The sequence below is a fragment of the Macaca thibetana genome, chromosome 11 (assembly GCF_024542745.1).
Source record: "Macaca thibetana thibetana isolate TM-01 chromosome 11, ASM2454274v1, whole genome shotgun sequence".
Classification (NCBI taxonomy): Eukaryota; Metazoa; Chordata; class Mammalia; order Primates; family Cercopithecidae; genus Macaca; species Macaca thibetana.
Window position 1 is genome coordinate 67,929,920 of NC_065588.1, and position 71,668 is coordinate 68,001,587.

Genomic DNA, 71,668 nt, shown 5'->3' on the forward strand with positions numbered 1-71,668 from the left:
TCTCAATGGAAATTAAATTATATAAAATATATTAAATATATTAAATTATATATTTACTAATAAATACTATGTCAATAAATATATATTAATAAATGTTATATCAATAAATATCTATTAATAAATATTATAGCAATAAATGCATCTATTAATAAATATATCAATATATCTATTAAACATATCAATATATCTATTAATAAATATATTTATTAACAAACATATTAATGTCTTTAAAATATTGAATTATCTATTATTGATATATAAATAATATTTATATTTATATATAATTTAATGTATGTATTTATATATTAAATTACATATATTTTGTCACCCAGGCTGGAGTACAGTGGCACACTCTCAGCTCACTGCAACCTGTTTCCTGGGTTCAAGCAATTCTCCTGCCTTAGCCTCCCGAGGATCTGGGACTACAGGCCTGTGCCACTATGCCTGGCTAATTTTTGTATTTTTAGTAGAGACGGGGTTTGACCATGTTGGCTAGGCTGGTCTTGAACTCCCGAACTCAGGTGATCTGCCCACCTCGGCCTCCCAAAGTGCTGGGATTACAGGCATGAGCCACCACACCTGGCTAAATTTATATATTTTTAACTGAATGAAAATGAAAATATGCCATGTTGAAATTTATGGATGCACCCAAAACAGTGCTTAGAAATATATAGCATTAAGTACTTATAATAGGAAAGAATAAAGATCTCAAGTCAGTCATCTAATTTTCCACGTTAAGAAACCGCAGGAAGAAGAGCGAATTAAACCCAAAGCAAGCAGGAAGCAGGAACTAATAAACAGCAGAAATCCATGAAATTGAGAATTGAAAAATAGTGGAGAAAATCAATGAAACCAAAGTGGACTCTTATAAAAATAATTAAAATTGATAAATCTCTAACTTGACTGACCAAGAAACTAAGACTACTCAGTAACCAATATCGAGAATAAAAGAGGGAAGATCTCTACAGACCTACAGATACTAAAGGATAATAAGGGTGTGCTACAAACAACTCTAATTAGGACCACAAGTAGACTGAAGAAAGTTTGTAATAGTGGTAAAGGAGAATAAGAGAGGAAACTGAAGCCAGACAAATACAGGGACTGATAGCCCTGAGAATGAAGTTAGTAACTGTGAATTTGTATTGATGCGCAAAATTCAGGTAGCTTAGAAAACTGTTCCAGAAGTTCACATTAAAGTTGGTGTTTTGTGATGATGCAGTGGAAATATAAGAATACATGAAAATCAAATGTGCTGACAAGAGTTTAGATACTCAGTGCAGAGTCTGAACCTGGTTGTGAGGAGCGTGGGAATATGAGGCAGCTGGAAGTCAGGAAGATAGAGACAGACCAAGAGAGGACTGGTGGATGGACTAGGGAGGGAGGCTGCACTTGGAAGTTCATTTATTTTGCACCTACTATGTTTCAGTCATTATTCTATACATGGGATATAATGGTAAGCAAAACAGGCAGAACTTGACTAGTTCAGGACTGACAGCTTTAGTACTGATAAATAAGTCATTATAATACTCAACAATACATGCTAGGAAGTACTTAGAAGGGGGTATAGAAGAATGGTAAGATTTTGTTTTGTTTTAGAGACAAGGTCTTGCTGTCACCCAGGCTGGAGTGCAATGGCATGATCATTGCTCACTGTGGCCTCAAACTGCTAAGCTCAAGTGATCCCTTCCACCTAAGCCTTGCAGGTAGTTGGGACTATAGATGCACACCACCATGCCTAGCTGATTTTATTTTTTAAAAAGTTTTTGGTAGAGATGGGGGTGGCCTCACTATGTTGCCCAGGCTGGTCTTAAACTCCTGGCCTCAAGTGATCCTCTTGCCTTGGCCTCCGAAAGTGCTGGGATTATAGTGCAAGCTACTGCACCTGGCCTAACAACAGCTGAATTTTAATTAAAACCTTTGCCAAGTAGGAATGAGTAACCAATAGGAGAAAACACTCAAATCAGTGGTACTGAATGCTATAATTCTCAGAATATGCTAGCATTAATACTTACAAACTTCCCATCTGACTATAGCTGTTCCAAAGCTCTCCAATCTCAACATCACAAATCTGTGAGAATCCTCAGCCAAATTATTTCACCAGGGCAAAGCAATTTCTTTACTAAAGAGGCTATTAAAATTCTCTACAGTGATTGATTTCTCAAGGAGATGGGAAAGTATAGTCATTCAGGCCCATCTTAAATAGACAAATATCTCTAGAATTTCCAGTTTCATATGACTACTGGCATCTAGTTTTTAAAAATCGACATACTGCAGACTGACTCATTGAGACTGTTACCATTCTGAACAGAAAGTTTTTAGTAATTAAAAAATTGCTGTTCACTTTGGGAGGCCGAGGTGGGTGGATCACCCGAGGTTAGGAGTTCGAGACCAGCCTGACCAACATGAAGAAACCCCGTCTCTACTGAAAATACAAAGTTAGCCGGGCTTGGTGGTACATGCCTATAATCCCAGCTACTTGGGAGGCTGAGGCAGGAGAATCGCTTGAACCTGGGAGGCAGAGGTTGCGGTGAGCTGAGATTGCGCCATTGCACTCCAGCCCAGGCAACAAAAGCAAAAATCCATCTCAAAAAAAAAGTTGCTGTTATACGTACTGTTACCAATCATCTCAAACATACACTTCCATTTGATATAATTAGGTAAGCTTCATGCCATGGTTATTTCAAAATACAATTTCTAAAGGCAAAATAAAATACAATTGACCCACCATTTGTGGGTTCTGCCCCTGTGGATTCAACCAACTGAGGATAGAAAATATTCAAGAAAGAAAATGTCTGCACTCCACACGTACAGACTTTTTTCCTTGTCGTTATTCCCTAAACAATGTAGTATAACAACTATTTACATAGCATTTACAATGTACGAGGCATTATAAGTAATCTACAGATGATTTAAAGTATACACGAGATTGGGAGGCCTAGGTGGGTGGATCACCTGAAGTCAGGAGTTTGAGACCAGCCTGGCCAACGTGGTGAAACCTCGTCTCTACTAAAAATACAAAAATTAGCCAGGCATGGTGGTGGGCGCCTGTAATCCCAGCTACTCGGGAGGCTGAGGCAGGAGAATGGCTCAAACCCGGGAGGCAGAGGTTGCAGTGAGGTGAGATTGTAACCTTGCACTCCAGCCTGGGCAACAAGAGTGAAACTCGGATGTGCATAGGTTATATGCAAATACTACACTATTTTATATGACAGACTTGAGCATTCATGGATTTTGGTATCCACGAGGAACCCTGGAACAAATCCCCCATGAATACGGAGGAACAACTTTATATATTTACGACTAAACAACATTTTTGGTTTCTTTACTTGCCCTCCCTTTTTAACTCTTGAGATTATATAATTGTATATTTTTACTAGAAAATGGTGGAAAGATCTGAGAATCTGAACATTGGACTTAAATTCCTTCTTTGACAAGCATATGTAAAGGTTCTTGGGACACTTTTAGTTAACAACTTAGGGAAAAATGGCTTGTGAACTGTACCTTCTCCCCTCTTCCACCCAAGAGTCATAGGGTTTTGGAATATTCTTGTTTTCTACAACTCAGAAGAAAATCTCCCCATAGTTTCCTTCTTTTAAATGTTGAAAAGGACACCTAAATTTTGAAGTACATTGGCAGTTTTAAATGTATGCTGGCCAACCTGGTAAATTTTATTGAGCGGCTAGTGCCTCTCTGTGGCCAGTGACTACAATTACAACTCAGTTTATTGCCAGTGAGAAGCATTTGAAAGGTTGCTTAAGGTGTAGAAATAGTGGCTTTGGAAGCTGCAGAGGCCAGGCATGGTGGCATTCGCCTGTAATCCCAGCTACTCACGAGGCTGAGGCAGGAGGATCACTTGAGCCCAGGAGTTCTAGACCAGCCTGGACAACATAGTGAGACCTCCATCTCTGTTAAGAAGAAAAAAAAAAAAGCTGCTGCGAAGAACCTAGGGGAATGAGATTAGAACTGACCCAAAGCTGTGGGGACCTGGGCTACACCGGGGAGGGTAGATACCTAAGCAGGGACTGGATTCGGATTGAAAGGAGAAAGCGGTGTGCCTGCTGGGCAGATATCAAACATGATCACTGCACATAGTGTTGCGTATTCTTTCCGTGTTGCCTCCCACACTACAACATGATCACTATACATATTGTTGTGTATTGTTTCCGTGTTGCCTTCCACACTAGAACATGATGACTACACACATTGTAATTGTGTCTGTGTTGCCTCCCACACTAGAATATGACCTCCCTGATGGCAGAGACATCTTGCCAGGCACTCAACAACAAAGGTTGTTGAATGATTGAGCAATAAAGGAATAAATGGGATTCATTCATAGAAATTACACATTAGTTGATAGCTGCTGTCCTATTACCCTTATTAGAAGCTTAAAATGGAAAATCTTTTGAGTAAATTTTTTTTCTTTTTTTTTTTAAGATGGAGTCTTGCTCTGCCGTCCAAGCTGGAGCGCCGTAGTGCAACCTCGGCTCCCTGCAACCTCTGCCTCCAGGTTCAAGCGATTCTCCTGCCTCAGCCTCCCAAGTAGCTGAGATTACAGACACGCGCAACCATGCCTGGCTATTTTTTTGTATTTTTAGTAGAGACGGGGTTTCACCATGTTGGCCAGGCTGGTCTGAAACTCCTGACCTCATGAGATCTACTTGCCTCAGCCTCCCAAAGTGCTGGGATTACAGGCGTGAGCCACCGCACCCGCCTGCTTTGAGTAAATTTTATTTAACAAGGCTCTATATGCCCAGGGGTATTTCTCAAACCTTATTTTCGATACACAGTATTTTATAGGCTTAGCTCCATTCATTCCTTTGTTTCAGTTAACACATATTAATTGAGCACTGCATTCCAGGAACTGAAGATACAAAAATGTGACAGACACAGTTCTAGCCCATAGCAGACAAAAATCCCCGCCTTGCTGGCAAACCCGCAATTTCAGCTCCCACCACTCTGGCGGCTGCAGGAATTGTGTTTTGTTTTGTTTTTCTTCAGGTTCCTTTATCTCTCTTGTTGTACTCCTGTTTTTCTACACTTTAGCTCCTAATACTCAATTTATTCTTTTTTCAAATGATGCATATTATAGTATATTAACCCCAATTCCTTGAAATGTCTTGTACTTGTAGAAAAGTGATACAGAAACAGCGCATCTGTAAGTACTAGAATTTCTCTAAGTAGTTATAAAAGTGTTTTTGAATTCTCCGTTTGTCTCTGAGGAAAAATCTAATTGGAACAAGAATGTATTCTCTGTAACAGTTGCTAAAAGGAACCAATGTTCAATGGAGGATTAAAAATGCCTTGGGGATACAGATAATTCTATGTGGAGAAATGAGGCTGAGAAAATACTTAAATGACGATGTGAAAGACATGCATAGATAATAGTGGCAAAGTTGGAAATAGTTTCTTCCAGCTTTTGAGTTTCTTACTCTTTTACTACTTGTTCAGCCCTACTCTCTGTTTGCCTCCATAACTTAATATAACCAGTGGATTTATAACGATGATGGGCTGTAAAAATATACACACTTCATTAGGCTAAAGTAGGGTTTCTTGACCTTGGCAACATTGACATTTTGGGCTGGGGCATTTGTTGTAGGGCACTGTCCTGTGCATTGTCAAATGTTTAAATGCATCTCTAGCCTCTTCCCACTAAATGCCAGTAGGCAAAATATCACCAGACATTACCATACGTTCCCTGAGGAGCATAATTACCCCTGGTGAAGAACTAGTAGACTAAATCAACCATGTTTAGTTAAGTTCCTGAGCAAGTTTATTTCAGCTCCTACCACTCAGTTGAAACTGTTCAAATCAAAATTTCCAATTGCTCTCTTGTAGCTAAACCAGTAGATACTTAAGACACATAAAGACCAGTCCATACTTAACTTCACCTCTCAAAAACATTTCATGATTCCCTTTTGCTTAAAATGTTCTCTTCTCCTTGACATTAACTTCCCCAGTTTTCCTCTAATTTCTTTGTGTATCCTTTGCAGCTCCTGTTCCTCTACCCATCTCTTAAAAGTCATTGTTTCCAAGTGCTCTGTCCTAGGCCCTCTGACCCTCTCACTTTATACACTCTCCCTGGGTGATCTCCTCTACCCCTATGGAAGCTATTTCTCTCTGTGCATTGATGATGTCTTTGTCTTTTTCTCAAGCCCAGATCTCTCTCCTAAGTTGTTGATTCATAAAACCAATTGCCTACTAGATATTTATACTTGAGAATCCCTCAGGCACTTCAAAATCAAAATGTACAAAGCCAAAAAAGTACAATCAAAAAATGTTTTTTTTCCTCCTGTGTTTTCTATTCCAGTGAACGTCATCACCATTTACCAGTTGCCCAAACCAAACCTGCAGGATTTATTTTTGATTCCTCCTTCTCTCTCACTTTCTCACTTTTCGTAACCATTGCTCCCCAAGTCTTGTTAACTCTACCTTCCAAGTCAGTGCTTTACAAACTTTACCATGAATAAGAATCACAAGGAGGGCTTGTGAAAGAAAAGGTTCTTCTTGGATTCAGTTCCAGAAATTCTGATTTATTGGGGGTAGGGGGATGGCAGAACTGTATTTCTAACAAGCTTCTAACTGCTGCTGTTGCCCTGAAGATTGCATTTTATGTCACATTGTCCTAAAAGACTTCTCATTGTTCCTACAGTAAGGCTTGAGCATGACTTTTCAAGGTTGTATAGAATCTTATTTACCTATTTACATTCATCTCTCACCACTCCTCTGACTTGCAATCTATATTCCAGCCTCACCTACTTTTAGTTCTCTCATCTCACGCCTGGTACTTGTCTGCCCTGAAATTTGAAAACCTATCACCTTGTCTGTCTGATTCCTCCTTCTCCTTCAATGTTTAGGTCATTTTTAAATTCTAATATTCTAGAAATTCAGGTAGATGGGTTTTTTTTAGAAAAAAAATTGTACTTTTCTAAAATTAAACTTAATTGTTTGGTTACTATTCTACTGGGTAATATAAACCACATCTCAATGTGAGTAATCTTAATAAATTCCATCTCCTCCACATCTTGCCCAGGTTTTATCTATGTTTGAGGAGACCTATGAAGTTTCAAGATGCTAGGGAGTGGGATCTCAGTTATCACCATCCAAATATGCTGGCATCCACCATCTATCCACAATCTCATACTCACTTGGCCTTCAAGTGTTGCTCCATCCTTTTTGTTCCACCAGCAAAGTCCTTTAACGTAGGGTTACCAACCATCCTAGTTTGTCTAGGAATGAGGGGTTTCCCAGGATGCAGGAAATTCAATGTTTAAATCAGGAAAGTGTTGTTCAGCTTGTAAGAAACAGTTGAAGACTCTGTGTAGTGCTGGCATTGAGGACACTGTGTAAGCCTATTTCAGGCTTTCTGTCTACACACTCCATGCAGCTCTCTCTACTCTATGCCTCCTGGTCCATATTAGACACAATTGAGCTTCACAAAGCTTGTTACCTTCTTGGATTTCATTGAGGAAGGGAGAAATATGCTTCCTTTGGTCTTGGATTCCTCAGAATTACTTGAGATGTTATCATTATGAATATATTGGGCTGCAAATAATAGACAACCCTGCTATAGTAAATTATTATATAAGTTAGGTGTTTTTCTCCAATACAAAATCTAGAGACAGGCAATGCAGGATTAAGAAGCCAACCCAAGACTATCTTTCTGCTCTGCTGTCCTTAATGTGTGATTTTTATTTCATAGTTGCAATACAACTGCTGTAATTCCAAGGTTATGAATGCAAGTATTTCTTTTTTCATTTCTATAGTAGAGAAAGGTAAGGCAGAAGAGTTTGGAATGTTTGAGCAACATACAATACCTCCCACAAGAACATTAGCGATGTCTAACTCTACTGCTTTTCCTATAATTCTCTTTCACTAATACTTATCAATCAAGTGATGACTCTGATGGCTTATGTATTTATATTTTATGTTTTTTTTGTTTAAAAAAAACAAAAACAGGTGGTTTGGGCTTTGGAAAATCAAAATCCAAAAACTAACAGCTAATATCCTATCAGAATCTCCCCCTCACTTTTTATGTAGAGACAGGGTCTCATTCTGTTGCCCAGGCTGGGGTGTAGTTGGTACAATCATGGCTCACTGTAACCTCAAACTCCTGGGCCCAAGAAATCCTCCTACCCCAGCCTCCTGAATCATTGGGATTACAGATTTGAGCCACCATGCCTGGCCACAATCTCCCTTGATACATAGGATGCCTCATGGTACATAGAAATATTAGGGGCATATACCCACAGGGTAAAATATAAAAATATTGTCCCATTACAATTCATGCAACAAAGTTTTTAAAAAATTTTTTGCAGGGACAAGTTTTCACTATGTTGCCCAGGCTGGTCTCAAACTCCTGGGCTCAAGCAATCCTCCTGCCGCAGCCTCCCAAAGTGCTGTGATTACACGTGTAAGCTACCATACCTGGCCAATAACAAATGTTTATTGAGTGACCACTGTATGTTGGGCACAGTGCTAGGCCCTGAAGACACAATAGCATACCAGATATCAAAGCATCTAATAGAGCTCATAAACATGGAAACAAATAAATATTAGGAGTACGATAAAAAGTATGAAGAAATCTAGATTGCTTTAGAAAGTATGCTGAGGGCAATCTCCTTGAGGAAGTGATATTCAAGGTAATATGTGAAGAATACTGAGATTAAGCTAGCCACATAAGAGGAGGCACCTAAGAGGAATAGAATGGAGGCATGTAAGCCTGGAGCATAGTGATGAAAGGGAAGAGCAGTATGAGATGAAGGAGGAAAGTAGGCAACATCTTGATTATGTGGGGAATTCCTAGGTCATGCTAAGGAATTTGAGTTTTGTTTTCACTTGTTTTTTCTAATCTCTGGCTACTGTTTGGAGAATAGATTGCAGTAGGTGGTGGGGACAATTGGGGGCAGGAAGATAAGTTGGAAGGTTATTGCAGTAGCCCAGGACAACCCTGACAGTGGTTTGGACTAGAGTGGTGGTGGAAATGGAGAGTTGATGGATTCAAGGTCTATTTTGAAAGTAGAATTGACTGGATGTGGGGACTTGGTAATCGGATTAGATGTAAGGAATAAGAGAAAATAAAAAGATGTTGACTGGGTCTTAACTTCAGCAAATAGATGAATGATGTGACCATTTACTGAGATGGGAAAAAGCAGGGGAGAAGCAACTTTTGGAGGAAATTTGAAGGATCCATTTTAAGCATATTGTATTTGAGATGTCTACTTGACACCTAAGTGAAAATGGTAAGTGAGCAATCGCTTATACACACGTGGTACTCAGGAGACAGATTAGAGGTGAAAGATATAAATTTAAAAGACATTAATATACAGAGGATATTTCAAGTCATGGGAGTGGATGAGATCACCCAGGGAGACAATTTTACTGGAGAGACCTGAGTCTGGCATCCAACTAACATTTAAAAGTTAAGAATGGGTAAAGGACCCAGAAAAGAGATGGAAAAGAAGTACCCAGTGAAGGAGGAGAAAAGCAGAAGATTGCAATGAGCTGGGAGACAATAGAGGAGCATGTGCCATGAAAGAGAGAGCGGTCAACTGAGTCGAATCTGCTGAAATGTAAAGAAAGTGAAAGATAAGTATGTCTTGATCTGACTTATCTTCTCGTGGAATAGCTGGGTTAGTTGCTGCTCCTATGTGGTTCCATAGTTTCATGTACATGTTCTATAGTATCACCCGCCATACTTTATTGTAACTGTTTTAATTACCTGTGGCTCTCATTAGATTGTAAGTTCCATGAAGACAGAAGCCATGTCTGACTGAATCACATTTGTAGTACAGTGTCTGGCATATAGTAGAACCTGAATATATATTTTTTCAATGGTAAATGAATGAGTGAAGGATGAATGAACCAGAGTTATACAAACACCATTGACAATCCTCCATCCCAAATGAAAAATAAGAATTATCTGACTCCTCGACTCTAGCTATTTCATCAAAATTCAACAATTGAGGTCTCTATATGGTTATATGATCATACTGGGATATTGGTCTTTTTTTTTCCCCCTTGCAGATGGAGTCTTGCTGTACCATCCAGGCTGGAGTACAGTGGTATGGACATAGCTCACTGTAGTTTTGAACTTCTAGGCTCAATTGATCCTCCCATATAGCTGGGACTATAGGTGCATGCCACCATGCCTACTTAATTTATTTTCTAAAATTTATTGCAGGGCCAGGCACAGTGGCTCACTCCTGTAATTCCAGCACTTTGGGAGGCTGAGGCAGGTGGATCACTTCAGCCCAGGAGTTCAAGACCAGTCTGGGCAACATAGTGAAACTGCATCTCTACAAATACAAATAAATTAGCCAGGCATGTTGGCGTGCAGCTGTAGTACCAGCTACTCAGGAGGCTGAGGTGGGAGGATCACTTGAGCACAGGAGGTCGAGGCTGCAGTGAGCCAAGATTGTGCCACTGCACTCCAGCCTGGGCAACAGAGTGAGACTCTGTCTCAAAAAATATATATTGTAGAGACAGGATCTTGCTATGTTGCCCAGGATGGTCTCAAACTCCTGGCTTCAAGCGATCCTCCTGCCTCAGCCTCCCAAAGTGCTGAGATTACAGGCATGAGCCACCACGCCCAGCCCAGGATATTGGTCTTAATTCACAAGTGTAGTGCAAGAAGAGGGGAGAAAGGAAGAGTCATTCCAAAAACTAGATCTCATACACATTATAAGTAGTCCATAAACTCAACTTTATAACACCGCAAAACTGGTGAAATTGTTCTTTCCCTCCTATAGTAATAGAGCTGCATTTTACCTCTGTGCAACAATTTTCCCCCATTTGATATTGTGCTACATGTTCATTGTTAACTTGATTTCACCTGTATAATTATCCCTGTTTTTTTGTTGAGGGAAGAGGAGCTACATGAATTTGCACCCTATCATGCCTCAGTCCTCACCAGTCAGGAATATATTTTGAGTTATGCACTCACTGAAGTGTCCTCACATTTTTGCAGCTCTTCTCTAAGGAGGAACTAGAGTTCTAGTTGTTTGTTTGTTTGTTTGTTTGTTTTGTGGCAGTCCCTGTTAAGTTTATACAGACCAATCATAGTTGACTCTAAGACTGACCTAAATTCTTAGGAGCATAGAATCTATCCCAGAATTGGCCTGAATTTCTTTCAATGCTTGGACTATTATGGGCTACTTGTTTTCTCACAATATACTTAAGTATGTTTCTTATGGCTGCTGTAACAAATGATCACAAACTTGGTAGCTTAATACAACACACATTTATGCTCTTTTAGTTCTGGAGGTCAGGAGTCAAAATTAGTTTCACTAGGTTAAAATCAGTATATCTGCAGGGCTGAACTCCCTCCAGAGGCTCTAGGGCCTCCTTGTCTTTTCCAGCTCTGGTGGCTGTACGCATTCCTTTGCTTATGGCTACATTGCTCCATAATCTGCCTCCATGGTCACACTGCCTTCTCCTCTTCTGGGTGTGAAGCATCTCTTTCTGCCTCTCTCTTATAAGGATACTTGTAATTGCAGTTAGTGCCCACCCAGATAATCTCCCCATCTCAAGATCCGTAGCTTAAATCAAAAAGACCCATTTCCTAAATAAGGCAACATTTACAGGCTCCAGGATCTAGGAGCTGATATCTTTCGGGGCCGTTATCAGCCTATCACAATTTACATCTATATTTACCCACTCTGTGCTCAAAAGTATGCCAACCTACTTATTGCAACCCATGAAAACTTGCACTACCTTCTTAAATGTCAACATAAGCTAAATGTAAAAACTTATTTTAACTTCAAAAATTATTTTGGCTGAGTATGGTGACTTATACCTGTAATTCCAGCACTTTGGGAAGCTGAGGCTGGAGGATTGCTTGAGTCCATAAGTTCAAGACCAGCCTGGGCAATATAGCAAGACATGCAAGATACCGTCTCTACAAAAAAAAAAATTTAAAGATTAATCGAGATCAACAGTCCCCTTTCTTTTTAGAGTCCCAACTATAGAATTCTGCCTGTCTCCTGAAGTCTAGGATAGGTGCCTGGGTGATTAGCAAAGTAGTGCTATAAGGTTGGCTAGGCAGGTAGTATCCTGACAGTTTGGCAAATGAGGAAACTAAGACTTGGATTCAGCTGGGTGTGGTGGCTCGCACCTATAATCCCATGCTTTGGGAGGATGAGGTGGAAGGATTGCTTGAGGACACAAGTTCAAGACCAGCATGGGTGACGTAGCAAGACTCCATCTCTAGTTAAAAAAAAAAAAAGAAAACAACAAAAAAACAGCTGGGCATGGTGGTGCACACTCATATTCCTGGATACTCAGGAGGCGGAGGCTGGTGAATCACTTGCGCCTAAGAAGTTGAGGCAGCAGTGAGCTATGATTGTGCCACTGCACTCCAGCTAGGTCATGGAGTGAGACTCTGTCTCTTAAAAAATAAAAAATACTTGAATTAAATTTCCAAGGTCCCACAAATAGAAATGGTGTACCAGCTGAGCATAGTGGCCCAGTAATCCCAGCACTTTGAGAGGCATAGGGAGGAGGATAGCTGGAGCCCAGGAGTTTAAGACCAACCTGGGCAACATAGTGAGACCCTGTTTTTAAAAAATAAAAATAAAAGGGCCAGGCATGGTGGCTCACACCTGTAAGCCCAGCACTTTGGGAGGCTGAGGTGGGTGGATCACCTGAGGTCAGGAGTTCAAGACCAGCCTGGCCAACATGGTGAAACCTCGTCTCCACGAAAAATACAAAAATTAGCGGGTCGTGGTGGTGGGCGCCTATGGTCCCAGCTACTCGGGAGCCTGAGGCAGGAGAATCACTTGAACCAAGAAGCAGAGATTGCAGTAAGTCGAGATCACGCCACTGCACTCCAGCCTGGGCGATACAGCGAGACTCCGTCTCAAAATTAAAAATAAAAACAAATAAAAAAGAATGGGGATGCAGATAAGAAAAAACAAGCAATCATCAAACAAGCCGCCTCAAGGTGGAGTACCATGGAATGTCAGAGGCTTCATGAAAGACAGAAAAACTGAAGAGTCCTTGGGGTTAGGAATTCAGAGGTGGGCAGGTCTTATACAGACCTCGCCCTCAACAAACCTACAGCCTAATAAGAGTCGATAAAATAATTTCCATGGAGTGTGTAAAGCCCTGGTAAAGGAGACATACTGGTGTTAGGAAATACCTAATTTTGTGGGGTGGGGGAATGGAAGGATGGGGGAAGGATTGGGTGGTCAGAGATGCGGTTTAAGCTGAGACTTGAAAGATGATGGAGTAGTTGACCACGAGGTCAGAGGAACTGGGAAGCGCTATGATTCGGGATCCCACAGAGAGAGATTCGAGGGCACCTTGACAGATTTGGTTTACAGTGACCTCTGGTGTAAGAGATCATTAGCCTTGTGAACATCCCCTCGGCAAAAACGATGAAGTTCTGCACTTCATTTCACCAGAGGTGGGCTCACCTCAAATTCCTGGTTCCTTATTCCCGCAGGCTCCCACCAACTGCAGAGCAGAGGTGGCTCACAAGCGGCGGGGCTCTGCCCTAGATTGCCAGTAGGCGCTTGACTCACATCCAGCTCCACCCCTGGAGATGCTCCAGAAGCCCCGCCCACGTCCAGGCACGTTCTTCTGGGGCTAGTCGCAGGGGCCGCCCGGGCCGCGGCGCTCACGTGACCCGAGGTGTGACGTAGGAGGAAGGAGACGCCATTAGAGGGAGGCAGAGAGGGATCGTTCTTCGCCTTTCCTCCGGTGCCTGACGTGGTGGGCTGGGGCCCTTCGTCCTCGGACTTTCCCTCAGCCCTTCCAGGCCTCGCCCGAGGAGGGAGTGGGGACAGCGCCCGGGTCGGCGGAGCCGGGGTGGTGGGGGCTGAGCCGGCTGTGGCTGTAAAGGCGCTGCCGCGGCTGTGGGGAGGGCGGCGCGACACTCGGGCTCGGGCGGCCGGGAAGCGACGGGATGGCTGCGGCCGGCGGCGGCGGGGCGGCGGCGGCGGGCCGAGCCTACTCGTTCAAGGTGGTGCTGCTGGGGGAAGGCTGCGTGGGGAAGACGTCGCTGGTGCTGCGCTACTGCGAGAACAAGTTTAACGACAAGCACATCACAACTCTGCAGGTGCGGACCTCGGGGAGCGGGAGGGGGCGCCTCAGGGCCCCTACCCCTCTGGGGCTGGGGAAACTTTCCCGCCCCGGTCCCCTGGATCTAGGCTGGTAAATCCCAGGCCTGTCATCTCCGCCTTCGGTTTACCTTTCCGAATTCGCCCTGGGGAATCACCAGGTCGGGGCAGCCTGTAGACGCGAGGACAGGCTGGTTGGGAGGGAAGTGGAAGGGCCCTGAAAAGTCCCCAGTGTCCTCCGTGGTGGCTGCGCACGTCTGTGGGCTTTTTTTTTTTTTCCCATTTACTGCACTTCCTGGGCCCCAGGTGTCTTTAGCGTTGCAGTCTTCAAATGTTAGCTCCTTTTCTTTCTTTCATAATTAGGAACTTAGCAGCGGATTCGATTTTGTGAATTAGGTGATTTGTAACTTCAGCGCTTACTGATGACTAAGTGTTTATGCAAGTTCCATTTTGTCCTGAGTGACAGGAATGGCAAAAGAGCCATCTCTGGAGGTTTTTTGAAATGACCGCTTGCCCAGGCGTGTTACGCAGTTTCATTGCAGCCTGCGTGGGTCTGACTTGTGGGTCACTCATATTCTGCGAGGTCGATTGACCCACGCTGAAACATCAAGTGAATACTGACCAACAATTGGTCCCCAGACTAAAAGCCGGTGCTGTTACTCATTTTCTTTACCTGTAATAAAAGGCCGGCTTCTACAGGTACATTGGAAAGGTGTTAACATGTTATCATTGATTGAGAGTGAAGCCAGGCCTTTAAGGGAGTTGTACTCACCCCACTCTCCCAGAGAAATCAGTTTTCATGTATTAAAAGAAATTTATCCTACTAATTTGACTTATCAATTTGTCCAAAGGCAGTAAAGTCTAGTGCACTTTTGAGCCTGATTGTCTAGGTTCATGTCTCACCTCCATCCATTTAACTAGCTGTGTCCTACTGGGTAAGTTACTTAACCTGTTTGTGCCTGTTTCTTCTGTTAAAATGGCCATAATGGTAGTATCTAGCTCATAGGGTTGTCAGGATAAATATACAGAAAAAGCCCTGATGACCTGGTCCAGTGTAAGTTGTCTATCTTTACTGCCCCAACTTGCACAATAGGTCTTAATTAGTAAATGTGTAGTATGTGAAAACATCAACACTACTTAATAGAATGCGTAATCTCCTAATTGTTGTGACATTGGATGTTTGATGCTATTATTAAACTGAGTCTAGAATTTACAAGACGCTCTGGCTCTGATTCCATGTTCTATTTTTACTCTTCTGTTTTTACTCGTATGTAAAGCATATCTGAAAAAGTGAGTGCCAGGAAACTGCATTAAAAAAAAATCCTTGTACCAGAGCACTAACAAAATTTTAATAATGAATTGTTATTGTTCAGTGTCCTGTTAGTGAGAGCCTTGTGTTTTGGATCAAGAAAATTCACTGGACAAATACCCAGGATCGTTTAGAAGTTTAGAGATTTACTTAGGTAAAGTGGTAACAATAGCTAACATTTAGTGAGTTCTTACTGTGCTGATTATTTTGCTTGATTTCTGTCATTTAATTCTTATAACACCCTATGAAGTGGATAGTTTAGTGGATAGCCCTACAGGTGAGGAAACAGGTTTAGTTGAGTAATTTTGCTGACAGTAATATTACCACAAGTCAGTGGTACAGGAGTGTCCAAGCTCAAATTTGAACCCCTGTCTGACTTCAGATTTTGAGCAATAAAATCACATTACCTCTGGATATTGGTAAATAACCCATCTAGTGTTTTCCTTTATGCAAAGATCTAAGATAAAAGAAAACTATTGTAATTGAGGTCTTCGCGTTTTTTTCAAAGGATAACTTGAATCTTGCCCTTTCACCCAGGCTGAAGTGCAGCAATCTTCACTCACTGCAACCTCCACCTCCTGGGTCAAGTGATTGTCCTGCATCAACCTCCCAAGCAGCTGGGATTACAGGCACGTGCCACCATGCCTGGCTAATTTTTTTGTATTTTTAGTAGAGATGGGGTTTCACCATATTGGCCAGGCAGGTCTCGAACTCCTGACCTCAGGTGATTTGCCTGTCTTAGCTTTCCAAAGTGCTGGGATTACAGACGTGAGCCACCGCGCCTGACCATACCTTTTCATAAATTTCTAAAACATTCTTGAAACTAAAAGCAAAGTAAAAGTTTTTAAATATATGAAAAGCCACTGCACTCCTACACAGGGGAGGACGAAGTTGTAGTAGATACCCAGTGTTAATATCTGAATTATATTATAGAATTTAGGATTTTGTTGTACACCGATGTATGTAAACAGCAATGTGTCTAATCCCTTTCAGAGATACCAGTTCACCTCATCTTTCTTAACAATTTTTCAGAGGAATTTGATTTATGTGACTTGTAAGACACAACTTTGTATCTTTTTAATTTCCAAATGGAGAGGAAATGGTGTGAGAAGATATGAGAGGAAGAGTTCACCTTTTTTCTTGTCAACAGAGTACCTATCTCTGTAAACTACTTTGTATTTCTATAAAGTACATTCTCATACATTTCAAAGAATTGCAGGATTGACAGGAATTTAAGATAGTTTATGTATGGATCACTATTTTGGTCTTTTAATGTTTAGTCAAGTGGTTGTCCCCCCCCTTTTTTTTTTTAACATCTTGGTGGTGAAATGAACTGGTATTATGGAAAGTGGAAAGCTCACTATGTCCTAAGGTGGCCCATTTCATTTAAAATTTTGTTTTGTTTTGTTTTTGAGACAGAGTCTCACTCTTATCACCCAGGCCGGAGTCTAGGGGTACGATCTCAACTCGCTGCAACCTCCATCTCCTGGATTCAAGCGATTCTCCTGCCTCAGCCTTCCGAGTAGCTGGGACTACAGGCGCGTGCCTCCATGCCTGGCTAATTTTTGTATGTTTAGTAGAGATGGGATTTTGCCATGTTGGCCAGGCTGGTCTCGAACTGCTGACCTCAGGTGATCCACCTGCCTTGGCCTCCCAAAGTGCTGGGATTACAAGTGTGAGCCACCACTCCTGGTCCCACTTCATTTTTAGACAGGTCTAATTTCTAGTAAGTTTTTCTGTATAGAAAGCCAAAATCTGTTTCCCTGTATTTTTCAGTCCTAATTCTCCCTTCTGAATCTTGGTATCTCATATGACATTCCTTCTGAGAGTTGAAGATAACTATCTAGTCTTCTCTTGGGTGAACAACTCTAGTTCCCTTAACTAGATTTCCAGTGACAGTGACATCGTTTTAAATCCTTTCACTTTTTTTTTTTGTTTTTGGAGGCAGAGTCTTGCTCTGTTTTGCAGGCTGGAGTGCAGTGGTGCTATCATAGCTGCCTGCAGCCTCCAACTCCTGGGCTCAAGTAATCCTTCCACCTCAGCCTCCAAGTAGCTGGGACCACAGGCGTGCGCCACAATGCATGGCTAGTTTTTTTCTTTATTTTTAGTAGAGTTGAGGTTTTGCTATGTTGCCCAGGCTGTTCTAGAACTCTGAGCTCAAGCAATCCTCCTGCTTTGGCCTCCTGAAATGCTGAAATTACAGGTATGAGCCACTGTGCATGGCCCTTTCACTATCTTGATATCTCTTCTAGACACTATTTAATCGTTTTCCCTCTTTCCTTAAAGTGTGATTCGTTGAGCTGTAGAAGTAATTCCAGGCATGGTGGTTTGAACTGAACAGAGAATTGCAGGCTATCACCTCACCTGTTGAGAATCCTTTTCCAACACTGAAGTAGATTCTGTGAGCTTTTGGGGAAGCTCTCACTTTGGTAAACACTGAATTTGCTGTCAATTGAAACATCTTAGTCTTAATTGCTTCAAAAAAAAAAAAAAAAAGCATTATTTGTATCTCTCAAATTCTCTTTTCTTTGGTATTGTAGTTAAGCTTTTTCTTTTGTTTCTAATACACTTGACCCATTAAGGTTGACTTTGGTAGATTTACTCCAGTAGGTAAGCCTGTTAATGTCCTTTTTAATTTGGATTCTGTAATTCACGAAACACTGACTGGGCTCCTGTGGACCAGGCACTGGGTTGGGTCCTGGACATGCAAAGAATAAGGTGTGGAATCTACTGTCTGGATTAGCTACTTTTTAACTTTGCCATCTGAAAGTTAGGTAAGAATGCCTTTAATATTCCCAACAGGTCATTATTAAAGATTTTGAAAGAAAGCAGGGGGAGAGAGGGCCAAGTACAAAGCTCTGTAGCAAGTCTTACTGTAGTCCAGTGATGCATGACCGGAAGTTCTATTTTCTGTAGACATATAGAATCTTAGGGAGGGTCACAGGCCATTCCCTCCTCCTTCCCTTGAGTAAGAAACAGTTATTAATGGAGTGCTATACATATTAATAATAATGGAAGACTGACTCTATGGGCTACTACCTAGTGGACACAAATCCCTTAATAAAATGTTAACAGTTACTCCAGCATTGCAGTTCTCCTTTTTGCTCAAGCCACATCTGTCTTGCCCACAAGGTTATCATGAGATGCTTTGTCAAATTCTTGCAGAAGACAAGATATGCTGTTTCTGCAGTACTCAGATCTATGAGGAGGCCATATAATGTGATGAAAAGAGAACGGACTTTGAAGTTAGACTGGGGTTTGAATTCTTACTCTCACTTCATAGCTATCATTATCCTGACAGGATATTCTAATGCCTGTAAGCGAGCTCCTTTTCTGTAAAATGGGAGTACCTTACTTATAGGACTTTATGTGGATTACATGGACAGCCATCATGTGTAAAGCTCCTAGCACAGAGCCTGGCACATGTTTGTGTAATAAATGTTTGCTGTTTGCTGTTAAATGAATAGATGATGCTGGATTTATGTTTTTCTTTCAAGGTAATTGAGTCAAAAAAGGTAATGGGATTATTTTCACATGAATTATTTTGAGAACTCATGCTGTCTCTGAGGGGTCATTACATTGTAAAATTGCTTATAGATTAGATAAATATTTTTAAAATAAAGCAAATCCGTTCTGGTGTTTTCACTGATACCTACATTTCCGCAATTCACTTTCTTTCTTTCTTTTTTTTTTTTTTTTTTTTTTGATTGTGACATTTGCCATACTTTGGTGTTTTAGTGTGGCCCTCTTTTTCCAGAGCTGCTCCAAGGTTACTGGTAGTTATGGAGTAATCCTGTAGGTAAGCTCTCTTAACTTACACAAGCTCTCTTGTGTGGTTTCCCTCTGATTTGAGGCTTTGATAAATTTGGCAGAAATAAGAAAGACAATTGGAGTGAGGGAGTTACTACTACTGTTTCTCTGAAATTTGTGAAGGCAATACGGTTGAATCTACGCAGTTAAATTCAAGAAACATTTACTTTATACATGGTATATGTCAAACATTGTATTAGCTGGGGAATATAAAGATGAGCAAGGTACTTTAAATATCAGTTACTTTTCTTGACTTTATTCTTAAAGGATTGTGCCATTTTGGTTTTAACCACTTCCTCAATTTGGTATGCCCTCTTTATATCTGTGCTTCTAGGTTATGTACTCTTTTTTTTCCCCCCCTCTTATTGAAGGTGCTTATTGAAGATTAATCGAGATCAACAGTCCCCTTTCTTTTTAGAGTCCCAACTATAGAATTCTGCCTGTCTCCTGAAGTCTAGGATAGGTGCCTGGGTGATTAGCAAAGTAGTGCTATAAGGTTGGCTAGGCAGGTAGTATCCTGACAGTTTGGCAAATGAGGAAACTAAGACTTGGATTCAGCTGGGTGCGGTGGCTCGCACCTATAGTCCCATGCTTTGGGAGGATGAGGTGGGAGGATTGCTTGAGGACACAAGTTCAAGACCAGCATGGGTGACGTAACAAGACTCCATCTCTAGTTAAAAAAAAAAAGCTGGGCATGGTGGTGCACACTCATATTCCTGGATACTCAGGAGGCTGAGGCTGGTGGATCACTTGCGCCTAAGAAGTTGAGGCAGCAGTGAGCTATGATTGTGCCACTGCACTCCAGCTAGGTCACGGAGTGAGACTCTGTCTCTTAAAAAATAAAAAATACTTGAATTAAATTTCCAAGGTCCCACAAATAGAAATGGTGTACCAGCTGAGCATAGTGGCCCAGTAATCCCAGCACTTTGAGAGGCATAGGGAGGAGGATAGCTGGAGCCCAGGAGTTTAAGACCAACCTGGGCAACATAGTGAGACCCTGTTTTTAAAAAATAAAAATAAAAGGGCCAGGCATGGTGGCTCACGCCTGTAAGTGCAGCACTTTGGGAGGCTGAGGTGGGTGGATCACCTGAGGTCAGGAGTTCAAGGCCAGCCTAGCCAACATGGTGAAACCTCGTCTCTACAAAAATACAAAAATTAGCCGGGCATGATGCTGGGTACCTGTAATCCCAGCTACTCGGGAGACTAAGGAAGGAGCATCACTTGAACCTGGGAGGCAAAGGTTACTGTGACCCAAGATTGCACCATTGCACTCCAGCCTGGGTGACAGAGCAAGACTCCATCTAAAAAAAATAAAAATAAAATAGTAATAAATAAATCAATAAATTTTAAAAATAGAAATGGTGTGCTTTTTTTTCTTAAGCCTAGTCTACTGCTTTTTTTAAAATAAATCAGTGGTTTTACGTTTTGCATCATAGTCTTAGTCTAGGAATCTTGGTTTCTTTGTTTGCACAAAGAATATTTTGAGTGTTCAAAGTGTCTTCTAAGTATCATTGAAAGCCACATGACTGTTGATTTAAGTGATTTATTATAATATCTTCATACAGTATAATAATTGAAGTTCTTTTTAAAATCTTTTTCCCCTTAGTATTTTATGGAAGTTTGGGTGATTTTACTTAAGAAATGAGTTTTTCTGAATGTGGCCACAAATTTCTATATCTGACTGCCATTTTCTGCTTTGTGCTTTGAGTTACTCTTTAAATGTGATTCTTTGACTTTCCTTTTGAAAGTTTTTATTTGGACTCTTAAACTAATTAAAATCCTTGTTTTTAGGAACTAAGAAGAAATGTGGAAATATTCAAGCACCTAGCTTAGGGGTTTTTTGTGGTTTTTTTTTTCCTTTTTTTTTTTCACTGAGATGGAGTATCGCTCTTTCGCCCAGGCTGGAGTGGAGTGGCATGATCTTGGTTCACTGCAACCTTTGCCCCCTGGGTTCAAGCAATTCTCCTGCTTCAGCCTCCCAAGTAGCTGGAATTACGGGTGCCCACCGTAGCGCGCGGTTAATTTTGTATTTTTAGTAGAAATGGGGTTTCACCTTTTTGGTCAGGCTGGTCTTGAACTCCTGACCTCAGGTGATCCACCCACCTTGGCCTCCCAAAGTGTTGGGATTACAGGCATGAGCCACTGCGCCCGGCCTAGCTTAGTTTTTTGATAGCTAATTTTTATTGCCTTGCTAGAGAGGGCCAATTTTATAAATTAACCTGCCTGAATTCTGTCATGTCTTAAGTCTGGAAGTGGTAATGCTTTATTCATTTATTTTTTTATTTTATTTTAAAAATTGACAATTGTACATTCTTTAAATACTTAAGTCTGTACCAGTGTTAGCAACTAGCAAGAATATTTATTTTGCACACATGCATTCTCTCTTACTCATACACTCCCCCACCCTAGGCCCCCAATTAATGAAGTCTGTTGAATTTAGTTGATACTAGATAAAGCCAGGAAAGTATTTGTTCACAGTGTAGTTACTATGTTGCTTTCAACAGATACCTTATAATTGTTAAATACTACTTTAGGTGGTTTGCTTTGCCAGAACAGTAGTTAGCAAGCACAGCAAATGGTCTGGCTAACAGAACCAAAAAATTGATTAAACAAGTTATGAAAAGACTTTAATTTGGCAGATATATTTTTTCCCTATTATTTCTTAGTAATCCTTTTCTTTTTAGGTTTTTTAATTTTTAATTTTTTTCCTCCTCCCTGTGATTACCTGTCAATTTTTTTTTTTAATAGCATTTTCTTTTTTTTTTTGTCATCCACTATGATTTCCGGTAAGCAGTTGGGTAAACAAGAATCAGGTGTTAATACAAGTTACAGATGACAACCTGAGCTGATAAGATTGTTAATTTTTTAATCTCACTAAAGCATAGAAGATGAAATAATTGGGATTAGAAGATGTACTGGTGAAATAACTCAGGATTTGAAGGAGATAGGGTGGAAAATGTGCCATTACTTACTTGGATCCTTGCTAGTAATATTTTGTGCCTACCCTGAGAATATTTGGGGAGGTTAGGGTCCAAGAACGCTTACTGTCCAAGTGGAGGAGTGCCAGGTTAAGAAATGTGTGTATGTTCTAGAATAGTTAGCTTTGTACAGTGGAAAAACTATTGTGGAGTCAGACAGGTTTCCACCCACTGCAGCACCCAGCTGAGTTGTCTGACCTTCCATGAGTCACTGTATTTTTTTTAAATATATCAGGTTCACAGCCGTAAAGTAAGACTAAGTATCTGCTTCACAGAGTTGTTGAAAATTAAATGAAAAAGCCCAAGCACAGTGCTTGGCACACAGTATGGTTGTTTTTTGTTTTTGTTTTTTCCACCTTCCTATAGTCCTAGAACCTTTTGAATTGGCTATTGTTCAATGTCACTCTCCCTCCTTCCCTTTGTACACTGGGGATTCTTTACCGAGATGTTGCCAGGCATTTGTAAATCTCTTGGAAGTACATGGGAATTGTTTTTAGTATGTGCATATGAGGGTGTTTTGGGGAGTGAGTAGGTTCATGGCTTTCTTCATATTCTTAAAGAAGTTTGTAATTACTTCTCCCACCTTCAGTACCATGTAAGAATTAAGAACCACTGCTCCAGAGTAATTATTATAACCAGTGGTATCTCAGTAGTCTGGCCAAATTAAGTGTGCCTGGTAGAGGTGATTAAAAAAGAAAAGACAAATTTCAGCCTTTTGATTGTTTGCTGCTATCTTTTTTTATAAATTAATTTTTATTTTTATTTCAATAGTTTTGGGGGTATAGGTGTTTTTTGTTACATGGATAAGTTCTTCAGTGGTGATTTCTGAGATTTTGGTGCACCTGAGCAGTGTACACCATGTTCAATATGTAGTGTTTTATCCCATACCCTCCTCCAAACCTTCCTCCTTGAGTACCCAAAGTCCATGATATCATTCTTATACCTTTGCATCCTCATAGGTTAAGTCTCACTTGTAAGTGAGAACATACAATATTTGGTTTTCCATTCCTGAGCTACTTCACTTAGAATAATGGCTTCCAGCTCCATCCAAGTTGCTGTAAAAGACATTATTTCATTCCTTTTTATGGCTGAGTAGTATTCTATGGTATATATATACTGCATTTTCTTTATTCACTTGTTAGTTGATGGACACTCAGGTTGGTTCCATATCTTTGCAATTGTGAATTGTGAATCGTGCTGAAATAAACTGTGCATGTGACTTTTTCATATGATGACTTCTTTTCTTTTGGGTAGATGCTCAGTAGTGGGATTGCTGGATCAAATGATAGTTTTATAATACTTTTAGTTCTTTAAGTAATCTCCATCCTGTTTTCCATAGTGGTGGTTCTAGTTTACATTCCCACCAGCAGTGTAAAAGTGCTCCCCTTTGGTCACATCCACACTAGCATCTATTGTTATATTGACTTTTTAATTATGGCCATTCTTGCAGGAGTAAGGGATGTCTCATTGTGATTTTAATTTGCATTTCCCTGATAATTAGTCATGTTGAGTATTTTTTCATATGTTTGTTGGCTATTTGTATATCTTCTTTTAAGAATTGTCTTTTCATGTCCTTTGCCCACTTTTTGATGGGATTATTTGTTTTTTTCTTGCTGATATGTTTGAGTTCCTTGTAGATTCTGGATATTAGTCTTTTGTTGGATGCTTAGTTTACGAACATTTTCTCCCACTCTGGATTGTCTGTTTACTCTACTGGTTATTTATTTTGCTGTGCAGAAGCATTTTAGTTCAATTAGATCCCATTTATTCATTTTTGTTTTGTTGCATTTGCTTTTGGGGTGTTAGTCATGAATTCTTTGTCTAAGCCAGTGTCTAGAAGAGTTTTTCCAATGTTATCCTCTAGAATTTTTATGGTTTCAGGTCTTAGATAAGTCTTTGATCCATCTTGAGTTGATTTTTATATAAGGTGAGAGATGAGGATCCAGTTTCATTCTTCCACATGTGGCTTGCCGGTTTTCCCAGCGCCATTTGTTAAATAGGCTATCTTTTCCCAAATTTCTGTTTTTTTATGCTTTGTCGAAGATCAGGTGGGTGTATTTGGCTTTATTTCTGGGTTCTCTATTGTTCCATTGGTCTACGTGCCTATTTTTATACCTGTTTGCTGCTATCTTGATGTTTCAGCTTTCTTCTTAAATATATTCATAATTTTAGAGCAGGGCTTAAGTTTTTCATTATGAAGGAAAAAAAATGTACTAGGGATCCTTTGATAATATGCATCATATATCTGAGTTAAAATAATTTGATTAGTAAGGAAACTTAGGAGCATATCTTCTACTAAATTGAATTATACCTGCATCGATTTACCAGGGCATATTGTAGATGTGCTTATCTATAATAACAGTATTTGACTGTCTATTATAGGCAGGGTACTATGACTTTCCCCACTTCTTCCACAAGAGAGGAAGTGTTAGAGAACTCAGATCTTAGTCTGGGAAGTATCGTAGCATGGTAGTTACAATTAATATCTGGAGCCAAACTGCCTGGAATTTCAAATGGCACTGTGTCACTTACTGTGTGACCTTGGGCAAGATATTTACCCTCCTTATGCCTCATTTTCCACGTCTGTAATACATGGATAACAATTATCTCTGACTCACAGGGCATTATTGGCACCTGAGAATTAAATGAATTAATATTTGAGAAGCTCTTGGAACACTGCCCATTTCATTGTAAGTGCTGTAAAAACGTTAAATAAAAATATATAATCTAGTTAACAGAATACTTACACCCATGAAAAGATAATTTATAGTATAAGATAGTATAAGCTGCAGTAAATGTAGAGTTGATTCCCTAAAATTCTTTAGGATAGGAAAATTTAGTGTGCATTGCATGCATGAGTATAAGAGAACATGAAATTTCAGGGAAAAAGAGCCATATTTGGATAAGTGGAATTTAGATAGAGAACAGAGAATAGGCCCAAATTAGAGGGGAATTTTATGGGCAGAAGAATTGCAGAGGATGCAAAAAAGCCATACAAGTTGGAGAATAAGTAAAGAAATATTGGAAGCTATCGTAAGAAGATAGATGTGGACACATTGTGGAAGTCTTTGGATATAAAGATAAGGCTTTGATACTTTTAATTGTAAATGCAGGCTCCCCAACTTTTATAAAGAAGCAGCTTATTAATGATTTTGTGAAAAGTGCATAGCACAGTACTTGGCAGAAAATGAACATTTAATAAATGTTAGCTCATATTAGCAGCAGTAGTAGAAATGACTGTCTAGTGTTTTTACTGCATGGATGGGCTATTTTTGTGAATTTTTAACTACTTACCTATTAATTGAACACAGATAATTTCATTGTTTTTGTTTTTCTGTATAATCAATGTTGTGATGTGTACCCTTTCCATAAAAGTGTTTTGTGTATCCATAGTTCCTTAGGGGAGACTTAATACTGTCCTTTAAATTTACCATGGGAGAGTGGTGGGAAATTTCGGAGGGGACAGTAGAAAAGAAATGAGGGAGCTTTACCAACTCTGATGCACTCCCTTCTGAGAAATCTCGACAACACTCATGACCAAAAGGTTATGATATTAGCTGTCAGCAGGGATATTGAAGCATACTTATTAAAAATGATAACCTATTAGGGAATCCTTCAATGAGTTGTAAGGGTTTTTTTGTTTTTTTTAAACCAGGGAAGCTTTGGGAAGATAATATGGCATGCAGAGTAGGGTGTGAGGTGAACCAGAGGTATTTATGTTATGACATAATAAGAGACTTGTGGTCATAGACCCCAGAGGAAATGTGAAGGCAAGGCTTGGTAGATTTTGGAAGCATATGGACTGACAAGGGCTTAAGAAGATATTTTTAAGGTTCTAAACTTCAATGAGAAGGCAAATGTGATCAAAATACTAAAATCAGAATGAAAATCCAATTTTGGGGAGAAGATTGGTTCAGTCTTACATGTATTTGAAAAAGAGGCATTTAAATTGACCTATCCATTAAATATTCGGATAGGATTCAGATTTTGTTTTTTTTCCGTATGGCATTAATACTGAAACCATGAAAATGATTGAGTTCAGATAAATTACACAGCTAGTATGTAGCAAAGCTGAGATTCAGATCCACAGGTTCTGCTCCAAAGTTCATATTCTTAGCCCCTATGCTAGCATAAATGGGAGAAGTCATTTATTGTCGTAACATGTATTTGGTCTTTGCATTTTTCAGGTTAATTTGCTGTTTTGGCATTTAATTTATTTTTCTCCTGTATAATTTTTATTTTATTTACTAAAATATCTTGAGGATAGCTGGGGCCTTGAGGGCAGACATACATGTGTTTGAACCCAGCTCTGCAATTTATATTTATCTGTAGACTCCTTAGTTAATCACTGCATCCAGTGGCCTTTTCTTAGTTCTAATTTTCTGTGGTGCGCCCATAGCAAAAAGACCTTCCTGAAATTGAGATTTCTTGCGTTTCTTTCCTTCAGTAATTCACTATCCTGACTTTTTATCTGTTTCACCTTTTTTGTACTTACTTCTATATAAATACACCTAAATGTGACTGTCTCTACACAGGTCTTAACTCACCTCTCTATTCCTTTTTTTAAACTTGTCGGCTGACTCTGGATTCTGGATATATTTTGTCTTCAGTAACTCTTGATTCTGTTCTTTCTTTCCTATCTTCATGGTCTTAGTTCAGACCTCCTTTTTTATATTTTTCCCTAATTTTGTAATAGTGTTCTTTCTACCTATCTTTTCTAGTCCAACCTCCCTTCCTATCCCAGGGTCATTCTCTTAAAATATAGATCTGTTTCCCCATTGCTTGAAACCATTCAGTGATTCTCCATTGTCAGTAGTCCTGTGTGTTCAAACAGTTGTTCTTTAGGATGAATTAGGTATTTTTCTAGGAAAAAAAGGTTCAGTGCTATACAGAAGAAAATCAGGGAAAAAGAGTTCAAATGAATTTGGGAAATGCTTGTATAAATACAGTCAGCTAGCCTTCTGTTTAGCAGCATCCTAATGTGTTAATGTGCATTGTTAGTGTATAAAAATCAATAAATAGCATTTCCAAAGTATACCTGACGTGTGTGTGTGTGTCTAAATACATGTCTGGTGTCTTAGAACAAGTTTTATTGAGACTATAAGGTAAAGTCCATCTATGTAGTCTCATCTCTGGTATTGACCATACCCACTTGGAGTTCCCTGGGGGATGGGGTCATGTATTTGAGGCTTCAGTGGCATCACTCATCTATCAGAAAAAACCCCTACTGCTCCTAAAGGGGAGATCATTACCTTCTCTCTGAAGCCTTCTTTGACTCATTCAGACAACTGTTACACTTCCTTTCTCAGTACTATCTTTACAGTGTATTTGGCAAACCCTCCATTTTAGCAGTTATCACATGGAATTGTAATTCTCTTTATTTTTGTTTCTCTAATAGAGTGTAAAAGCTAGAACCATGTCCTTTCATTTCTCTGACTTTAATGCTTAGGATAATTACTGAATATATGTTAAACAATTGAGTTACGAAGTAATTGTGGAACCATTTTGAATAATATTGATATTTGTACATTAAGTAAACCACCAGTAAACATTTATTTTATCTTAGAAATCTCTTAAACTCTTTATTTCTGTGAGTAGATAAGGTAGCATCAAATTAAATGCTCTAGGGAAAATTTTGTTCCACTTAGATAAGGAAAAGTATTAAGAAAAAAGTACTTATTTTCTGTGTATTTTTAATAACCTATGTTCAGAAAACATGATTTTTTTTAAGGTAAAAATGTAAATAATATCTTTAATGAAACAATTTCGATCATTAATTTGAAACTCGGTGATTACTTTTTCTCCCAGATAACTTTTACATTGAGATGATTCATTCATCTATAGTTGTTAGGATAAAGAACCGTATTTTATATGAAACATTGTTTAATGTATATTTCTCTTTTTAGGCATCATTCTTAACAAAGAAGTTAAATATTGGTGGGAAAAGAGTAAACCTTGCCATATGGGTAAGTGAGCTTTTTCAACTCTTATGCATGGAGGCTTCTTCCTTTTTTCTTTTTTTTTTAAGTTTATTGGAGCTTAGCCCCAACTTTTTTTTTTTTAATTAAAAATAATCTTAAAATCTGGTTGAGAATTATATCTGGAATATAATTGAATATTTGAATATTGCTGTTACAACTTTTCAGCTGGAGAAGGGTCAACTCAGAAGGGTTCCACTTCAGAGAGAGGACAGGGTGGGTGGACAGCTTGCCTGGCCTTTTTTCCCCACCCTGTGTCTCCATATTCCAGCCTTCCAAGGGAATGACTTATGGAGAGTAGGGTGAGGATAATGGAGCAGGGTACTTGTTGACTGGTGATCTTGATGCATGTGCTGTTTCTCTGTCTCTCCCAGTGTGGGAACTTAAACTTAGGGCAGAGCCTATTCCTGGCTTATAATACTGTGTTGGCTGTTTTGGCCCTCTGGCAACTGAACTGGTTTTTTAATGGGGTTGGGGAAGTTGCTGAGGAGGAGGAAGGTTGGGAGGGAAAAAGTAACTGTCGTATATCACTGAAACATTACATATTGGTCATAACTTAAAATTTTTTTGTGTGACCTGTTTTGCTGTTTTGTTTCTGTTAGGAGGGTTTTGTGGTTGTCTGTGACTTTATGCCATATTTTCCAATTAATCAAAAGTTCACCATAGTTGCAATTGCAGATTTGTATTTTTCTTCTGATCTAATAAGCATTTGTTGCTTTCTTTAGGATACGGCAGGTCAAGAGAGATTCCATGCATTGGGTCCAATTTACTACAGAGATTCAAATGGAGCTATTTTAGTTTATGACATAACAGATGAAGATTCTTTTCAGAAGGTATTCTATTTATGGGTAGATGTCTTAGAAGGACAATAGTAATTTTTCAAGTATCCATTAATATACTTTTGTTCACTAATGTGATTAGTTTTGTTTTTAAAAATAAAGTATATAATTTGTGCATAACTGGTGACAACTTACATTTTATTTTTCTTTTCACCTACAACATGGAGGTATACTCCTATGTTTAATGAAATATTTAATTCATATGAATTAATTTATGTTAGAATAATTAATGGCTTATTACATGGCTTTCTCAAATATTAAGGAAGGAAAATACTTGAAGGTGAGCTTCAGAAAAATATGGGGGCTTTTGTTTCTCCCTCTTATGGAAAAATCACACTTATTTCCTTAATTCCATAGGCATTGGGCTCTTAAACTTGGTGTGGCTGGACAAGTTCCTTTACTGTGAAGAGAAAAAAGGAGGAGCAAAATCACATTTAAGCTTTTTCCTTGCCAAATATAATAAAAGTTTTAAAAGGACAGTCTTAAAATTATCTCATTAGTTTACTTCCCTTCAAATACACACCACATATGTATGACTCTTAAAGTTGTTTGGGACCAAAAATGAGTTACCATTTAATTTACCTCTGACTGTAATTTATTTCATCACAGTCAGATGGGTTACTTATTTGACCTTTCCTCCTAAAGCTGTTCTTGGAATATGTCAACAATGTGTAACCACAGGGAGTAATGCCAAGGAAGAAGCTTGTCATACCTTGACTTACAGGCTCGTTCTTGGTAAAATTACTTGTTTGTTTTTTCTCTTTATTTTTTTTCCCAGTTATATCTGATAGAGCAGATATACAAGTTAGCCCTTGGGTTATTAACAATATTGGAAAAGCTTAACCCGAGAAGTAGAAAATGAAACAATAGGTACCTTGTAGATTTAATGATTTTTAAAAGTTATTTTGGTGCTGCTGTTTGTTACCTCCCTCCTGACTTTTTGCATGAAAAGACATAGTTTAAGTATTTATTAAGAGAAGATTGAGGCCAGGCACAGTGGCTCACACTGTAATCCCAGCACTTTGGGAGGTCAAGGAGGGCAGATCACTTGAGGTCAGGAGTTTGAGACCAGCCCAGCCAACATGGTGAAATCCCATCTGTACTAAAAATATTAGCTGGGTGTGGTGGCACATGCCTACAATCTTAGCTACTTGGGAGGCTGAGGCAGGAGAATTGCTTAAACCGGGGAGGCAGAGATTGCAGTGAGCCTAGATTGCGCCACTGAACTCCAGCCTGGGTGACAGAGCGAGATGCCATCTCAAAAAAAAAAAAAAAAAAAAAAGATTGAGTCATTTAGGTTGAAAAGTGACCAGTTCTCTACTGCTATGTAACAAAACTCCCAAAATTTTTGACTTAAAACAGTAACTTATTATTTCTCATGATTCTGTGGGTTGACCAGGCAGGTTCACTGCTCTTTGTGATGTCACTGGAGTCAGTCATAGAGCTGCACTGAACTGGGAGTTTGGCTGGGGCTGGAATATCCAAGGAGGCCTAGTTCTCCATCTGGCCTCTCACTATATCTGGTGTCTTATCGTCCAGTACTGTATGTGCTCTCTCATTATTCTGTGTTCTACCTTAAGCTTTTTATATGACAACTGGATCCCAAGAGTTAAATGTAGAAGCTACCAGGCCTTCTTAAGGCTTAAGTCTGGGATTGGCACAGCATTACTTCTGCCACATTGTCTTGTCAAAGCAGGTTACAAAGCCCGCCCAAATTCAGAGGGTGGGGAATTTGACTCTGCCATATTTGATGGGAGGATTGACAAAGAATTTGTGACCATCTCTAACTCACCAAAAATGTATGGGGTAAAGAATAGATAGAGTGCTTGTGGAGGGGTATCTAATTTGAAATGACTAACAAACTTTTTTTAAAAAAAATGATTAGATTAGTAGGTTGTGATACTATATGCACATGGAAGAGAGGAATACATAATTAGATTCTGCTGTGTTTCTTTTGAGGTGATGAAGATGTATATTTTATGCCAATATGGTCAAATTTTTCTTATGTGAAATCAATAAAGAGTGGAAGTTAAATGCTTTGAAAACTTTATACATATATGTGAATGAAACAAAAAGGTAGGGCTATACTGAGAAAACTGTCATTCAGTGCTGCTATAAAGATAATGTGATGATAACTACCTTTGCTTTTGTAAGGATTTTGGGTTTGCCAAAGGTAGTTCCTCTGCATTCTGTAGAGAATAGGAATGTGGAAGTGTTACATTTGTACACCATAAGACCAGATGCACAGTAAGTGGTTACCACATAGCTAATGTAATTTTTGGAATTTACAGATACACGTGTATTTTTTCAGGAGGGTATATAAGTTCAGTGTGAGTTGGTTACATCCATATTAAATTTCATTGCAAAGAATGAGGGCAGGTGTCCAAGTTTGCCTTTTATTCTGTTATTATAATCAGCATTTAAAATCATGAGTTCAAAAGAGTAATCTACTTAATTCCAGTTTACTGCCAACTGTGTCTACTATTATGCTGCATTCATACCGGAGAATCAGTTCATAACTGGAGTTATTGTATATCATTGGTTCTCTACAGGGGATGACAATGCCTGGAGACATCTTTGGTTGTCACAACTGGCGGATGCTCTTGGCATCTAGTGGTAGGAAGTCAGGGATGTTACTAAACATCATACATTGCACAGGACAGTGCCTCACAGCAAAGAATTATCTGTACTAAAATGTCAGTATTGCCAAGGTTGCAAAACCCTGTCATACACTAAATGATGAAATTATTTTAGCACTCTTAATTTTTTTAGTGCTTATATATTTATTTATTTTTTGTCTTTTATTATGTGACACTGAAGCTCCTATGCTCTCTATTTAGGAATCAATTAGGGTACAAAAGACTGTTTTAAACCCACATATTCCTAAGTCCAAAGTGACACTGGTAATCTATATTGTAAAGCATCTATTATCAGAAGCTGGAGTTGATACGCTTTTTCTCTAGTGAATAGCTTTGCTTGGATCTGTGGAAGACTGATGCAAGTTTATAGTAAGAGTTGCTTCTGTGTATTTTTCCATTGTTGTGTTTATGTGTATATGGTTTGCAATACTATCTGGCAATAAATGATTCTTCAGTGAATCATATCTGGTAATAACTAAATAATATAGACTCTTAAAATTCTGAGGTATTTTGACAGTGTTAAGTTTTTGGATGTTGTGATAGTAGTAATTCTAACAGGATTTGTTTTAATGTGTGCTCTTTTGTATATACAGGTAAAAAACTGGGTCAAAGAATTACGGAAAATGTTGGGAAATGAAATCTGTTTATGTATAGTTGGTAAGCATCTTACTTTTTTTTTAAAGAAGTCCTTTGTTTCCTTAATGTTTTATTGAAGACATTATAAACAAGTAATTTTTGTTTTAAAGTTATATGAGAAAGGAAGAATGACATATTAATATAAATATTTTAGAATAATTTAGGATTTAGCCTGGTGCAGTGGCTCATGCCTGTAATCCCAGCACCTTGGGAGGCCAAAGTAGTTGGATCACCTGAAGTCAGGAGTTCAAGACCGGCCTGGTCAACATGGTGAAACGCTGTCTCTATAAAAATACCAAAAAAAAAAAAATAGCTGGACATGGTGGTGCATGCCTGTAATCCCAGCACTTGGGAGGCTGAGGTGGGAGAATCGCTTGAATCCAGGAGGCAGAGGGTGCAGTGAGCCAAGGTCACACCATTGCACTCCAGCCTGGGTGATACAGTGAGATTCCATCTCACAAAAAAAAAAAAAAAAAAAAAAAAAGGCTGGATGCAGTGACTCATGACTCATGCCTGTGATCCCAGCCCTTTGGGAGGCTGAGGCAGGCAGATCATCTGAGGTCAGGAGTTCGAAAACAGCCCGGCCAACATGGTGAAATCCCATCTCTACTAAAAATACAAAAATTAGCCGGGCGTGGTAGTGGGCACCTATAGTCCCAGCTACTTGGGAGGCGGAGGCAGGAGAATCGCTTGAACCCAGGAGGTGGAGGTTGCAGTGAGCCAAGATCACGCCATTGCACTCCAGCTTGGGTGACAGAGCGAGACTCTCTGTCTTTAAAAAAAAAAAAAAAAAAAAAAAAGGCCTGGCGCGGTGGCTCACGCCTGTAATCTCAGCACTTTGGGAGGCCGAGGCGGGCAGATCACAAGGTCAGGAGATCGAGACCATCCTGGCTAACACGGTGAAACCCCATCTCTACTAAAAATACAAAATATTAGCCGGGCGTGGTGGTGCGTGCCTGTAGTCCTAGCTACTCGGAGGCTGAGGCAGGAGAATGGCGTGAACCCAGGAGGTGGAGCTTGCAGTGAGCCGAGATGGTACCACTGCACTCCAGCCTGGGTGACAAAGCGAGACTCCGTCTCAAAAAAAAAAAAAAAAAAAAAAAAAAAAAGAATTTTGGATTTAGAAGTGATTTTCCAGGAGATTTAAACTCTAAGGAATGCCTTGGGGAGCAAATTGAAAACTAAACACTTGGGGCTTTGAGTTTCCTAGCCTTGCTTCAGTTTGATCTTTTGTTTTTCACTGTATGGTTTTGCTTAGAAAAAGTTTAGTAACTACTTTATAATAAAATTAAGGAGATGACTTAGGCCTGTGTTCTTGTTCTGTATATTTAACTACACATTTTTGAGTAATGGTCAAATTTGACCACAAGGATACAAGGAGATCATGATCCCAGGGTGGAGGAATATTCCTAATGGGAATAAAGGAACTCTACAACTCACTTTTGGACTTCTGGAATTTCTCTTTGGTTCTCTTTTTCTTTAGATTGTTATTTCTATGATATCACAATTATTGAACAATAAAAGTGTACTAGACACTGTGCTGTGTACTCACAGACATTATCTCATGTAATCCTCATAATCCTATGAGGGTTTTATAGAGGAAGCTGAGTCCTGGAGATAATAACTTGCCCAGTGTCAGGTAGCTGTCAGAGATAGAATTTGAAATGAAGTCATTCTGACTCTTAGGTTACTAAACCTTATGATGTATAGCCTCATGCTGTTTTCTCTCTTTTTTCTACATACCTGATAATACTAAAAACAATATGGGAGAAGCCAGGGTAGGATCATTTCAGTGGAAGACAAAGGTAGTATCTGGGGAAATGAAAGAATGGAACGGTCAGTGTGGGGAAATTCTGCTTTTAGCCTTAAGAATTTTTTTTTTTTCTTGAGACACAGTCTCGCTCTGTCGCCCAGGCTGGAATGCAGTGGCGTGATCTCAGCTCACTGCAACCTCTGTCTCCCGGGTTCAAGCGATTCTCCTGCCTCAGCCTCCCGAGCAGCTGGGACTACAGGCACGCACCACCACGCCCAGCTAATTTTTGTATTTTTTGTAGAGACGGGGTTTCAACCATATTGGCCAGGCTGTTCTCAAACTCCTGACCTCATAATCCACCCGCCTCAGCCTCCCAAAGTGCTAGGATTACAGGCATGAGCCACCACGCCCGGCCAAGAATTTTAACTTGAGTTTACATTTCTTATCTGTCACCATTACACTGGTAGCTTTATAGTCCCAGATCAGGGGCAAGTCTTGGGGGAAAAGAGCAAGATGATTTCCCCTGCGTTTTGATCTAGATGCTAGATGTCAGGCTAGGCAGGAATATTTCAGACTGGAACACTGAAGTAGTAGGCTACTTGGAGGTTTGGAACCAAAGCTACAGCTAATCATTACTGAGTTTTGTGTAACTTTGTATGGTATATGGACTTACTAGGAGTGGAAGTGGCCACAGTAGATGAATGACTGAAGATTTAATATTTTGGGATTCTGATCATCTTTCTGAAGATAGAAATTACTAACATATACATAAAGTCAAGGAAACTCCAAGAGCTTGTTACTTGACCAGGGTCACAAAGTAACATTAAAAAAAATCATCTAAGTTAAATAAGCTCATGAATAGTTTAAAGTGTGTGTGTGTGTTGGTTTTAATGTTCAATGAAGTACCTTTTATGTTGCCACTCTAAAAGTTGAAGGCATAACATTAAATTGAACCTCAAGGAAGATACTTTCACTGGAGCATCAGAGAGAGTGGTTGCCAGATAGTGAACTGGTTTCTTTAAAAATGTTTATATATATAGTGTATATTTTTAATGTTCATATTATAAGAAGTTTTAGGACTATTGGATCTGGTAGCCTACTGCCTCCAGTAGAGTCAAATACTCCATTTAATATTATAGAATATTTATTATTAGTGTGAAGTATAGAAAGCTCTCACTTTTCTTCTGTTGACAAGTATGACATGGAATTTTATTTGGAATTCAGAGTTGGGAGAATTCTGAGAGCTCAGAGACTGATTTGCGTAATAATAAAACTCCAGTCTCCCGTTAAAAAAAAAAAAAAAAGAATTCTGAGAGCTTATTTACCACTTTTCCCAAACTTATTAGGATAATTTAGAGAATTGAAAAAAAAAAAGTTTTGGGGCCTCATTATAGATACACTAAATCAAAATTTCTGTGGATGGGACTAAGAATTAATTCCCTGTTTTCACCCCACCTTTCTTCCTTCTATAAGTATTTTTGAGTGGCTTCTTTGTACCAGGCACTGTGTGCTGTTAATTCTGATTTAGTGTACATACACGCAGGTGTTGGAGAACAACTTATTTTTTCTGACAAGTGCAAGAAACGAATTTGTCTTCACATTTAGCTAAAATCATACTCCCTGTATCCTTCACTTTGAACTGATTTTTTAAGTGAATTTTTCATCGTATGTACAGAAAAGTGTACAAATCTTCAATAACATAATTTTCACAAAATGAAAATCGCACAGTGTCAGCAGTACGTAAGGACCCTGAGTTGTGTTACTTTTTCATCCCAACACTCACAGTTGTTTTCCCCTCGCCATTCCCCACCCCCTGTCACTGTCCTTTTTACTGCATGAATTAGTTTTGTTTTGAATTTTATATAAATGAAGTCATATAATATTAACTCTTCTTGTGTCTGGCTTTTTTGACTTTACTTTGTGTTCCTACGATTCCTCTATGTTGTATATAGTTCATTTTATTCTGATTGCTGTCTGATACTTTATGAATACTCCACAGTTTATCCGTTTTGCTATTGATGGACATTTGCATTGTTTTTCCCACTTCTTGATTTTTATTCTCTGTTGTAGTCGTTCAGTGTTTATTCTCTTCTGTTTTATTAGTAATTTTGAAATAATACTACTTCTCAGGGTTATGATGAAGATTATATAATGATTTGAAAAATACTTGGCATAGCGGTAGACATTTGACAAGAATTTATTCTGTTTACATAAGATAACCCTTCAGGCATTTGAAGACTACTTAAACAACTCACTTTAAGTCTTAAATTCTCTAGATCAGCGGTTTTTTTATGTGGCCTACCTTCTAGACATTCTGATCATCCTGATCATTTTCTCTCCTAGGTTTATTTTTACTGTATGAGTATGTCACCCACACTTGGAAATCAACAATAGAATCCAAATGTTGTTGAGCTAGTATGTACTTATAGGCCCTGTCTCTCTCCTCACACTGGCCTTCTATCAGGATTGCCTGAGATTGCTTAAACTTTTTAGCAGACATGTCAACTAGTTGCTCTTACATAGATGATAGTTATCCAAAATCTCAAGTCCTTTTTTGTAAGTATTGCTATTCAGTCCGATTTTTCCCAGCTTGTTCTCATGTAACAATTTAAAGCTAAGTGGAAATTTCAGTTTGTCATGTTTTTGAAACTTTATGTTTGATATATAGTCTACTAGCATTTTCCTGTGTAAATTAAATACTTAACCTCCTAGTTCCTTATCTAAGCCACTGAACTCCATGTGCTAACCAGTAATAGAGAACCACATGTTTCAGTAGCAGAGACTTTTTCCTCTAGGTTGTCATTAATCCATTGATAGGCACCCTTGGCTGTGGTTGATAGTATTCTGCATCTAGTCTGTCCTTAACATTTGTATGTTTCTTGAACAAGTATTTATTATTAATCATAGTCACCATTCATTGAGTGCCAGGCACTGTTTTAAGAACTACACATTTTTTATTTCATTTAAGCCTCCTGACAATGCTGCAGGAAGACCATTTCATTTTACAGATGAAAAAATGTGCTTAGAGAGCTTGAAACTTCCCAAAGTCACATAGCTTGTTAGAAGTAGCCCTGGGATTTTAACTCAGATCTGCCTGCCACTTCAAGCCCATATCCTTAATAAACACTTCATTGCTTACTATGTACCAGGATTTGGGAATAGTGTAGTGAATAAGTAAACAAAATAGATATGGTTCTTGTCCTCCCAGAGTTTCTTGTGTAGAAAAAGAGAGGAAAACAAGCTACTTATTATATATTGTAATAAATGCTATGGAAGGGAAATGCAGAATGGAGTACTATGAGAGCATAAAAGCAAACCAACTAGATTTGAGGTGCAAGGGGGAGATAAGGGAAAATTTCCTAGACCAAGTGTTGTATAAACTAAGTTAGCTAGATGAAGCCAGTCGGATGATGGTAGAGTGTGTTACCTCCAAGGCACGGTGGCTCACCCCTGTAATCCCAGCACTTTGGGAGGCTGAGGCAGGCGGATCATTTGAGGTCAGGAGTAAGTTTGTGTTACCTATCATGGACTTTAATTCTCTCATAACAATATTGACTTTCCATTTGATCATTCACTGTGATGAATGTCATTAATATTAATAACTGTTCTTTATTGAGCATATAGTATATGCTAGGCCTTTTACATTTATCTTATTTTCACATCAACCCTGCAAGGTTTGTTAGCCACACATGCACAGAGTGAGACTAACAGAGGTTAACTAATTTGTCCAAAATATTACAATTATGGCCAGGCGTGTTGACTCTCGCCTTTAATCCCAGCATTTTGGGAGGCCAAGGTGGGCAGATTGCTTGAGTCCAGGAGTTTGAGACCAGCCTGGACAACATGGCAAAACCCCATCTCTACAAAAAAATACAAAAATTAGCCAGGTGTGGTGGCATGTGCCTGTAGTCCCAGCTACTCGGGGGGCTGAGGCAGGAGGATTGCTTTGAGCCTGGGAGGTGGAGGCTGCAAAGAGCCGTGTTCATGCCGCTGCATTCCAGCCTAAGTGACAGAGCAAGACCCTGTCTCAAGAAAAAGTAAAACAAAAAAAATTACAGTTATGGAGTAAGCAAGGACTTAAAAACTAAGTTTTATTACATTTAAAAGCTTTTTGAAAGCTTTTTTCCACTGTGCCCCACAACCATCCAGTCTAAGCATGATGTGATTCTAGTTCTATATCATTGTTAGGCCCTTTGCCTTTAGCATTGGGCATATCCCTTCTATATTCTTAATTCAAATATGTATTTTTAAGGAAGATCTGCTTAACTTAGAGGGTAGCTTTTTCCCTCCCTTTCCAATAGTCTCACCCTATTTATTTATTTTTTAAATTCTTTATAGTACTATACATTTAAGTAGGTGCTTACTTTGGTTGTTGTCCTTGTTTTCAGATGTTTTAAGCCTATCAGAAAGTTCCGTATGTAGCTGCACAGTAGTATTGAAGCAGATATGAGTCTCAAAGCCTTAATCCTTAGCTATCTTGCTTTTAAAAAAATATAGAAACTAAAAAGGTTTTTGAGCTTTGGAAAGAGGTCAGTCACTAGTCAGTCAGGTTTCTGCAGTGTATTCTGTGTTATCAATCCATTGTGAATGTTGATTATTCAAAGAAATAGTAGTTGTTTAGATTTAAAATGTTTTAAGTTTAAAATAATAGGTTATTAAGATAGATAGCTATTTATTAATGGCCTGATTTATTAAAATTAGTCATTTAAAATATTATTAAAAAATAAAGCAGTGTCTGAATAATTTCTCCTAATGTTCATTTGAGGCAGTAAGGTGATTGCCTACTTTTCCTGTCTTCACTCTTTTTATAGGTATCGATGAGATTGGTGGAATTTGGAAAATGAGGCATTAAGTACCTGGAAAAAAAATTTCATAGGGTTTTACATAATTGAAGCAAAATTAATACTGCTACCTTTAGTAGGAGACTATCTTATTTTACCTTTATGAGGCAGAATCTTGTTCCTCTTTGTTGGAGCCACTGGCCACCAGGTGGTGCTTTTTGCATTCTTTACAGAATAACACGACAGTTTTTCCTCTGGTTACTGTCAGACTTTGTCATATTTTAGATAATTAAAATTTCCAATGACAAATATAATGTAGGAAGTTAGAACTAATATGAAACTTCTTGCTATGGTAGATAGCTCTTCAAAGAAGGAAGAGTTTGTTACTGAATTTGTTGATATCCACTGAACTTTAGTATTGTCTACTTCCCTCTCTCTGATTCTTAGGCTATGGTGGCAGATAGTTTCTAGCAGTTGCCAGCAACTAGGTTATCAGATTATTTGAACCTTTGGACTTGTCCACCTCAGTGCTAAACATTTTATCTTTTATTGGGTGCTTATTTCAATGCCTTATCTGAAATTTATATGAAATTGTCTCCTAGAATCTATATGGTTCCAAGAAAAAAAGTAACTTTATTTATAAGATTTCTCTTATCCCTAAAAGCCATAATAGAAGAATAAAAATGTTTGTTTGAAGTGTCCTTCCATAAGGTATTTTTCCTTATCGTTATCTACTGTTTTTATTACCTTTAGCACTCTGTGTGTCCAGTCAAGTCATCTTAAGTTCAAGGAATCAGTATTTTGCAGTTTCTTCATTTTTGTTCTGGTGGCTTTTTTAAAAAGTATAATCTCAGCTTGGTTCCATTGTTTAAGGAGAGCTAACCTTATAATTTAAATCTGCATGATACACATATATTAAGTTTTAATAACTCACTAAAATTGTTTTTTAAACAAAGAATGCAGTTTTTCCCCTTACGATTGTGGAGTACTTAAAAATCTGTACACTTTAATTTTTACTTTAACTGGCTTATATCATCCGGGAAACTTGAATACTCGTAGGATCCAAGAAACTAGCTTAATATATTTTAGTAAACACTAAGATAGCCATACTTGATTGTTGACTGGCTTTAAGTTAACGGGAACTGTAGAAAATTTTGCTCTTACTTTCGATCATTTACACTTGGCTAAGAGTCATAGGTTTATCCCTAGGTTTCTGGTATCCCCCAAAATAAAAAAAGAGTGCCCATCTCTTTGGAAAAGTTGTTTTCTTTGTCAGAGGCTGCAGATTCAGGAAAGGTATGAATTGAGTCATTTGAAGGAGGATGAGGCATGATCAGCCCTCAGATCACAAGGCTTAACTTTATAATTTCAAGACATTTAGAAGTCTGGTGGGGATTTGCATTGTTTTTGCCGGTAATTAAAATGGCAATTTTGTATTTAGAATTGGCTTAATTTTGTTACGAAAATAAATCAGTATAAAGATAAATATTTACTTTTTTCAAAATAGGTAATAAAATAGACTTGGAAAAGGAAAGACATGTTTCCATTCAAGAAGCAGAGTCGTAAGTACTGTGACCCTCCCATTCCCCATCACTCCCTAGTAGAAGTCTTCCTCTTTATACATTTTGCTTTACCATTTGGGTATTACTCAAATCTCTTAACATAGATTGAGGTATTGGATTCAGTGAAGCATGTTTACATGGTAGTTTCTGGGCTTGTGGCAATAAAGCCCTTCCCTTTTTGACTTCAGTAAAAACTACGAGTGATATAAAACAAAACTATCATGATCAAATAGGCAGTAAGCCACAAAAACTTTTAAAGTATTTGAGTCCCAAATTAATCTATAAAAATTTCAAGGCCTATTATATTTGTATTATTTAAAATTTGATTTAATGTATAGAGAAGTTAAAACAGCTATATAAACTTAATTTCACTAAACTTGAATAAATTAATATGTCACTAAAACTGTTACTATAAAAAAGCAGTTAAGACAAAATCATGAGTAATATTTTACATCAGTCACTGATGTTACTTTTTTTTAAGGTATGCAGAGTCTGTGGGAGCAAAACATTATCATACTTCAGCCAAACAGAACAAAGGAATTGAGGAACTCTTTCTTGACCTTTGTAAAAGTAGGTATATTCAGATTTGGTTTGTTTAGAAATGGTTTTTGGTTTTTACTTTTTAAAAAATAATAATCTATTTTACACCAGTGTTACTTTTCAAAGAATTGGTTCTTTTTAAACTATTGACTATTGGTAATATTTCTAAAGTGCTGTAACTTTTTTTTTAATGGTTAAATACCTACTTTAGTTCTGTTTCAAGCAGTAATTAATGGTTATGAAATCATATGTATGATATGGGCTAAATGTGTATTATAATATTACATGCATAAGTGTTAAAAGTGGAAGGGGAATTTATGTATTAAAACAAATTTAAGACCTGTAATGACCTGCTGTAATGAATGGACCTTATTTGAACACCGATTTGTCAAACTAGTGAAAAAGAGTGTTTGTGAAACAAGATATTTGATTATATTAAGATACTATTAATTTTTTAGGTGTGATTATGGTATTGTGGTTATGCTTTATAAAAGGAGTTCTTGTCTTTTGAAGACACATTAAAATAATTTAGGAATAAAATTATGGGTCTGAGATTTGATTCAAAATAATGGTAGGGATGCTTAGGGTTATGGATGAAATTGGGTGATGGATTTTCATTATGCTGTATTTTCTACTTTATGTTTGAAATTTTCCATATTAAAAAGTGTATAGTTTTAAAGAAAAAGGAAAATAAATTTATATATACTCTGAAAGTCATTTCTCATATTACCAATAAAATGCATATCTGAGTTTATGGACTTTAGACTCTTCTAAGAATTTGATGAAATCGTGTACACACACACACACACACACACACACACACACACACACACACATTTTGGAATAAATTAGTTTTATAAAACCCTCAAGTCATTCATAATTCTTCAGGAATAGTGATTATCTAAGTGATGTCCCGTGATCAGCAGCATCAATATCACTTGAGAATATGTCAGAAATGCAAATTCTTGGGCTCTCCAAGCCTACCAAATCAGAATTTCTAGGGATGGCGCCCAGAATCTGTGTTTTAACAAACGCTTCATATGATTCCAATGCACAGTAAAATATAAGAACCAATGCTGTACATAACAACTTGGGGGACTTATTAAATGCATATTTTGATTTAGTAGTTGTGGGATTGATTGAGGTCCTCATTTCTACCAGCACCCAAGTGGTGGTGATGCTAGTCCTCAGGATAACCTCCTTCCTTTCCTTCCTTCCTTCCTTCCTTCCTTCCTTCCTTCCTTCCTTCCTTCCTTCCTTCCTTCCTTCCTTCCTTCCTTCCTTCCTTCCTTCCTTCCTCCCTCCTCCTCCCCCTCCCTCCCTCCCTCCCTCCCTCCCTCCCTCCCTCCCTCCCTCCCTCCCTCCCTTCCTTCCTTCCTGTAATGCTTTTAAATAGCAATGTACTAAGTCAGTGGCTTACAAATGTTATAAATGTCACATCTTCAAAACAATTTTTGCATGCTCCACATGTTTATTTAGAAATTTTATAACATGTACAAGTACTAATATGTACATTTTAAAATGTAACTAAATAGAAATTTTGAAAAGTTAAAAATAAGTAGATATAGAATTTGTAATGTTTTCTTATTTCATCTTGTTGGATTGTCCCATATACCTCAACTTGTAAACCATTAATCAAGAGCAGTCTCTAAGAGCCCTTTTCTATTTTAAGGACACCCTCTTTTCTTCCTTCATTTTGTCAAATACATGTTTTGTAAATATTTTCTCCCAGTCTGCATCATGTATTCCATTTTTCTTACCTGTGTCTCTTAAAGAGCAGTTTTAAGTTTCAGTGAGGTCCAGTTTATCATTTCATGATTCATGTTTTGTGTCTTACATGAGAACTCTTTATGTAAACCAAAGTCACAAAAATTTTCTCCTATGAAGATTTTTCTCCTGTGTTTTCTTCTGGAAATTTGGTTTCATGTTTTACATTTAAGCGTATAACTCATTTTTCGTTGTTTTTTGCATAAGGTGGTTAAGGTATGGGTTAAGGTTTATTTATTTATTTATTTATTTTTACAATAGATGTCCAGTTCTATTAATAGTACTGTTTCTTGAAAATATTATTCTTTCTTCATTGAATAACCTTGGCAACCATGTCAAAAATCAAGAGACCATATCTACGGGGGTCTGTTTCTGGACTGTGTTTTTTTGTTCCACTGATCTCTCTATTTCTTCTATCATAGTCTCACTGTTTTGATTAGTGTAGCTTTACACTAGTTCTTGAAATCAGATAGTGTGAGTCTTTCAGCTGTGTTCTTTGAAGTTCCCTCATCTTAAACTCCATTATTCTTCAAATATCTGGTCAGGGACAGTGGCTTGCACCTATAAGCCCAGTGCTTTATGAGGCCAAGGCCATAGGATCGTTTGAGCCCAGGAGTTTGAGACCAGCCTGGGCAACATAGTGAGACCCTCATCTTTAGCAAAAAAAAAAAAAAAATCAGCCAGGCATAGTGGTGCATACCTGTAATTCCAGCTACTCAGCAGACTGAGGCAGGAGGATCAATTGAGCCCAGGAGTTAGGGGCTGCAATGAATGAGTGATGATCACACCACTGCACATCCAGCCTGGGTATCAAAGTGAGACCCTGTCTCTCAAAACTAAAAATAAAAAAAATCATTTACTTAAAAGTATTACATTTCTAGTCGAAGAATAAATCCTGCACCCTAAATATTACTTGGAATAATTTGAACTTCTTTGACATATTTCTAAGTAAGTTTGGAAAATCTTAAGGATTGTACTTGTACACAGACATTTGTTCAGAGCAAAAAAAAATTTTTCTTTATTGATGTCACTGTGGCCATTATACCATTGGTTAAATAAGCTTACTACTTGATACTAGTTTTTTAAAACATGCAGGTGAAGCTATTTTAGCGAACTGACACAATGTTCATTATATTTAGTTTCTTTGTTGGTTGAAAGTCAGAAATAGCTATCATAGTGTTACACTGAAATTTTAGAAAGAGAAAACACAAAGATTGTGATCCTAATAATGTTTGCTTTCTCTCTCTCTTAGGGATGATAGAAACAGCACAAGTGGATGAGAGAGCAAAAGGTAATGGCTCTAGTCAGCCGGGAACTGCAAGGCGAGGTGTACAGATTATTGATGATGAACCTCAAGCCCAGACCAGTGGTGGAGGGTGCTGTTCTTCTGGATAACTGTGTACGCCTAAGAAATTAAAAGACAGAACAAAACTGTGGATCATTTCCCTCAACATGAAGACTGCCATATTCCAAGTCACATTATTTTACCAATGGAATTATAGAATTAACAGTATTTTAAATTACGTTTATAACACTGCAGAGACCTTAAGTGCTAAACTTAGTGGAGTTTGTGACCAGAGAATTGGCATTTTCTACAAATGTTAACAAAGCAATTACCAATGGCCTTTTTACATTTTTTTTTCTTTAATGAGGAATAATATGCATGTAGAAAAGACCTACTTAAAGGCTTCATTTATATTCTTTCAAATCAAATCTTTATTTAATAACTTATATATGTTGTTGGAATGGTTACATTTTTGCAGCCCTTTGTATTTTGTGGTAGTTTGAATTGTATCACTTCTAAACAGCAAACTGTTTTTGTTTCTGTTTTTGTTTTTAATTAGCAGATATCTGAAGTACTATTTTTGCAGGGTTTGCACAGGCCCATAACTGTCTACTACTTTGATATAATCTGTATACATCCTGTATGCTGAGCTGGTAAAATACATTGTAAATTACATATTAAATATTTTATCTGCTTTTACAAGCGCAAGGTGCAAAAATATATACAATAGTCTCATTGATGACTGTAAAGTGAATTAACATTTGGTGATTATGCCTAAGCTTTTTTGACTAATATAAAGATCATAACTCCCCTTCACTTCTGTCTTAACTTGAACATGGCGTGTTTAAATTTTCATACATACTTTACTTGAATTATTGCTGTTGTCACTTATTTTTGCCTCTGTGAGTTCATCTGATGATTGAGCAGTAGCATTTGCCTTTTGGTTTCTTTGTTATTATAGAAAAGATGACTTCTGCTGATTTTGCTTTAGAATGGTTACCTTAGAAGAATTTGGGTGGCTCATGTTGAATTTCACTTTTGCAAAAGCTTTAGTTTTCTCATAGGCTTTATAAGAGATGGGTTAAGTGGTATGAGCAGAGGAAGTACCCAGATAGTAGCCAGTTACCAAGACTCATTCATACAGCATGCCTGAGGCAGCACTTTTAGATCCTTTGTGAGCAAGTTCTATTTGTTCATTGCTTGCCAGAGATGAACACAGAATGTTCTGTTTCATTTTATAAGAACTCTCCTGAGTTTCTGTGGATGGAAACATTACATGTAATGCAGTTATAGTGAACACTGGAAAGATTTATTCAAGAATTATATTTGTGTATACTTTATAAATTAGTCCCTCGTTAGATTTTTTTTCTTAAGCATAAGACTGAAATGTGTTAATTTTAGTAGAATCAGGCACTGCTCACAGAAGGAACACAGATTGTAGAAATTAACATAAATTGTTCTTGTTCTAATATATATATTTTTTCATTTCTGTCATGCTTGGAAAACTAGTAAATATTATGTCTAAGATCAAATGGAATGGCCCCTGGATTTACTTCTTATAAGAAGCAGTAGTATGTAATAAAGCTGTTAACATGAGCAATTAGGAGGCTATAAAGAGATTATAGTTACAAAAGAAATACTGCCATATTTTTAAGTTAATAACTTAAGCCTTCCCAAATGGGTTAAAAGTTGAATGAATTGACACCCTGATGTTACGATGTTAGAATTTTAACTTAAACTAGAAGGCTTTCTGTGAGCCTTCACTTTACCTTCTTTAATTATTGTCCTTGCTAAATTCAACACAGACTTTTCTGTTATGTGTTTTTGAGGAAGTTGGGGTGGGAAGAGTCAGAGATAAGCTAAAATTGTCTTCTTTTATGGAGTAATCGTACTCTTGGTTTCCTGTGAAGTTAGTGTTTATGTAGGGGTGGGGGAAGGCAGCAAGAATCATGAGTATCACTTGTTTTTGCCCTCCTGCCTCTTTCAGACAGAGTGAAGAAAGCTTTTCCATTCTTACTGTTGTAGATGTAGATGGGAAATAAGCTTTTCTCATTGCAGTGAAATACGTTTTAAAAACTAGAGTTGCTGGGCGCAGAGGCATGCACTTGTAGGGCCAGCTACTTGGGAGAGTGAGGCAGGAGGGTCACTTGAGCCCAGGATTTCAAATCTAGCCTAGGTAACACTGAGACCTCCATCTCTAAAAGACACAAAAACTAGTTAGAGATGAAATTGAGCTTTATTTTAAAAACGTTCTAAAGCCTGATAATTGATGAGCTATGCTTCGGCTTTTCATCGTACTTGAATGAAACAGCTAGATAGGAACCTCTGCTCCAGAACTGCCAGATAATTATTGGTGGGTTATAACTATTCTCCATATATATTTTTTTCTTTTCTCTCCTTTGGTTTCTGTGTTATCTTTCTTAACTTCCCACATTTCTTTATCCTTTTTAGTGGGGGCCTGTAATTCAGGCTAATTCAACGGCAACAATAGACAACGTGATATGGCTGCTGTCACTTTAAAACCTGAAAGGTCTTTTGGGTAGGAACTGAGTAGTGAAAGAGGTCCAGTCAACTTCAATATATATACAAAGGAAAGACAGATGATAAACCAAGGCTGAGGAAATTTTTCTGATACTTTCTTCATTTCTCCAATGTACTTTTTGCATTCTTTTTCTGATATTTGTGCTATTAGGAGGAAGATACAGGTTACCACATTGTGCATTAAAAGCAGTAGGTAGGTTGAGCCAGTATTTTTTCAACTGGTAAGCATATACAGTTAAATTATATAATTAAAAATTGGTTTAAGATAGTGATTAAAAATACCTGAATATAATGTTAAAAGTATACAGTCATTGTTTCTGTAATGATGATGAGTATTCTGCTTCTTGTTTTTCATTGTAATTACAGGGGAAGATTGTTTTTAAAAATGTATATTGCCGTGCTTTTGGGGTAAGCAGTAATATGAAAAGAAAAAAGCATTATGTTATTGTATGAAATATAAGTGTTCAAATTTGTTTTGTCTGGGGTGTTGCCTGAGAATACCCTAAAGCTATGGCTGTTACTGCATTGAAATCTTTTTTTTTAAATAGTAGCCATATGTTATTAGTGGAGTACTTTATATTTGACATTAAAGGAAGAAGAGTAGTACTTTACTTTTAGATTTTTAGTAATGAAAGATAAAATTTAAAAAATAGGGAAAGAGCGTAGGGAGGAGTAGAGTGGAAGTCAAGTAAATAAAAAACTACAACCTGACAGTTTTTAAAATCACTTTGAAAAGTACGTTACTTTTATCAAAGAGTTAATAATTAAGGCAAACTATGCATTATGCCAAATATTAAGAACATTTTGAAAATGAATTGTGATACTATTTATTTCTTTTATTATATAATTTGCAATTTTCTGTGTTATAAGTGCTACCAGGATTCTACATCGTTGACCTTACATATTCAGATAATACAGTTTACTCTTATAATTACCACTTATATTATCTCTAAAAGTAGTTTGATCTGTGCCTTTAACTTTTAGAATTTATCTTTTGACTTGTTTGCCATTGTAGAGTTTTCCGTTTTCTCTGTAGATTCAGTGTGACAAAGAGGGAATACATAATTTGTGACCATTTAAGATGGTGAGATTTTCTGGAAAAGGATATAGATAGTAGTAGTGACCAGCAGGAGCCTCACGATAATGTCTGAAGGTATAAAGACTGAGTAGATCCCTAAGTATTCTTCTCTAAATTACAAAATGCATTACCTAGGCTTTAATAGTTACAAGCTGGGATTCATTGAACCGCATCTACTTGATTTCATCATATGCATTGATTTTAGTATGTTGCTGTTCTGTTATCTGTAATCAACTATAACAGAGTAATTTATTTGGTGTTCTGGACCAAAATTCGTGCTACACATATGTCTGACTTTGATGGCCTTTATCTTTTCAAGAAAACAGTTGCAATTTTGAGCAAAATTTTCCTAGTTGTAATATTTTAATAGTGTCATGTAATGGAAAAAATTTAGAAATATACTCCTAAGAGAGTTTTCAATTTCAAGCAGAAATGCTTCTCTTCTAAATAAATACCACTTGATAGACCTTTAGCAGTTCTTGTGCTATCTAGGATTTATACATTTTTGCTTTTCTGGAAAACTGCTTTTGCGTGTTAACCCCTCTACTGCAACATTTTCTCTTCAGTAGATACGTGAGTAAACGTGATGAGTTAATGTTACACAGCATACCCAGTTAGGACTCTTCTTCTTAAAGCATCTTACTCTCTTTAGAAGTCTGCACATATTTTCAAATGCATCACATTAAAGCCACAAGTCAAGAGGAGGTGGGGTTGCCTACTTCGATGGCCTTTATTCCCACTATACTAGATCTCATTCTTGATTTTGATACTTCCTGGCAACGGTGTCATCTCTTCACTATCAAGTATTTAAGGAAAAGCTAAGGTGATTTCCTTAAATTTGAACATGTGTAGATCAATGAGAGAAAGGTGAGGGATAGTAAGGATAAAGTCTCATGTTGAAAAGTAGAAAGCAGTGGTATCTGCTAAACTCTAGCTTATAGTAGCAAACTATTTTAAGGAGATCATCATATGTAGTACTTCCTAGAAATGTAAAAGTTCCTCATTTTGTATTTAATTATGTAAGAAAATGTTCTAGGGAAAGAATAAAAAATATATATCGTCAAAGTGCCCTTTGGTAGTGCTCCCAAATGGTAGTAACTGTTAGTCTTTAGTATATACTCCTCAAGTATCTTTTTGCTATGTATTAATATATGTATATGTTTACATATAGAAATACATAGTATTGTGGGTTTTAAGTTTTCACATAAATTGTGTCTTATCCATATGTTTTGCCGTTTGCCTTTTCTCTTGCCAACATGTCTAGGAGCTCTTTGGTAAATACAGACTTTTTCATTTTATTTCCTCTCCTCTCGCATTTCTATGGATGTGTCTTGCTTTTTTTTTTTTTTTTTTTTTTTTTTTACAGCCTCTGACTCCATGAAACCTGAAAAGGAATCTGGTCTGTTAGGTGGATTTCATTAGTATCCAAATTTATTTACTTATTTATTTATTTTCATTTTTTTGAGACAGTCTCGCTCTGTCACTCAGGCTGGAGTGTGGTGGCTCAGTGATAGTTCACTGCATCCTTGAAATGGCCTCAAGTGATCCTCTTGCCTCAGCCTTCTGAGTAGCTGGGACTACACGTGTAAGCCACCATGCCTGGCTAATTTTTGTATTTTTCATTTTTAGTAGAGATGGGAAGTCTTGCTATGTTGCCCAGGCTGGTCTTGAACTCTTGGCCTCACCACTCCTCCCGCTTCAATCCCCCAAAGTACTGAGATTACAGTTGTGAGCCACCATGCCCAGTCAGTATCATAGAATTCAAATGCAAGCCAATGCTTAGAATCAGGGTCTGCTTTAAGCTTGTGAATCAGGAAACTAGAAGGCATCTTATAATTCATTTGAAGTTCATTACTTTTGGCTGACAGTTGACTGCTTAGTATATAAAGTCTAGCAGTTAACTTTAGCAGATTCTCTTCTCAGAATACGTTTTTATTGGAGAGAAGAAGGCAAAAGAGCAAAGGTATAATTGATGGGGAAAAGTACAAGATAAACTAAAACAAGTCTTTACACAACTCTAACAGCAACTCCCATAACACAAGACATAATGCTACCAAAAATTCAAACTTGTGTTTGATCTGTGCCTTTAATACAGAGTAAAAACAAAAGTCCCTTTTTAGATCTCCCTTCCCTCATCATCCCACATCCCTTTTTAGAGGTAACCATTGTTAACAGTTTGGTTTGTGTCTTTATTATGCAGTTTTACATTTGGCCTTTGTAAATTTTCTGTTCCCTGAATGGAACTTCTACCCTATATCAAATTCCACCCTGAACTGACCAATTTACCAAGGCAAGCTAGAATCATACTTCTTTTTCTAGAAGTTTTTTTTGAGACAGGGTCTTGCTTTGCCACACAGACTAGAATGCAGTAGCATGATCATAGCTCATTGCAGTCTCAAACTCCTGGGCTTAAGCAATCCTCCCGCCTCAGACTTCGAAGTAGTTGAGATTACAGGTGCATACCACCACCACCCACACCTGGCCAACTCTTGTTTTTTGTGGAGATGCTCTCGCTTTGTTGCCCAGGCTGGTTTTTGAACTAGTTACAAAGCGATCCTCCTGCCTTGGCCTCTCAAAGTGCTAGGATTACAGTCAAGCCACCATGCCCACCCTAGAATCATACATTTTTAAAGCAAGTTAAATCAGCAATGATAGTTCTGGAACTAGAAGTTAACTACTTACAGGACTTTTAAGATGTAATTTTATCATACATCAAGCTTAAAAACTGTAGCGTTCTGGGAAAGTAAGTCAAACTCTTGAATGCTATCCTCTGTGGAAATAGGGTTGGGAAAGAGCAATGTGCAAGTCCAGGCTCCTTAATACACATAAAACTCTGGGTTAGGCTCATCCTCTTGGTGTATTTTCCTACTTGGGGAGTATTGCAGTGTCCAACAATTTATAGGATCTTCTCTGCACTGTCAAGACTATAGCTAAGCATATGTGTGCTATGACACAAGGTATAACGTGTGCCCCAGAACAAATGCATTTATTCATGTTTGACTTTAAATGAAAATTCAGAAAGCAGGTTAAGCACATATGTGAGTTTAATAATTGTTTCTGTATTGTCTTTTTAAAAATTTAAAACATTCAGCTTTTTATGACTTTGGTCAGTTTCACTCATTTGTTGAGTGCCTTCTGTATATGCCCAGTGCACAAACTGCTGTGTGCCCAGTGTACGTACATGGGAGAACCAGATAGCCAAAGTGCCTTCCTTTATCGTTGGAACCTAGAGATGAGGAGCTGATACCTGTTGCCCATAGTCCGAGATATAAGTAAGTTATATGGGGATATAAGGTCACCCATGCACACATGTTCACATTCTGTATTTGATATATGTACCTGCCAAACTTTTGGAGTGAGGTAATTAGAATGACAGTCATTGAAGTTTACAGTGAATTTGAGGTAAAGCTGGAAAGAATGTTTTTGAATTTTGCAAATAATACATTTTTTCAAGCCAGATTAAAATTGAGTAACTTACTTTGTAGCTTCAAGGGTGTAAGTAAGTGATCCTCTAACCCAAATTGCTTCTCCAAATTTTGTGGTAGCAGTGAATAAACTGATGCCTTCTGCTTATTTAGACAGCTGCCATTTTTGTTTGGTTTGGTTTGGTTTTGTGGTAATTTTTTTTTTAACCTAGAAAAAATACAATTTAAAAAGCAATCATATTGTTTGCTTTGCTTTTGACAGATGTGGCCTTGTCACCACACAGTAAGCCAGAACACAATCCATTCCTGAGTCATAGTAGGATAGTTTGTGTAATTCTAAATGCGCTCTCCAGTTTGAGAGTGTGGGTCCCTGTTTTCCTCTCTGAAGTTGAAGATACAAGTCAGAAAGATAGTTTAATGAATATGAATTTTCTAAACATCTTTTCGGTGTCTTTTAAGGATGTTTTTGATATTATAATATAAAAAGTTAAATCATCTATTCCTCCTGGCCCTTTCTGGGGAGAAAATAGAGCGAAATTATCTGTTAAAACACACACACACACACACACTATCCCATTAGTTGGTTATAGACAAGTAACTTTGCATTCTTCCTAGTTCACAAAAGGTGAGTAAATTTAGTGATTTAATGAGTTCTTCAAAACATAAAAGTCCTGTAAAGGAAAAGCTAGAGGGTGTGTCAGGAGTAATTCCTCCCTATCAAAAGATTTTAGCCAATAGTAGTGGCATAAGAAATTTATTTATGTGAAAGACATAATTTTGGGTGAACTTTCTTGAAGATGGTCAGATAGGGCATTGTTAAGGAGATGGTAGATTTTGGGTTCTAGGTTCTAGGCTAATAATTTACTAAATACTTATCTTTGGTATGTTGCCTTGAGGCTGACATTTGACAGTTCCTATTCTTCAACATTTGGTTTTCTGCTCTGCTAAGACTAAAGCTGGCCCTTTCCAATCAAAAATGTTAAAAGCTGGCCAGGAGCCATGGCTCATGCCTGTAATCCCAGCACTTTGGGAGGCTGAGGTGGGTGGATGGATCCCTTAAACCCAGGAATTCAAGACCAATGTGGACAACATGGCAAAACCCCATCTCTATCCAAAAATATACAAAAATTAGCCGGGTGTGGTGGTGTGTGCCTGTAGTCTCAGCTACTCAGGAGGCTGAGATAGGAGGATTGCTTTAGCCTGGGAGTTAGAGGATGTAATGAGCTGAGGTCACACTACTGCACTACAGCCTGGACAACAGAGTGAGGCCCTGTCTCAAAAAAAAAAGAAAAAAAAAAGTTAAAAGTTGTGGCTAGGCACAGGGGCTCACGCCTGTAATCCCAGCACTTTCGGAGGCTGACGCGGGTGGATCACCTGAGGTCCGGAGTTCGAGACCAGCCTGACCAACATGGTGAAACCCCGTCTACTAAAAAAAAGGAAAGAAAAGAAAAATCCATATATATATTTAGCTGGGCATGGTGGTGAGTGCCTGTAATCCCAGCTACTTGGAAGGCTGAGGCAGGAGAATTGCTTGAGCCCAGGAGACGGAGGTTACAGTGAGTGCACATGGTGCCACTGGACTCCAGCCTGGGTGACAGAGTGAGACTCCGTCTCAAAAAAAAAAGTTGTTAACTGGATGTAGAATTATTTGCATAGTAATCACCATGTGTAAGCAATTCTCATCTGTGGAATGTTTGACAGGGATAAGATTATTAAAAATTGGGAGTTTTCTTAAATATGTAACTAAGAGCTAAAGCTTAAGAGTTCAGTGTTGATTGAGACCACTAATCTGGCAAGTGGCTTTTATTTGTCCTTTTCTATCGATAATGAATTCTAGGAATGTGGATGGATTCATTAGAGAAATAAAAATAGGCAAGATTTGTGATTCAGCATATTAAAAGTTAAGAATCCATAAATAGCCACTTAAAAATATTGTCAAAGCATCATGGTATTTGTAGTGTTGCTTAAAAAAGAAGCAGCAGCAGCTCTTCTAAGCCAAGCGCTGCTTCAAAACAAAACAAAACCTTATATTTAATAAAATGGAGAAATTTGGGGATGTCCCTAGCGTAATAATGCCTTCTACTGACATTATTTAAAGTCAGCTTAAATATCATTAGGGAAGACTAAGACTGTTTCTATTTTCTATGACCTCTAGTCACTAATTTAACTAATTTAAGGTTAATACCTCTTTCAGAGTTGGCCAAAAGAAAAAAAAAAAAAGCCTTTATTTGTGATCAGTAAATTATAAATTACACAGACGCTTCCAGCTACCTGGTATTTGCATGAAGAATTCTAAATTTTTTATGTGCCATAATTTTTAGTAATGCTGTCCTTGAATTCACTTACATCTCTGCTCTGGTTTTTTGAAGCTCATTAGGATGATGCCTGTCATCTCTTGGAAACACTGAAACTAGAGAACTGAAGCTGTTTACCATTTTTTGCTACACTGTTGAAAACTGAGTAGAATTTTGTGTCCAAAAATCCTTAGTCTGTGATGGAATTTTTTAAAGTATATGTGAAGTTTTTTACTTCTTCAGTTTTTCAAGATAATTTTGCTGTTTTTGCTTTTTATTTCTTTGCAACTAGAAATTTCATGTGCCAGTTACTTAATTTAATACATCTAATGGGAGATTCAAAGCAAACCATTAAAACTACCATATAAACTCAAATGAAATTTTATGACATTTTAATGTACATACTCACCAAGAAATGCTACAAGGAGCCTCTCTGCAAATGCCTGATGGGGCACTCTGAGAATTAAATAGGAAATGGACAGGAAAAGAGGCAAAGCATAGAATAGCCTCTGTGGTATACACACAGACAATATAAAATCCAAGAAATATAAGGTCCAAGGAAGAATTGGTTATCGAAGTAGAGAAAGAACCTCATCATAAGATTTGAGAATAGCTTTAGAGTTACTCTTGGGATAGTGTCTCATGGCCCTGTGAGGGAACTCTACAAATTTTATCCATTTTGCTGGGCAGTTTTAAGAGCTACTTTTTGTCTGTACTTCCTTAATTTTCATCTTATTTCTAGCTTTTACTTCATCTTATGAAAGATTAACTTAGAGGTTAGAATGCTTGCTTTTGCAAATAGCCTGAGGAATAAACACATGCTTTATCAAAGTGCAACTTATGATTTTCTGTAATATTAAGATGGACATGTGACTGGCTTATCCTTCCTATCTAGGAAACTGGTGTCATTTGGAAATATGTTCACATAAGATTCCTGACTATAAAGTAAGACTTACTATCTTGTATAGTTTGTAGCATTTAGTCTTCTATTTCAGTGGTTGGTTTGGATCTATTTAATTTTAAGCTTTCCTGGTCATTTGTCCCCCTCATGTTGTACCTAATATGTGTGTAGTTTTTAAGTGAAATCATACGTAATTTCAAGGAAACTGCTAGAGACAATGTATGAGTATCACCAAGAACATTTAAGCAAACCTATTGACTAAAAACTTAGTTTGGCTTACAATTTCATATGTAAATCCAAGAAGAAAGACTTGTAAGGTAAAAGGCCTGTTTTGTTTGGAAAAAAAGTATGTAACATTTTAAAGATTTGTGAGAGGAAAAAGATATTAGATGGGATAGAATCGATTAATCTCTTTTTAGAAGTAAATTAGTTTTGGTTTCATTTGCCGGTGGTATTGACAAAAGTGGTATAAATAAATTAAGCAGATTCAGAATTTAATAGGCACTTCGTGTTTCCATTTTCATAATGGAGGTTAGTCATAAACCATTTCACAGGGGCTCTGAAAGGTATACAAAATGTACTACTATAATTAATGTCCTCAAGGAACTTAAAAACCTAGGGAAGATTTATTTAACAGAGGTGAGAGAATTTAGATCCATTAAAAATGGAGGAAAAGGTAAAGTTAATATTTGTAGATGATAATGCAAAGCTTAAAAGAGTCAACTGAAAGTCTCTTAAAACTAATACAGTCACTGGGTATAAAATTCATCACAGAAATAAAAAGTTTTCATTTATAAAAACAACAGCCAGTTGGAAGATATAATAGAAGAAAAGACCCCATTTAAAGTAAGACCAAAGGAGAGAAGATACCTAGGAATAAACAAGTTATATGCGAGACCACAAAAACAAAACTTTTTATTTCACCGGAAAAGAAATTCAAACACATGGAGATGCATATCATATTCTTGGATAGGAAGACAACATACACATTCCAGTTCTCTAAATTGAACACAATCCCTATAAAGATATAAGGATTAAAAAAAAAAAAAAAAAAAAAAAAAACTAGATCACTGATTCCAAATTTTCTTTGAAAGAAAAAAAAAAAAAAAGCAAGGCTACCCAGGAAAACTGAAAATCAATGAGGAAAGACTGGCCTTATGAAATATTTAAACAAGAGAGCTCCAATAATTAAAACAGTTTGGAACTGGCATATGACTAGACAGATCATTTCCTTCACACAAAAGGAACATGAACCCAGATATGGGAATTTAGTGGAGGAGAAAGTTGATATTTCAACTCAGTGAGGAGAATTTGGTTTATTCATTAAAGGTAGTAGGATACCTGGGTAGCTATAGAGAACAAAGCTGGATTCATACCTCATACACCAAAATGAATTCCAGTTTAAATATGATAACTGAAATGTTTAAAGTACCCAAAGAGGTTGTCAGAGAATTTTTAAAGATTTTAGTGTGGTAAAGGCTTTCCTGAATTTGATATAAAATTTGGAATAAAATTTACAATAAGAAATGATAATGTTTTCACTATAAATTTGTAGTAATAAATTATTATTATTATTATTATTGACACAGAGTCTCACTCTATTGCCCAGGCTAGAGGTCAGTGGCACAATCTCGGCTCACTGTAACTTCTGCCTCCCAGGTTCAAGCAATTATTCCTACCTTAGCCTCCCAAATAGCTGGGACTACAGATGCACACCACCACACCTGGCTAATTTTTGTATTTTTAGTAGAGACAGGGTTTCACAATGTCGGCCAGACTGGTCTCGAAATCCTGACCTCAAGTGATCTGCCCACCTCAGCCTGCCAAAGTGCTGGGATTATAGGTGTGAGGCACCATGCCCAACATATAAAAATAAATTATATCACTATATAAAATAAATTCCTCATGGCAAAAAACCACCATAAGCATAGTCTAAAGAAAAATGACAAATTTGGAAAAAATATTTTCAAATCATATCATATAGTGCTTAATTTATAAAGAACACCTAGAAATGAAAAAGTCTGACAATCCAAAAAGAAAAAGGTGCAAAATTGTAAACAGTTTTCACAGAAAAGTATAAAATGATTCAAGCCGGAAAAAAAGTTCAACTTTACTATTAAGAGAAGTGTAAGATAAAACTATACTGAGATACCAGCTTTTTAACCTATTAAGAAAGATTTTTTAGTTTTATAAAACATTGTAATATTCTAGATATTATTGGTAAGAACGGAGGGAACAAGTATTTTTGCTGATAGAGGGGTAAACTGGAACAACCACTAAGGATGGCAGTGAATTCTGGATTTATTCACCCAACATACTCTTCAAGTTGTAGAGGCTGAGAAATTATTAAACTGTTACCCCGAAGTTTTTATGCAGATGGGGGGCAGTCTGAATGCTAATTAAGTTTTCCCAGCTATATACTCTCTCCTCATGATTTGAAAGGCAAAAGTGAGGCAAAGGCCAAGTTTTGAAGTTCTTGAATGTTACACATAGTGAAAAAAGTTTCCACGCAGCACTGACCAAGTGTCTATCGTTCAGCTTCCTGACTATGGAGGAGGCTGTGGTGGCGGCAGCAGCTTCTTTTTTTGTTTTTTTTGAGATGGAGTCTCGCTCTGTCGCCCAGGCTGGAGTGCAGTGGCCGGATCTCAGCTCACTGCAAGCTCCGCCTACCGGGTTCACGCCATTCTCCTGCCTCAGCCTCCCAAGTAGCTGGGACTACAGGCGCCCGCCACCTCGCCTGGGTAGTTTTTTATATTTTTTAGTAGAGACGGGGTTTCACCATGTTATCCAGGATGGTCTCGATCTCCTGACCTCGTGATCTGCCCGTCTCGGCCTCCCAAAGTGCTGGGATTACAGGCTTGAGCCCCCGCGCCCGGCCTGGCAGCAGCTTCTTAATCTGACATTCTAACCCCTAGATTGTGGTGTTCCATCTTCTTTCTCCAGCTTCCCAGGAGTGAGAGGTTGTAGTGACTGGCCTCTGGCTCCCAGCAGGGCTCCATGGTGACCCCAGAGGTTGTAGTTCTTCCAGTGAATGATGTTTGTGTCACTGTGGGATTCATTTCCATAGGCTCAACTTCGATTCTTAAACCCTGCTCCTTCAACCCTTCCAGTAACTTTATAAGCACCAAATTCCATTTAAAAAGTGCCTTCCTGTTTAAAATATCTATAATGGCCTCTGTTTCCTGCATCGAAAACTGACTGATCTGGAGGGCAATTTGGCAACAGCAATCAAAATTGTCTTTTCTTTTGACCTAGCAGTTTCACTTCTTGGAATGTATCCTGTAAATACGCTTATGTATGAAGGAAATGAGTTTGTACAACATTTTTCAGTGCAGTATTGTCTGTAAGTTGACATCAGTAGGGGAATAGTAAAATCAATTATTATGCCTGTATATAATAGAATTTTAGGTAGCTATAAAAAAGAGAATGAGAAAGCTTTGTATATTTAAAAGAAAAAATCAACAGGAATATTAAGTTTTAAAAAAAGTCAGGGCAGAACAGTCTGTATACTGTATATTTTAAAATTTAATAAGTATAGTAGACAAAAATTAATTGAAGTATAGTAAAGATAAAATTAACTGCACAGGCTGGGCACAGTGGTTCACACCTGTAATCCCCGCACTTTCGGAGGCCAAGATGGGCGAATCATTTGAGGTCAGGAGTTCCAGACCAGCCTGGTAAATATGGTGAAATCCCATCTCTACTAAAAATACAAAAATTAGCCAGGCATGGTGGCAAGCAACTGTAATCCCAACTACTTGGGAGGCTGAGGCAGGAGAATTGCTTGAACCCGGCAGAGGTTGCAGTGAGCTGAGATCGTGCCCCTGTACTCCAGCCTGAGCAACAGAGTGAGACTCTGTCTCAAAAAAAAAAAAAAAAAATTAATTGCACATAAGGTGTACAAGTTTGATCTGTGAAACCACCATCCCAGTGAAGATAATTAACACATCCATCATCCCACAAAATTTCCTTACACTTTCTTGTAATCCCTTCTCCCTCCCATTCCTGCTTTCTTTAAACTATAGATTAGTTTGAATTTTCTATAATTTTGTATAAATAAAATCATATGTATACTTTTGAGTCTGACATCTTTCATTCTGCATGACTACATTAAGGTTCACTCATGTTGTTTGTATCCATAGTTCATTCCTTTTCACTGACAAGTAATATGCCTTTGTATAGATTAACTACATTTTGTGTGTTTATTCACTTGTTGATAGACATTTGTATTGTTTGCCATTTGGGGCTATTACAAATAAAGCTACTGTAAACTTTTGTGTGCCCACATCTTTATAAGACAGATGCTTTTATTTCTCTTTATTAATCAGGTGAATGGCTGGATTATTTGGTAGGTATATGTTTAACTTTTTGACAAACAGCCAGACTGTTTTCCAAAGTAGTTGTACCATTTCACATTTCCACCAGCAGTATATGATTGTTTCAGTTCCTCCACATTCTCATCAGCACTTAATATGATCAGTATTTTCAATTACAATCATTCTAATAGGTGCGTTTATCATTGTGGTTTTAATTTGCATTTTCCTAATGATATATTACATTAAGCATTTTTTAATGTGCTTCTTTGACTTCTATATATCTTCTCAGTGACATGTCTGTTCAAATATTTGTGCATTTTTTAGCCTTTTTAAAATTTAGTTTTGAGAGTTCTTTGTATATTTTAGGTATAAATCCTTTATCACATATACGATTTGCAAATAGTTCTTTCTTGTCCGACTTGTCTTTTTACTCTCTCCGTGCCCTTCTTTCTTTTTGTGAGACAGAGTTTTGCCCATGGAGTGCAGTGGCCACTATCTCGGCTCACTGGAACTTCCGCCTCCTGGCTTCAAGCGATTCTCCTGCCTCAGCCTCCTGAGTAGCTGGGATTACAGGCACCTGCCACTACGCCCAACTAATTTATGTATTTTTACTAAAGATGGGGTTTCACCATATTGGTCAGGCTGGTCTCGAACTCCCGGGCTCAAATGATCCACCCACCTTGGCCTCCCAAAGTGTTGGGATTACAGGCATGAGCCACAGCAACTGGCTCTCGAGTGTCTTTTGAAGAACAAAAGTTTTTAATTTAGTTGAAGTCCAACTAAATCTTTTTCTTTCTGAATTGTGTTTTAGTGGTGTTTCTAAGAAATTTCTGCTTAGCTCATGGTCACAAAGATTTTCTCCTATGTATTCTAAAAGTTTTATTGTTTTAGGTTTATGATTCATTTGGAATTACTTTTTGTATATGGTACAAGGTAAGAATTGCAATCCATTTTTTTTTGTTCCAGCACTATTTGTTGAAAAGACTATCCTTTCTCCACTGTGTTGCTTTGCACTTGTTTTTTTTTTTTTTTTTTGTTTTTTTTTTTTTTGAGACAGAGGCTTGCTCTGTAGCCCAGGTTGGAATGCAGTCGTGGGATCTTCGTTCACTGCAGCCTACCTCTGCCTCCTGGGTTCAAGCGATCCTACCTCCTCAGCCTCCTGAGTAGCTGGGACTACAAGCATGCACCACCAGGCCTGGCTAATTTTTTTATTTTTTTGTAGAGACAAGGTCTCTCTATGTTGTCCAGACTGGTCTCAAACTCCTGGGTTCAAGTGGTTCACCTGCCTCAACCTCCCAAAGCAGTGGTATTATGGGTGTGAACCACTGTGCCAGGCCTGCTTTTACACCTTTAAAAACAATGATTTGTTTATCTTTGAGTGGTTATATTTTGAACACTCTTCTGTTCCACTGATTTGTCCATTTTGATGCCAATACCACACTGTGCTGATTCTTGTAGCTTTTTATAGTCTTAACATCAAATTGTGTTAACCGTCCACCTTTGTTCTTTTCTAAATTGTTTTTTCATTATTATTTTAGGTTCTTTGCATTTTCCTATGAATTTTAGACTCAGCTTGTTAATTTTTATAAAATAATAAAAATGCCAGGTATGGTGGGAAGCAAACTTCTATTAACAACTGGATACCTGCTTGTATTTTTTTCTTTTTTTTTTTAGATGGAGTCTTGTTCTGTTGCCCAGGCTGGAGTGCAGTGATGCAATCTCGGTTCGCTGCAACTCACTTGAACTGCCAGATTCAAATGATACTCTTGCTTCAGTCTCCTGAGTAGCTCAGATTACAGGCACCCACCACCATGCATGCCTAATTTTTGTATTTTTAGTAGAGACGGAGTTTCACCATGTTGGTCAGGCTGGTCTCGAACTCCTGGCCTCATGATCCGCCCGCCTCGACCTCCCAAAGTGCTGGGATTACAGGCATGAGCCACGGCGCCCAGCCCTGTATTTTTTTTAAGTAGAAGCCATGCCTATTGCCTATTCCACAAAAATAAATAAATAAAAATAAAACTTAAAGATTAGGTGTAAACAGCATATACTGAAAAACTGAGTATTTTTGCAAAGAAAACAAGATAAATGGGACAAAGGAAATAACGAAGTAATAAATTAACAAAGATAAATTTAATCATTTAATAATACTTGGTACTTGCAATGGACTTTGAAAGAAGAGACATGGATCAAGGGTAACATTTTAAGAGGAGTAACATTTTAAGAGGAGGATTTATGCAAAGACATAGAAATGGGAAACAGCAAATTTTAACTAGCAAATTAATTTGGCTGGGGCACTGGGCTTGGTAAGGGAAATAAAAAGGAAAGATGAGTGGGTGCCTTACAGGAGAATCAAGACGAACCTAAATGGCAATTTCATATGGTTCAATCCAATACCTCAGGCACATATTTACCTTCAACTTTCTTGATTTGGCCAACAGATATTTAATTATCAGGTTGTTATTCATCATGTTGAGTGCTACGTGCTGCATGTGTTACAGTGGTAAACCAAATGGTCATGATCCCTGTTCTAATAGAGATTTTAGTCTAGTGGGCATTTCTGGGCCTCAGGAAAATGAGCAACATTTATGTTTCTTTTTGTTCCAAAATTCTGGCTGTATATTCAGTCTGACATTCTCTGAAAATCCCTAACCCTTTGTCTATTCTTACCTTCATCTATGTAAAATTCAATGTATTCTTTAAACTCTTTGAGCTCCCTCTTCCTCACCTTTCTCTCTTATCAATATACAGTAGGGATTGAGACTTCGGACTTAGAGGCCAGATGCCTGGGTCTGAAATATGGTATTTTTCTGCATGATGTGGACAATTAACTTGCTGTGTCTGTTTCTTCACTTATAAAATGGGGATAATAATGTACCTCATAAGATTTCTGAGAATAATAAATGAGTTATTACATACAAAGTGCTTAGAATACTCTGACATATGGTAAATTTTTAAATAAATATTAGCAATTATTGCTATTAGCAGAAGATCTTGCTTATATCATTCTTTCCCTCCAGGGCTAACACTCTCCACTACCTGTATCCCACCCCTTTCTACCTGGTGGTCTTTTTATAGATTATCCCATTTCTCCACAGTATGTTGAACAAACAGTCTCTTTACTGGCCCTTTTTATAGAATTATAAACATGATCAAGTTCCTCCCACAAAATTCATCCTTGTGAACCTCTCTTTTTCTTTCCTGCGAAAGTTCACACTGTTGTTTCCATGTTCTCCTGTTCTCTTCTCAACCTACCACAATTTTTGACTTGATCCCATAACTCTACTAAATTGCTTTTACCTAGATTGATTACAGCGTTCTACATAACTCTTGTGTCACCCCCATTGAACCCCATAACTTCCTGTTCACCCTTCTTAAAATTATAATTTCTTCAACACTTCCTATTCCCTGTAACATAGTGTGCTTTTTAGTCATTCTTTTATGTCTATTTTCCCTCGTTGGAAGATAAAATCAGGAAGTGATATGTACAGGAGTCAGGGAGATACTGGGTAGAAGGGGGCAGTTCCCTGGCAAAGGCCCCACCCTCAAGTCTGGAAACCCATGACCCTGAATGGGAACAGGGATTTCTGTTTTCAGGCCCAAATGTTTCCTTTTGGTCTGCCACAACCCGCTCTCCTGTACCCAAATAAACCCTAAACCCCAGGCTCCGTGAGCAGAACAGAGGAGTTAGAAGAGCAGTGCAGCAAAGAAGGAGAGATGAGAAGGAGTGTCTGAACATTGAGAGGAGTTCTGCTGGGGATGGTTGGAGAGATTGGTGACAGGATGGCTGAACTCTAGGGGAAGATCATCTTCCCACTCCGTTGCCTTTCCAGCTCCCCATTTATCCTGCTGAGAGCCACCTCCATCCAGCAATAAAATCTCCTGCATTTACCAGCCTTCAATTTGTCTGTATGACCTGATTCTTCCTGGATGCTGAACAAGAACCCATGTATCAAGAGGGCACTGAGCTGGTTAACACTTAAGCTGTCTGTGGAGAGCAGAGCTAAAAGAGCACCTTAACATGCCCACTGGGGCTTCGGGAATTGCAGGCACTCACCCCTAGATGCTACCTTGGGGCCAAAAGCACTTGCATTGGCTCCTGCACCTGCTTATCTACATGCTCCCACTTCTTGCAAGGGGTTTGAGCATGACAAGCCACACATCCCTGTCGCACATCCTGTGAAGGGGGCCAGGGAACTCTACTGTTCCAGAAGGACAGTGATTTTGTCCACGTTGTTCACTGCTATATCTTAAGCATCTAGAATAATGTCTGGCACGTCCTAGACTGTCACAAAATATTTGCTGAATAAATATTGAATTGTGATGATCTGTTTTCTTGTCTTCTAAATTAGAGCAGGAACTCCTTTGAAGACTGGAACCATTGTTCTTATCTCTTTATTAGTCCTGTTGGCTCAGTGCCTGGCTACAGGTGAATGTGACTGTGATGAGTGCATGGGGAGTCATTATGGTACCAATATTTTTTATTTCAATAGTCTTTGGGGTACAGGTGGTTTTTGGGTACAGGGATAAGTTCTTTAGTGGTGAATTCTGAGATTTTAGTGCACCTGTCACCTGAGCAGTGTACACTGTACTCAGTATGTAGTCTTTTATCCCTCACCCCTCTTCCAACCTCCCACCTGGAGTCCTCCAAGTCTATCGTATCACTCTGTATGTGTTTGCATCCTCATAGTTTAGCTCACACTTATAAATGAGAACATACAGTATTTGGCTTTTCACTCCTGAGTTACTTCTCTTGGTACCAGCATTTTTGTAAATGCTTCTGGATGATACTCAAAGGCCTGAGAAAGTAGTTTTTAAATTCTACTCTACTTTGTAGATCTCCAAAGAGGTGATATTAGGATTTTGCAAACAATGGTGATTTAAGTTGCCTAAATAAACTGTTTATCCCTTTAAATTCTATTATTTATTGCGATTTCTTTGAAATAATTCTATGCTAAAGTAAGTTTGAAATTATAGGTTTAAATTAAAGACAGGGGAAGAAAGAAGTACAAAGAAAGAACAGAAGGCATAGTTCTCAACAGTGAGTGCATATTAGAATCATTTAGGGGAGTTTCTATACTGATATCAGGACTGCATTTCCCCAGTATTATTTAGGGCTAGGGGCTGAGCATGGACATATATATGTGTGTGTGTGTGTGTGTGTGTGTATATATATATATATATACATAATATATATTTAACTCTTTAGATGATTTTAATGTGCAACCAGGGTTGAGAACCACTGGAATAGGTAATCCTTGAGGAACAGGACAGGCTACAAGGGAAAATGAAAGCAAATGCAGTGAGAGGCAGACTGTCCCCAACAATTGCTTAAGGTCCTCTTTAGTAATACAGGACCATAGACAGTCTCTGTTATTGTTATTTTGTAGTCGTGACCAGTAATTGGATCCAGACACTTGAGGGGACATAAGAGCAAGACCAAGTACTTAATGGTTAGTTTATGGGACACTAATAACAACTAAAAAAGTAAAAAAAAAATTCTTCCTTGAAGCTTTCTAAAAGGTTAATTATCAACCAGTTCTTTCAACCCTTAAATTACTTTCTGAGAGTAAATTGGAAAGAGGGGCCTGAATTCTATTAGGAGATTGTGGTACCACTGTAGATTAATTCTTCTTATTAAACGGTATCCTGTTGTTCATTTTTCACCACAAAGAGGCTAACTTAATCCTTATTCTGAGCTTGGACATTGAGCAATTCTGGATAATTGCATGTAGAATGATAACCTTTATAACAGGCACAATTCAATACAAAGAAAAATTTGTTCTTGGAATGCAATTTAAAATTCATAAAGCAAAACTTAATATCTTAGAAAGAGAGTATATGAGTTTCATGGTATAGTATTATTATTCCTAAGGGAAATTTCCAATATTCTGTGATTCAATATAGCCTCAGGATAAGTATATTCTACTGGCACCACCTCAGGCATGCTAACAACTTAGCCACATTTGACCCATTTGAAGATAAGTATGGTTAATCAAAGGTTATATAATTTTGGTCACAGGCACCTTGTTTTGTTAATATTCTCTTTATGAAGAATACATTTCAATTGCAAAAACTCTTCATATAAAAAGAACATGTTATAATCCAATTCTTTGTAAAGAGTAAGGCTATTTTCATGGGATATACTGGAAGTATTTTTTTTTCCTTCAAATTAACTGGTTTTGGTGAGTAAATTTGATGAAATGGTTTATACAAGAATTGCCTTTTAAATTCCAAAACAAAAGCATTAAACACAAGTTGACTTTAACAGAAATGGATGTTGCGTTATTTCTTCTGCAAGTGCCTGTACGTTTTATTTTGTAATGATTTATGTTCCCTGATATGCTTTATCTCATGCTTGACTGATTACAAGTGTGAAGGAGGGTTAAATGTATTTGCTGCTGGCAATTTAGCATTAATTGTAATACGCTGTAATCCAAATTACAATCTGTCATTTCCAGTCAAATTGTGAAACACTGTAATTGTATTTTAGAGTTCTACTGCCATTGATTATAGCTACCTCATTTGTGTTTTAATATACCATGACGAATTTGTGAATGGAAATACAATCTTGTAACAAGCCAGGAAACAAGTATTGTTCTTTCTTCCTATTATAACAGCAATAGAATTATTTCTTAACAAATGAAAAGGGAAGGCAATGATAAGACAGTAAAGAGAATTCATTTTAAAATGAAAAAGATACAAAAATATTTCAATTTTTGAGCAATGCATAAACATAAGCCATGGATTTTCTGAAAACATTTTAAAACAAAATATTACAAAAATATTTTTTAAATTAACTTTATTTTTGAAATCTATTTATACTCATACAAATTGCTCTAGTTCATTCATTTGACAGCCATGTAATATTCTGCAGCTTACTTAGTTCCATTCTTTGCTTGATGGTCATTCAGATTGTTTATAAGATTTTACTATTACCAATAATGCTTCAGTGGATATTCTTGTACATTACTCTTCATGCATATAGAAGATTCACTAAGGAATATACTTAGAAGTGGTAATTCTGGGTTGTAGAGTATGCACATCCTCTGTTTTACTTGATGTTGCCAATTGGTTCCTTAAAATTGTTATACCAATGTATACTTCTGCTATAGATAGGCATGAGCAGGGCAGGAGAGGGCTCTCCCCCCACTCACTAGAAATGCTGGGTGATGGTTTGGCAATTATCATATTGCCTCTCTAAAAATGATAATTCGGCAGCCAGGGAGAGACAAGCCTCTGATAGTCCACACCTGTTAACATTAAAATTGTTCATTGAATGCAGGTCCCAGGAAGAAACAGCTTCTTGGGCATGCGAGTTAAGAGACAAAATCGTAAAGTATGACGTTCCAGGGACACCTACCACCTGAAAAAGGAAAACAGCCTCAGATGGGCATGCGTGTAATTCCCTAAACACATTGCAGCATGCTCAATTCCAAAGGGTAAGGAAAGTACTGCATGTGGGAAGCCCACCAGAGGGGAAGAATTTTGGGAAAGAGGCAAGCCTAGAAAGTCCTAGGATCAAGGTTAAAGGCCCTTTTTTCCTGCGTCTTCTCCTCTCTCTTGAACCTTCAGGCACCCGTGTGGGTCTCTTCCAAGCAAATTTTCCTTTTTTCCTGTTCTAAAGCCTTTTAAAATAAACTTCCACTCCTGCTCTGAAACTTGCCTGGGTCTCTTTTTCTGCTTTATGTCCTTCAGTTGAATTCTTTCTTCTGAGGAGGGAAGGACTGAAGTTGCTATGGACCGGTAGGTATATGACACCAGTAACTGGAGGTCTCTTGGATATCTGCCACGGCTAGCACTTCAATCAGAAGTATAATTCACTTCTCTACATCCTTGCTTTAGTCAGATTAAAAAATTTTGCTTATTTGATGGAGGCAAATGACATCTAATTTTGGGGGGTTTTTTTTGCCTAGTTACTAATGAGTATGAACATATTTTTATACATATATTGGCCATTTGGATCCCCTGTGAATTGCTTATTTATATTTTTCCATTTTTTTCTGTTAAATTATTTATCTTTTTAATTAGTGAGAGTCTGTTATACATTCTAGGTACAAATTCTTTGTTGTTTATGTGTATTTCAACTGTATATCCATTCATTCAAATCATTTATTGTGCTTACTATTGTCTGCCAGGCACCGATTTAGATGCTGGGGACACAGCAATTACAGAAAACAAACAGACAAAACCTCTGTCCATATGCAGTCTTTAATTTCATTGAAGTGACAAACTGTAAGCAAATAGAAATACAATATGTCAGATAAATGGTATGAAGAAAAATCAACCAGATTAAAGGTAATTGCAAGTGGTAAAGTTTCCCCTGAATACAGTAAGAGAATTAGCTATTCTATCTGAGGGAAGAGGCTTGTAGGCAGAAGGAACAGCAAGTTTCAAGGCAAGAGTTGAGACCATACTTGACATATTTGAGGCACAACGTGGTTCCCAACTAGAAAACAAGAGGAAGAGTGATAGGAGATGAATTTGGAGAGAGAGATCATTTAAGGCCATAATAAGAATTTAAGGCTTTATTTAAGTGCAATGGGAAGTCTTTGGAGATTTTTGAGCAAAGGAATTACAATATTTGTCAAACATCTTAAAGGACCACTCTGGCCATATGTGGAAAATAGACTTTAGGTAGGCAAACCTGAAAACAAAGCAGCAACAGCTATAGTACAGGTGAGAGATCATGGTGCCTTGGATTAGGATGGTGGTGATAGAAGTGGTGATTCCGAATATATTTGGTAGTAGAGATGAGATTTTCTGATTAGAGGATTAGGATTAGGACATGAGAGAAACAGAAATTTAGGATGACTACAAGGTTTTTGGCCTGAGCAACTGAATGTTAGTTCTGAAAATAAACCTTATTTCATCAATTCAAAGACATACTTATGTTCTTAGCAGTAAGGAGGCATCTTACAAATGATGGTGATTTATAATCTAATCATTGAGATAGTAATGTAATTTCATTGACTATTTATAAATTGGTCATAGTTGCTATACTGTCATCATTTCAACTGAATTGTATATATTATTGATATTACACATGTTGATTTTAATTGCCACTAGTAGCTTTTTAAAAGTACACTATGATTTATCAGTGAAACTAAAATTCATTTGCTATTTAGAAAGGCTCAAACAAATCAATATTATTGAATATTTACTTAGAGGATCAATCATAATTCCATATTTTTCCACAAAGCAACAACTAGGGACTTTACAGAGATCTCAGAGATCAAGATACCCACAAGTGGATGAAGCTGTGCGCTGAAATATGTGCACTGAGATACGTGCATAATTGCCTATCACATGCCAAGTCATATAACTGAAAGTGGGAGAAATTAACATATTCCCTGGAGTAGATGAGGGAAATGTCAAAGTAACATAAGGGTGGTGTAACTGATTTATTCATCATGCATAATTACCATTAAGGCATTAAGTTATTACTTGGCAGCATTTTTTCCTTTTCTAGTTTTAAGTAAAGTATTGGTGAGGCTTAACAACTAAAGACTTCTTACATTTGATAAGATGCAGTATGCTTAGGAAATTTCAGAATGTACAGATAGTCAAGTCATAGGACTAGATGAGATTCCCTTACAAAGGAATGTAGTTAGAAAAGAGCTCTAGAGATTCACTGGGAAACTCCAGCATTTGGACATCGGGAAAAGGAGTGCATCTGGTGAAGATACTAAAGGAATGGGTAGTTGGATGGGAAGAAAAATGGGAGAGTGGGGTGCTCTGGGAAGCCAAGAGAAGACAGTGTTTCAAGGAGAAAGGAATAATCAGTGGAACCAAATGTTACTGATAGGCGGAGTAACATGAGGATTGAGAACTGGCCACTTAATTTGGCAATACGGAAGTTATTGACGAATTTGACAAAAGTGAAACTAAGGCTGGGTTGGGAGAGAGCATGGCAAATTCAAGGTTTCTGTATCTGAAAAACCAGATCTTCTGTACTTACCACTTTTAAATTTTACTAATCAAGATCTCTCAGGGTCGAAAAAGACCCCAGAGATCATAACCCTTAATATTCTATCTTGGAATTAGTCTGGAATCTTTGATTTGCTCTGCATCTAACCACTCCAGAATTTTCCTGGGTCCACTGCTGCTCATGTTCTGTTACAACAGCTATTTAGTAGAACTTTTCTGGAGATGGGGCATTCATACTATTAATTTGGACATCAGAAAAATATGTCCTGCTTAATTAATTTTAATGTTTAGGGCACATTCAAGGATATTATTAGTAAATAAAAGGAAATATCAAATAAATGAAGCACTGTACCTAAGAGAGCCTTGTTCTTCTTCATATTCGGAGTACGTAAGCTGTAGGGGTGAAAATAGAGGAGCATGTTGCTCTGCATAAAACTGACGATCATCTTTCAAAAGCCATGGCAAGTCTTTTCCTCTTCTTAAAAAAGCCAAAAATATAGGTAAAGAGGTTTTAACATTTTGAGGCTTCGTAATCCTGTTATATTATCTTAGTGATTGTCCCAATGAGTCACTTTCATTAAGACAGGTTTATCAAGCTAGATCATGGTGCTAGAATATTATGCCTAGGATCTGGGCAAGGTACAGAAGGAAATGAAAGGATATAATTCTTCAAATAGCATATGAGCTGAATTGCAGAGCTTCCTTTTGGTAGATAAATGATATATAAAAATGATACCACACGAAGGTTACTACCCTCTAATTTTGTGTGCAAAGGTTCCAGTTCCCCGATTCATTATTGTGACTAGAATTATGAAAACATTCAGATCATGTTTTACTTAACCAAGTTTTTAATCAGTCCTATGAAAAATGTGACTATGACTACAGAAACAAGAAAAATTGTTGAAGATTAATAGATTATGTGTTTTAACATTAGTATTATTTACTCAAAACCTAACACAAGACAGATAATGTTTGTGGAAAACCCCTTTTTGTGAGTAACAACAGGTCAGTTAGTAAAATAATAACAACAGCAACAAAAATTTGTTATTTAGGATTCATTATAAGAAGACAAATTTAGAAAACCTCATTATGTATTAGAGTTGTAATAAACAAAAATAAATTAATAAAAATATATTCAGTTTACTGAAGGCCCCAGTGGAAGAAGTATTCATAATTTCATGATCAACATTAATTGAATGCTATGTAAACACAATGCTAGGCATTAGTGCTATTAAAAGTTGGCTCATGCCTGTAATCTCAGCACTTTGGGAGGCCGAGGTGGGTGGATTGGGCCAGGAGTTGGAGACCAGCCTGGGCAACATGATGAAACCCCATCTCTACTAAAATTACAAAAATTAGCCTGACATCCCAGCTACCTGGGAGGATGAGGCAGGAGAATTGCTTGAACCAAGGAGGTAAAGTTTGCAGTGAGCCAAGATCTTGACACCGTATTCTAACCTAGGCGACAGAGCAAGACTCTGTCTTAAAAGAAAAAGAAAAAAGAAAAAGAAAAAGAAAAAAAAAATTCTACTGTTTGAATGGTTTACAAACTGAATAGAATTTAAAGATTTTAGACACATATCTCATTTGGCTAGTGCTATAAAACTCGAAGTTTGAAATAGGTGGTTCTATCTTTTTCTACTTAGTGATCAAGGTATTTATGAGCTTTGAAACCAACTAATGAGAGGTGATATTGTTGCTCTCCTTATGATACTGAAACAGCAACCTAACAAGATTGCTCATGTCCACTAACAGGAAAAAAAAAAAAAAAAAGATTTCCACCTCAATCTGTAAGAATTGATAATACTCAACAGAATTTCTATGAGAACGATCTTTACTTACTGCTATGGAGTGATCTCCAGGATATATTATTAAGTGAAAAACAAGCAAGTTTCAGAATGTTTTATTTTCTCATTTTATTTATTTATTTATTTATTTATTTATTTATTTATTTATTTATTTTTGAGACGGAGTTTCACTCTTGTTGCCCAGGCTGAAGTGCAATGGTGCGACCTCAGCTCACTGCAACCTCCGCCTCCTGGGTTCAGGTGATTCTCCTGCCTCAGTCTCCCAAGTAGCTGGGATTACAGGCACCCGCCATCACGCCTGGCTCATTTTTGTATTTTTAGTAGAGACGAGTTTCACCATGTTGACCAGACTGATATTGAACTCCTGACCTCAAGTGATCTGCCTGCCTCAGCCTCCCAAAGTGCTGGGATTACAAGCATGAGCCGCTGTGCCCAGCCTATTTTCTTATTGTTTTTTTAAGACAGAGTGTTGCTCTGTTGCCTGAGCTGGAGTGTAATGGCATGTCCTCAACTCACTGCAGCCTCTGCCTTCCAGGTTCAAGTGATTCTCCTGCCTCAGCCTCCCGAGTAGGTGGTATTACAGGCTCGCCCCACCACTCCCGGCTACTTTTTGTATTTTTAGTAGAAATGGGGTTTCACCATGTTGGCCAGGTTGGTTTCGAACTCCTGACCTCAAGTGATCTGCCTGCCTTGGCCTCCCAAAGTACTGGGATTACAGGCTTGAGTCACTGTGCCCAGCCTATTTTTCATTTAAAAAAAAGGAGCCAAAATCGAACATTTAAAAATATTTATCTATAAAAGAAAGAACAGGAATAGAAATTAGAATTTTTTTAGTATGTCTTGATTTGTAAATAGTAATTTAAAATTATATAAATCATTTACATAATTATTAAACAAAAATACAGGTGAAATAATACCCACATTGAAAGGAAAATGAAATAAATGAAGAGAAGACATAAACATGGTAATTTGACTGTATTTCCCTTGTGGAATAATTCAAAAAAGACTTACTGTTTTTAGAGATGGTGACGCTATTCTCTGAAACTAGTATGTATTTTAGAGGACATATAAGAATATAAGTAATTATGGTAATGATGTTAGGAGCCAAGATTTTTATTATGGGAGAAAGATGTAAATATAAAATCCAGTAAGTTCAGTAGAAACTTTGTAATCCTAAATTTAAACGGGAAATGCCAGTGTGAACTTATAATGTTCTTTTCAAAAATTAGCCAGGCATGGTGGCGCATACCTGTAGTCCCAGTTACTTGGGAGGCTGAGGCAGAAGAATCGCTTGAACCTGAGAGGTGGAAGTTGCCGTGAGCCGAGATCACACCACTGTACTCCAGCCTGGGAGACAGAGACTTTGTCTCAAAAAAAAAAAAAGAAAAGAAAAAAGAATTCCTACCTCTGTCTGTTTAAGAGGCCTAGAAATTATCTT

At 37.7% G+C, this 71,668-nt stretch overlaps 1 protein-coding gene across 1 annotated transcript; it reads left to right on the top strand.

The window, feature by feature from the left end:
• Positions 1–13,628: 13,628 nt before the first annotated feature.
• On the top strand, positions 13,629–48,022 carry RAB21 (RAB21, member RAS oncogene family). Its single transcript, XM_050750343.1, has 7 exons — positions 13,629–14,059; positions 28,064–28,123; positions 28,861–28,968; positions 32,207–32,270; positions 40,291–40,345; positions 40,827–40,915; positions 43,905–48,022. The coding sequence occupies exons 1-7, from the start codon at positions 13,907–13,909 to the stop codon at positions 44,045–44,047; spliced, it is 672 nt and encodes a 223-aa protein (XP_050606300.1). The 5' UTR covers positions 13,629–13,906; the 3' UTR covers positions 44,048–48,022.
• Positions 48,023–71,668: the final 23,646 nt, after the last annotated feature.

Excerpts from the sequence above, each read along its gene's own strand:
- RAB21 (XM_050750343.1), top strand. The coding sequence starts at position 13,907 with ATGGCTGCGGCCGGCGGCGGCGGGGCGGCGGCGGCGGGCCGAGCCTAC. Across the intron at positions 32,271-40,290 it reads AATCTGTTTATGTATAGTTG|GTAATAAAATAGACTTGGAA; the intron begins GTAAGCATCTTA and ends TTTTCAAAATAG. Across the intron at positions 40,346-40,826 it reads TCCATTCAAGAAGCAGAGTC|GTATGCAGAGTCTGTGGGAG; the intron begins GTAAGTACTGTG and ends CTTTTTTTTAAG.